Below are 62,604 nucleotides of genomic sequence, written 5' to 3' on the forward strand. Positions count from 1 at the left end.
ATTGGTAACAAAGAAAAACGTTCCTACCTGCTGAGGTTCGTCAGCCGGTCCTCAGGAGGAACGATGCTCTGTCGCTACATCTTATACCTGAAGTCCAAACGTCCCACGGGAGGACTGTCCCCAAATGCAGCAGCACTCTGATTGGCTGAAACCAGCTTGAAACACATTAAACGTCTCTGAGCCAATTAGAAGAGAAGCCGAGGACTAAAGATTCTCCAGAGTTTAATCAACCTGTTTGAATCTTCTCATTTCTTCTGTGGGACGTGTTGTTTTTCGCAGATGATACCGTGGTGTATTCAGCTGCCAGCTCTTTGATCCAAGCCTTCGGACAAGTCTCACCATGTGGGCTCCAGTTAGTTCTCAATAGTGAGAAAACCAAATGTATTACTTATTCTAGGTCTCCCTCCGGAGCCCAAGGTCACACAAACCTGTACAGTTAAAATGGAAACTCAGTGGAAGAAGCTAATAGTCAGGATAGGTTTTCTTTTTGGATTATGGTGGTGTTTACATGCATGCTGCCTCCGTCACACTCCACCTTTCAGATTCTGTGCACCACAGCGACTCATCCATCTCTGGGTGTCATCACTGTGCGCTCTACGATTTGGTCAACCAATCCTCGTATAGTCTTCTGTGCAAAGCTATGTGGGGGACACTCCTGACGCAGGCCTACCTACCACCACCAGGTGGAGTCCTTACCAGGTCCCTAAGACTAATAATAATCTGCAGAGAGTGCTGCATCTTGATAAAAAAGTCCTCCTGGACAAATGTAAAGCCATGCTCAGAGTCCTCATAACTGAGAAATACAGGCAGGACTTCAGGCTAATCAATACAGAAAATGGAATCCCCGTATCTTATAATGACATATTTTCCATGTTATGTTATGCTACACTGCAAATGATCTCCTCATGAGAGAACTCTGTGGTGACGTTCTGGTGTTTTCTTCTTCATCTTTATACTTTTCATCTTTTCATTTTAACCTGAAGTGAAAATGTGCTGCAGGAAAAGTGTTGAGTGTTTGTTCTCAGTCTGATTCTTCACCTCCTGCTACAAAAGAGGAAAGAAAATGTTTCCTCTGAGGTTTAAACTGTAAAATATCATTACTGTGCAGCTCATCCCTTCAGGAATCTCAGCCAGCAGTTTGTTGTCGTTGCTGCTCGAAGCTAATTGGCCCAGAGGTGAAAACAGCAGAGTTCAGTTTCCTCTGAGAAGGATGCTGGGATTAATTACCGGCTCTGCTTAATTAGTCTTTTCAGTCACTCTGCTGGGACTCCAGCTGTAACGACGCTTTTGTGACTCCAATTTCAATAAATCGAACACGTCGGCCCACCAGACAGCAGATCAGCTTCACTTTGTGCTCGACCTCAGTTCACCTGCTAGAAGCAAGATGCTCTGACATAGTTTACTGTGCCGCCATGGGGCCGATAGTTGCGGCCGTAGGCGTTGTTTTTGGGTTGTCTGTCCGTCCGTCTCTTGTGAATGTGAGATGAGGAAGTTTCTTTTAATGAGGCCCGACCGCCCACCATGACATGCTGCTGGTCAAAGGCCGCTGTGACCTCACACGAGTCATCATAACTCTAACATTACATTTCACACAGGTGTCTAACATGATAAAGTGGTGACATTCTAGAGCCAACCGGTCAAAGGTCAGCAACATAACTCATGAACCGGGGGGCACTGTGATAAAGGATCTCGTCATCATGTGTGTGTGTGTGCAGAAGCAGGTCGTTGTCCCATTCATGTGAAACCGCTTTGTCACATGTTTCCAGCTAACATTTCCCTGGGGGGTCACTAAGTTGTCATGTCGCCCCCCTCCCCCACCTGCCTTCCCCTTCTTTCGGTGCAGGTGGACTGTTAATGTCATGAACAGCTGACGTCGTACTAACTCACTCTGCTTGGTGACACTTATTTAGAATAAATGTATAAACTAAAGATCATGTCTTCATTTCTTCTCTCTCTTTGTCCGTTTCTTTTATTCTTTCAGTTTGATCTCTACTCCTCCACAACTCCGACCTCAGTGTCAGTCTTTGTTTTGCCTGTAAGCTGCAACACTGTTTGCAGCCACAAGATGGGAGCATCGTGTTTGTGCTTTAATTTGACCACATTCTGTATGAAGAAGCGTCCTCTGATTGGTCGGTATCAGTCTATAAAGAAGCGTCCTCTGATTGGTCGGTATCAGTCTGTGTAAAGAAGCGTCCTCTGATTGGTCGGTATCAGTCTATAAAGAAGCGTCCTCTGATTGGTCGGTATCAGTCTGTATAAAGAAGCGTCCTCTGATTGGTCGGTATCAGTCTGTATAAAGAAGCGTCCTCTGATTGGTCGGTATCAGTCCGTATAAAGAAGCGTCCTCTGATTGGTCGGTATCAGTCCGTATAAAGAAGCGTCCTCTGATTGGTCGGTATCAGTCTATAAAGAAGCGTCCTCTGATTGGTCGGTATCAGTCTGTATAAAGAAGCGTCCTCTGATTGGTGGGTATCAGTCTGTATAAAGAAGCGTCCTCTGATTGGTCGGTATCAGTCTATAAAGAAGCGTCCTCTGATTGGTCGGTATCAGTCTGTATAAAGAAGCGTCCTCTGATTGGTCGGTATCAGTCTGTATAAAGAAGCGTCCTCTGATTGGTCGGTATCAGTCTATAAAGAAGCGTCCTCTGATTGGTCGGTATCAGTCTGTATAAAGAAGCGTCCTCTGATTGGTCGGTATCAGTCTGTATAAAGAAGCGTCCTCTGATTGGTCGGTATCAGTCCGTATAAAGAAGCGTCCTCTGATTGGTCGGTATCAGTCTATAAAGAAGCGTCCTCTGATTGGTCGGTATCAGTCTGTATAAAGAAGCGTCCTCTGATTGGTCGGTATCAGTCTAAAAAGAAGCGTCCTCTGATTGGTTGGTATCAGTCTGTATAAAGAAGCGTCCTCTGATTGGTCGGTATCAGTCTGTAAAGAAGCGTCCTCTGATTGGTCGGTATCAGTCTATAAAGAAGCGTCCTCTGATTGGTCGGTATCAGTCTGTATAAAGAAGCGTCCTCTGATTGGTCGTTATCAGTCCGTATAAAGAAGCGTCCTCTGATTGGTCGTTATCAGTCCGTATAAAGAAGCGTCCTCTGATTGGTCGGTATCAGTCCGTATAAAGAAGCGTCCTCTGATTGGTCGGTATCAGTCCGTATAAAGAAGCGTCCTCTGATTGGTCGTTATCAGTCCGTATAAAGAAGCGTCCTCTGATTGGTCGTTATCAGTCTGTATAAAGAAGCGTCCTCTGATTGGTCGGTATCAGTCTGTATAAAGAAGCGTCCTCTGATTGGTCGGTATCAGTCTGTATAAAGAAGCGTCCTCTGATTGGTCGTTATCAGTCTGTATAAAGAAGCGTCCTCTGATTGGTCGGTATCAGTCTGTATAAAGAAGCGTCCTCTGATTGGTCGGTATCAGTCTATAAAGAAGCGTCCTCTGATTGGTCGGTATCAGTCTGTATAAAGAAGCGTCCTCTGATTGGTCGGTATCAGTCCGTGTAAAGAAGCGTCCTCTGATTGGTCGGTATCAGTCTATAAAGAAGCGTCCTCTGATTGGTCGGTATCAGTCCGTATAAAGAAGCGTCCTCTGATTGGTCGGTATCAGTCTAAAAAGAAGCGTCCTCTGATTGGTTGGTATCAGTCTGTATAAAGAAGCGTCCTCTGATTGGTCGGTATCAGTCTGTAAAGAAGCGTCCTCTGATTGGTCGGTATCAGTCCGTGTAAAGAAGCGTCCTCTGATTGGTCGGTATCAGTTCGTGTAAAGAAGCGTCCTCTGATTGGTCGGTATCAGTCTAAAAAGAAGCGTCCTCTGATTGGTTGGTATCAGTCTGTATAAAGAAGCGTCCTCTGATTGGTCGGTATCAGTCTGTAAAGAAGCGTCCTCTGATTGGTCGGTATCAGTCTGTATAAAGAAGCGTAATCTGATTGGTCGGTATCAGTCCGTGTAAAGAAGCGTCCTCTGATTGGTCGGTATCAGTCTATAAAGAAGTGTCCTCTGATTGGTCGGTATCAGTCTATAAAGAAGCGTCCTCTGATTGGTTGGTATCAGTCTGTATAAAGAAGCGTCCTCTGATTGGTCGGTATCAGTCTGTAAAGAAGCGTCCTCTGATTGGTCGGTATCAGTCTATAAAGAAGCGTCCTCTGATTGGTCGGTATCAGTCTGTATAAAGAAGCGTCCTCTGATTGGTCGGTATCAGTCCGTATAAAGAAGCGTCCTCTGATTGGTCGTTATCAGTCTATAAAGAAGCGTCCTCTGATTGGTCGGTATCAGTCTGTAAAGAAGCGTCCTCTGATTGGTCGGTATCAGTCTAAAAAGAAGCGTCCTCTGATTGGTTGGTATCAGTCTGTATAAAGAAGCGTCCTCTGATTGGTCGGTATCAGTCTGTAAAGAAGCGTCCTCTGATTGGTCGGTATCAGTCTATAAAGAAGCGTCCTCTGATTGGTCGGTATCAGTCTGTATAAAGAAGCGTCCTCTGATTGGTCGTTATCAGTCCGTATAAAGAAGCGTCCTCTGATTGGTCGTTATCAGTCTGTATAAAGAAGCGTCCTCTGATTGGTCGGTATCAGTCTGTATAAAGAAGCGTCCTCTGATTGGTCGGTATCAGTCCGTGTAAAGAAGCGTCCTCTGATTGGTCGGTATCAGTCTATAAAGAAGCGTCCTCTGATTGGTCGGTATCAGTCTAAAAAGAAGCGTCCTCTGATTGGTTGGTATCAGTCTATAAAGAAGCGTCCTCTGATTGGTCGGTATCAGTCCGTGTAAAGAAGCGTCCTCTGATTGGTCGGTATCAGTCTGTAAAGAAGCGTCCTCTGATTGGTCGGTATCAGTCTGTATAAAGAAGCGTCCTCTGATTGGTCGGTATCAGTCTGTAAAGAAGCGTCCTCTGATTGGTCGGTATCAGTCCGTGTAAAGAAGCGTCCTCTGATTGGTCGGTATCAGTCTATAAAGAAGCGTCCTCTGATTGGTCGGTATCAGTCTGTATAAAGAAGCGTAATCTGATTGGTCGGTATCAGTCTATAAAGAAGTGTCCTCTGATTGGTCGGTATCAGTCTATAAAGAAGTGTCCTCTGATTGGTCGGTATCAGTCTGTAAAGAAGTGTCCTCTGATTGGTCGGTATCAGTCTATAAAGAAGTGTCCTCTGATTGGTCGGTATCAGTCTATAAAGAAGTGTCCTCTGATTGGTCGGTATCAGTCTGTAAAGAAGCGTCCTCTGATTGGTCGGTATCAGTCCGTGTAAAGAAGCGTCCTCTGATTGGTCGGTATCAGTCCGTATAAAGAAGCGTCCTCTGATTGGTCGGTATCAGTCTATAAAGAAGCGTCCTCTGATTGGTCGGTATCAGTCTGTGTAAAGAAGCGTCCTCTGATTGGTCAGTATCAGTCTGCATAAAGAAGCGTCCTCTGATTGGTCGGTATCAGTCTGTATAAAGAAGCGTCCTCTGATTGGTCGGTATCAGTCTATAAAGAAGTGTCCTCTGATTGGTCGGTATCAGTCTGTAAAGAAGCGTCCTCTGATTGGTCGGTATCAGTCTGTAAAGAAGCGTCCTCTGATTGGTCGGTATCAGTCTGCATAAAGAAGCGTCCTCTGATTGGTCGGTATCAGTCCGTGTAAAGAAGCGTCCTCTGATTGGTCGGTATCAGTCTATAAAGAAGTGTCCTCTGATTGGTCGGTATCAGTCTGTAAAGAAGCGTCCTCTGATTGGTCGGTATCAGTCTGCATAAAGAAGCGTCCTCTGATTGGTCGGTATCAGTCCGTATAAAGAAGCGTCCTCTGATTGGTCGGTATCAGTCTGTATAAAGAAGCGTCCTCTGATTGGTCGGTATCAGTCTATAAAGAAGTGTCCTCTGATTGGTCGGTATAGGTCTGTATAAAGAAGCGTCCTCTGATTGGTCGGTATCAGTCTATAAAGAAGCGTCCTCTGATTGGTCGGTATCAGTCTATAAAGAAGCATCCTCTGATTGGTCGGTATCAGTCTATAAAGAAGCGTCCTCTGATTGGTCGGTATAGGTCTGTATAAAGAAGCGTCCTCTGATTGGTCGGTATCAGTCTGTAAAGAAGCGTCCTCTGATTGGTCGGTATCAGTCTATAAAGAAGCATCCTCTGATTGGTCGGTATAGGTCTGTATAAAGAAGCGTCCTCTGATTGGTCGGTATCAGTCTATAAAGAAGCGTCCTCTGATTGGTCGGTATCAGTCTATAAAGAAGCATCCTCTGATTGGTCGGTATCAGTCTATAAAGAAGCGTCCTCTGATTGGTCGGTATCAGTCTGTGTAAAGAAGCGTCCTCTGATTGGTCGGTATCAGTCTATAAAGAAGCGTCCTCTGATTGGTCGGTATCAGTCTGTGTAAAGAAGCGTCCTCTGATTGGTCGGTATCAGTCCGTATAAAGAAGCGTCCTCTGATTGGTCGGTATCAGTCTGTAAAGAAGCGTCCTCTGATTGGTCGGTATCAGTCCGTATAAAGAAGCGTCCTCTGATTGGTCGGTATCAGTCTGTAAAGAAGCGTCCTCTGATTGGTCGGTATCAGTCTGTAAAGAAGCGTCCTCTGATTGGTCGGTATCAGTCTGTATAAAGAAGCGTCCTCTGATTGGTCGGTATCAGTCTGTAAAGAAGCGTCCTCTGATTGGTCGGTATCAGTCCGTATAAAGAAGCGTCCTCTGATTGGTCGGTATCAGTCTGTAAAGAAGCGTCCTCTGATTGGTCGGTATCAGTCTGTAAAGAAGCGTCCTCTGATTGGTCGGTATCAGTCTGTATAAAGAAGCGTCCTCTGATTGGTCGGTATCAGTCTGTAAAGAAGTGTCCTCTGATTGGTCGGTATCAGTCCGTATAAAGAAGCGTCCTCTGATTGGTCGGTATCAGTCCGTATAAAGAAGCGTCCTCTGATTGGTCGGTATCAGTCTGTAAAGAAGCGTCCTCTGATTGGTCGGTATCAGTCTGTAAAGAAGCGTCCTCTGATTGGTCGGTATCAGTCCGTATAAAGAAGCGTCCTCTGATTGGTCGGTATCAGTCTGTAAAGAAGAGTCCTCTGATTGGTCGGTATCAGTCCGTATAAAGAAGCGTCCTCTGATTGGTCGGTATCAGTCTATAAAGAAGCGTCCTCTGATTGGTCGGTATCAGTCTTTGTAAAGAAGCGTCCTCTGATTGGTCGGTATCAGTCTGTAAAGAAGCGTCCTCTGATTGGTCGGTATCAGTCTATAAAGAAGCGTCCTCTGATTGGTCGGTATCAGTCTGTAAAGAAGCGTCCTCTGATTGGTCGGTATCAGTCTGTATAAAGAAGCGTCCTCTGATTGGTCGGTATCAGTCTTTGTAAAGAAGCGTCCTCTGATTGGTCGGTATCAGTCTATAAAGAAGCGTCCTCTGATTGGTCGGTATCAGTCCGTATAAAGAAGCATCCTCTGATTGGTCGGTATCAGTCTGTAAAGAAGCGTCCTCTGATTGGTCGGTATCAGTCTATAAAGAAGCGTCCTCTGATTGGTCGGTATCAGTCTGTATAAAGAAGCGTCCTCTGATTGGTCGGTATCAGTCTGTGTAAAGAAGCGTCCTCTGATTGGTCGGTATCAGTCTGTAAAGAAGCGTCCTCTGATTGGTCGGTATCAGTCTGTATAAAGAAGCGTCCTCTGATTGGTCGGTATCAGTCTGTGTAAAGAAGCGTCCTCTGATTGGTCGGTATCAGTCTATAAAGAAGCGTCCTCTGATTGGTCGGTATCAGTCTGTAAAGAAGCGTCCTCTGATTGGTCGGTATCAGTCTATAAAGAAGCGTCCTCTGATTGGTCGGTATCAGTCTGTATAAAGAAGCGTCCTCTGATTGGTCGGTATCAGTCTGTGTAAAGAAGCGTCCTCTGATTGGTCGGTATCAGTCTGTAAAGAAGCGTCCTCTGATTGGTCGGTATCAGTCTGTATAAAGAAGCGTCCTCTGATTGGTCGGTATCAGTCTGTGTAAAGAAGCGTCCTCTGATTGGTCGGTATCAGTCTATAAAGAAGCGTCCTCTGATTGGTCGGTATCAGTCTGTAAAGAAGCGTCCTCTGATTGGTCGGTATCAGTCTGTAAAGAAGCGTCCTCTGATTGGTCGGAAATGTGTTTACAGTCTTCTTCGGCACAGCAGGATTTTCATTTAGTACATTATGGTCCATTTAGACGAAGACAAAGGGGGGGCTTTAGGGCGGGGCTACCTGCTTCAAAACAGCAGCCCACAAACCAACAGGTGACATCACGGAGGCCACGCCCACTTCCTTTAAACAGTCTGTGACTGATCAGCTAAAATACGATAAATAAATATGAAATAAATTGCAGACACAGTGAAGCCCAGAGGGACACTATTTACAAGTTATTTCAAAATAAAGCAATTAAAGATCGTAACAATAAAAGGATAAGAAGTAAAGTGTGTTAAGGTGAAGCCAGTTTAAAGTTTTGATTTAATATATCAAATGTTTTTCATTATTTTGACTTTGAAGGCCAAAACTCGACTTATTTATTATCTCATAACTTTGATTCTCATCTTTTTGTCTGAAAGGATTAAAATGTTCACTGTGAGTGTTTTTTCTCATTTCTACCTTTTCATCATGTCACAAACTGGACAAAGTCAAACAGTGTGAAGAATAATTCATTAATTCACAGTCTGGACGAAGCGACAGCACGTCAGGGTCTTCAGGATGTGCTGTCGGATCTCCGTGGTTCTGATGCCGTAGATGATCGGGTTGAAGCAGCTCGGAAACAGCAGGTACATGGTGCTGAAGAAGACCCGCATGGCTGCAGGAAGACCGTTTCTGATCCGATACGACAGGAAAGCCGTGAGTATGATGGTCAAGCTGACGGCCATGACCACGATGTGGGTGATGCAGGTGTGAAGAGCTTTGACACCTGACTTTCCAGAACTCAGCACGGAGCTGAATATGATGATGTAGGAGGTGGTGATGGAGAAGAAGTCGACCACAGGGATGAGGAACACTGAGGTCAGCCCCACCAGGTTGTTGATGGTGGTGCTTCCACAGGCCAGCTCCACCAAGGCCATGTGCTCACAGAAACAGTGGTTCATCACGTTTTTGAAGCAGAACGGTAAACGTCCTGCCAGACTCACCACCACTGAGACCATGACCACATTTCTGACCACAAGTGGAATCACAAACTTGAGGAACCTCGGTAACGTCATGCGTTCATGGTAGGAAAGTGGCGTGCAGATGGCAAAGTAGCGGTCCAGAGCCATCCACAGCAGCAGAGTGGACTGAAAGGCTCCCAACAAGTGAACTAAATACATCTGAACCAGGCAGCCAATCAGAGAGATTCCCCTCCAGTCAAACAGGAAGCTCAGCAGCATGTTGGGGACGAAGAACAGCGGGAGGCTCAGGTCGACGACCGCCATGCCGGCGATGAGGATGCACATGGGTGAGTGGAGGCTTCTCTGTGAAATGATGACGTACAGCAGCAGGGAGTTGGCCAGCAGAGACACAGCCAACATGATGAAGAAAGGGAGGAAGAGGACGGGCCTCAGCGCTCCCAGCTCACTGAAGCCGTTCAGGATGAAGAGTTTGTGAGAGGAGACGTTCTCCATCCTTCCCTCCTCGTCCAGGGTTTCACTGCAATCAGCCTGAAAACAGACAGATTTGAGGAGTTCAGTCACTTTAGAAAATGATCACGCTGATCATCACTGTGATCATCACTTCCTGCAACATCTCGGGCTTCTGTGGCGCAGAGGTGCTGTCAAGGGGGGGCCAGGGGGGGCCACAGCCACCCCTGAAAAATGCTTGCCCCCCCCAGTTCTGATAGGTCAAGTTCACATTTGAAAATTTCGGAAATTGTAACTATGTTGTCCGAGTGCAAGTGAAGGCAGCACTGCAGCAGCTGCTGCCCAAACGGTCAGTGGAAGTCATTTTCAGCGGCAGCTGTTGAGACAACCAGACTACCAACAGGTAAGTCAGTCAAACTGTACTTACTTTTAGAACAAATAGTGTGTGTTTGGTAAACTGTGTCTGTGCTGAACCTCCTGCTGGCTGCTCTCCGTTACTGAGCATCTCATTAGCTCGTGTTAAGGATCACCAGCACCTGTGCCGTGATGCTACGGCACTTTTCAGACAATGAAGAGAAAGTCTACGGACATCTCTTCTATATGTGCGATGATGCAGGCCAAGATAAGACCGCCGAGCAAACCCATGACCAGACAGGGACAGAGACAGAGCAGGGCAGTGCAGAGGAGCAGGTGAAAGGTCCAGAGAACAGGGAAGAAGTAAGGCAGCAGGTCAGACAGGACACAGCTGGTCATCCTACTGCTGGACCAACAGGTGAGCTGAGAACAGGGTCCCTCATGAGGAAATGAATGGCAAGAGAGTAACTTCACCTGGATAAACGTGTGGTAACAAGGTGTCAACACTGAGTTATGAATCCTGGTGCAACAACAGAAAGCTTCTTGTTCATGTTTACTGGTAGAAGAGTTTGAACAGTCAGAACAGAACTGACTGTGGGTCCAGAATACAACTGTAATCTGGGATTACTATGGACAGCTACTCATGTTATTACTGTTGGTTTTGCTGCTGCTATTTTAAATTCAGAGTAACTTATTGTCCTCATGTTTCATCACAGATATTTCCCAGTCAACATCAGCAGCATCTCAAGTTTTTCCCTCGTACTCTTCAAGGGGGCAGAAGACGAGGCTTCAAGAAAGACTACAGTCTTACAGTGGTACAGTGCTCACATGGCTAGAATCCTCTCAGAGCTGTGGTCAAATGTCTGCTGTCAAAGACAATGCTTTGTTTACATGTTTACAGCAGAATAAAGCTGTACTGAAAACAATCAAAGGCCTCTGTGTGGTGCTTTTAAACTTGAGTAGACTTGGTCCCTGTAACTGTTTAGTTCATTACATGAATGTACTCCCTAATAGTAAAGCTGTATAATACAACTACCCTATTAGAACAATGAATTTCCTAACTCATAAATAAACCAACGCTTAATAAAACAGGCTTGTACTGTATTAGTCCATGTACATCTAAGTAACATTAACTGTAAAATTAGAAAGTATATGAGTACATGATTCCTTAACTCTCATACTGACATTGATCTTGACTAGCCTCAATACTTACAACAGCTTTTCTTCTTGAAATTCCACTATTGTTTTTGGTTTTGGTGTGCCACCCCAGGATTTTCACTGGCCCTATCTGCCCCCCCTGTGAAACATTTCTGGGGGCGCCCCTGCTGTGGCGTCACTCTAGATTATTGTTATAGAAAAGTGGACACACTGATGAAGCTTCAGTCATCATGTTTCATCTGTTTGTTGTCAGGCTAAATGTTGTATGTGTGTGACAGACTGTGGGAGAATGTCCTGATGGTAAAGTCACATCAGATCAAACATCTACGCTGATCTATGCTGCTGTTGAGCCTGAAGAGGCTCCACAAATAAAACAGACATGATAGAACCGATGAACCTCTGCACATGTTCTACTACGTTTCTTCAGAACAAACACACTGTAGCAGAGAAAGAAAAGGCTGCAGCCACTGTTCATGTCTCATTGTGGGAGCTCAGCTGCCTCTTTGGTTTGTCTCAGGTCACTTCTAGTCAAAGTAAGCAGTGATATATGAGCCATGTGACAGCAGACCTGCACAGAGACTCTGAAACAGGAAACCAGCAGAGCGCAACTGGAAACACAGTGAACAATCAGTCAGGTTGTTTTAGCACTTTTCCAGAGAACTAACCAGAAGAAAAGAGTACGACAGCAACATACAAAGATGTGAAGTCATTCTGGAAAACAGCTGCTGCCAGTTCAGCTCTGTAGAAAAGGACTCAGCAGGTTTTACTTGTTGGTTCGTCAGTAAAACATCTGCAGGTCGATGGTTTCAGCCGCGGACTCTCCTCCGTCCATCCACCCGTCCCTGAACGCTGACTCGGCTCTTTAATACCCTCCATCTGATGCTGGTGCAGCCCAACGTGCCGTCGCTGTGGCCGACTGGGAGCAGCAGCAGCATCACCCCGCCAAAGTCAGACTGTAGATATTGGAAAGTGTTCTAATCCACTTTGTAAAAGCAGGTGCATAAAGTTCCTCCTACAGTCTGGAGCCAGGCAGGTGTGAAGGGTCAAACTGCTGATGAACAGGTTTGTAATGTGTTCCCACACACACGCAATTAAAAAAAAAACTGAATGAATCCATCAAATTATGAAATGATTTCGCTGAATCAAACAGAGTTACACCCCACATCCTTCATCATCCTTTCAGCTGCTCTCCACTGACTACAGGCCCAGGGCATGATGGGAAACAGCCGTCGCCCGTCAACTACTCTGAGCTCTTAGTTATGACTACAAACACTACGATGGATAGAAAATACCAAAATATCTTAATTAATCAGAATATTTGATTGTGCTGGACTCATGTTGAGCAATGAAGAGTTCATCTGTTAACAGACAAAACTCATGTGGCTGATAATACTACTAATAATACTAATACTAATACTAATAATAATACTACTAATAATACTAATACTAATACTAGTAATAATACTACTAATACTAATACTACTAATAATAAAACAATAACAGGAAGGACACAGGTCTAACACACTCCCATATATGTTTGTTTCCCAGTAAAAGCACATTGAGACAAATATACCCACTAAGGCCCCCCAGGCCGGCTTCCCTCTCCCACAGAGTTAGTGTGTGTGTGTGTGTGTGTGTGTGTGTGTGTGTGTGTGTGTGTGCGCTTGTACAAAGGTGAGCACACCTTTTATCCAGTCAGTCCACAGTTGAAGAACTGACCTCTCACCAGAACCTGTGCTCGGACCAAAGTGGTGAAAACGGGAGCAGGTCAGAGACCTTAAACATGTTTAGTCGTCCCAGTGTGGGGGTGTGGTGTATGGTGGACGGGGGGGGGGGGGGACTGATGTGTGGTTTTGTCATGTTTCCAGTAATGAGCCCCAGCAGAGCTCCTCTTCATCAGTTTCCATCCTGGACACTCTGGAGGCTCCAGCCAGCGTCGCCAACAGCCATTAGCTTCAGTCTGTGTCGCCGGGAATCATGGGAGGACGACGCCATCGCCATGGTTACGGAGCAGCTTCACTGTGGGTGTAAGTGCTGCGGTGTAGTGACCACAGGAAATATGATGTTTTCTGCAGCACAGACACATTTATTATTTAGAGATGATGACGAATGAAGAGAGAGGAGACATATGATATACATACAGATATATGATATACATACAGATATATGATATACATACAGACATATGATATACATACAGACATATGATATACATACAGACATATGATATACATACAGACATATGATATACATACAGACATATGATATACAGACAGACATATGATATACATACAGATATATACATACAGATATATACATACAGATATATGATATACATACAGATATATGATATACATACAGACATATGAAATACAGACAGACATATGATATACAGACAGACATATGATATACATACAGATATATGATATACATACAGACAGATATATGATATACATACAGACATATGATATACAGACAGACATATGATATACAGACAGACATATGATATACATACAGATATATGATATACATACAGACATATGATATACAGACAGACATATGATATACATACAGATATATACATACAGATATATACATACAGATATATGATATACATACAGATATATACATACAGATATATGATATACATACAGATATATACATACAGATATATGATATACATACAGATATATACATACAGATATATGATATACATACAGACATATGATATACATACAGATATATGATATACATACATATGATATACATGAGATATCTATTGGCCACTACAGGGTTTATTTTTCTACTTTTTATCCAAATAATTCCAAATCGTCTTTACTACTTATTCCTGCTGGTCATTTTACAAATCATCATCAGTTTGTAGTTTGATTTACTTCTTTGTTTCAATGAACTTCTGCAAATGTGATGAAAAGATCTCCTTACCAGGAAATAATCCAACAGATTAAACATTCGCTGACCTTTATGTTTTTCCACAGTTCCTATTATATTATTATTATAAACATGTATACATGTCAGTGCATCAAACGATGTCTGGGGTCAGTAAGTGCACGTCTTTGAACTCAGCTGGAGGGATGAACACCATTCTTCTGAAAGATATTGACGATATTGAGAGCGCTGTCCAACACGTTGGTCCAAATTCTGCAATAGCTGCTCAATTGGGTTGAAATGTGGGGGCCAGAGTGTGATTGATCCGAACCAAACCTTTCAGCGACCTCCTGTGCCCCATGCATGGGGGTGTAGTCATCCTGGAGACCAGACACATCTGAATACAAACATTTTGTCATAGGAGAAAGGTCAGAACAACTTGATACTGAAAGAAAATTGTTTTGAAAATGAGAAATTTGGATGGACTACAGGTCCATCAATCCGGCTTAAACATCTCCCCACTCCTCCATATATGTATTTATACAGTCTGTCCTAAATGTTGATGCTCACTGGCCGACTGGGGGCCAGCGATCACTAGCAGTTTGTGAATAGTACAACAGTGCATATCGATACATTTAAGGATCACGTCTTTAAGGGGATCATATTGGTTCGCATATTGGCACAGTTCAAAAGGTCGTATCTATCTTAATAAATCACTGACTTAAGGCCCAGTGAGTTTTTGGTAGACGCTGGGTCTTCAGATGGGAATAGTTGATGTGATCATCCCAGCGGTCCCACTTTACAGAGGCGTGACGGTGGGTGTCCTCGCTCCTGAGCGCTATAAAAGCAGAGTGTGGGCTCAGTTCGGAGGGACTGATGGTAGGACAGCATGCTGTCACTTCTAACCTAATGCTGACTGTGAAAAGGAAATGGTATGTTTGTTGTTGTTTGTTAAAAATGTTCTCATGATAATCAAGTAGTATCATCATGCTGCTTGATGTTTCAGCTGCACGTTGGGCAAAACAAGCGGATGTTAAAATGTGTAAAATGATTGCATCATAATTATCCCATAAGCTGTTGTTGTGACTGAGGCTCATGAGAAACTCCACTCAGGTTTCACACTTCACACTCGCTGCCTACTCTGACACGGGGCTCTTTAAATACTTGCTGTTTCTCATGATCATGTTTTATTATCTTGTGATTGTTGGGGCCAACGTCCTGCTGGTTGTGGTGATCTGTGTGAACAGGAGCTTACATGAACCTATGTACCTTTTCCTGTGCAGCCTGTTTGTGAATGAGCTGTATGGTAGTACAGGACTGTTTCCTTTGCTGCTGCTTCAGATCCTCTCTGACACTCACACTGTTCCTGCTCCCTGCTGCTTCCTGCAGATCTTCTCTGTTTACTGTTATGGGAATGTTGAATTCCTAAACTTAGCCGTCATGTCCTATGACAGATATGTGGCCATCTGTTTTCCTCTGCAGTACAATGCACATATGACATTTAACAAAGTTGCCGTCCTTATTGCTGTAATATGGTTATCTTCAATTCTTGTAAATTTCTGCACACTGAGTTTGATCGTCCCGTTACAGCTCTGTGGGAACATCATCAACAAAGTGTACTGTGACAACCACTCCATCATTAAGCTGGCCTGCCACGACACCTCCGTCAACAACATCTATGGACTCGTTGTCAGTGCCTTTGTAGTCTTTGGTCCTCTAGTTTTAATTCTTTACACTTACATGAGGATCCTTAAAGTGTGTTTTTCTGGCTCCAAACAGACCAGACAGAAAGCCATCAGTACCTGCACTCCTCACCTGGCCTCCCTCCTCAACTTCTCCGTCGGGGCCAGCTTTGAGATATTACAGAGCAGGTTTGATATGAACAGTGCACCCAACATGCTGAGAATCTTTTTATCGTTATACTTCCTGTCGTGCCCTCCACTCTTCAACCCTGTAATGTACGGCCTGAAACTGTCTAAGATCCGTGTTATGTGTAAAAATCTGATGTCAAATGTAGGCTATTAGTATTGTAGTCAGATTTGCCTATTTTCTGTCATGTTACTGAACTGTTGTGTTATTCTGTATAACTGTACATTATTTCTAAATGCTAAACATTATTTACTCACATTTTTCAGAGACATGACGACCACAGTAGAAATTCTTTGAATGTACTCAGTAGCAGAAGGTGAACCAAAAGCACTCGGTAATCAGATGATGGGATGTTGAACATGTTTTACTAAGACAGTGTTTGATCGGCAGCCAAAGTAAATAAAGTGTAATTACAAACATTTGTCTCGACTTTAATTGCAGCTAAATTTCAAAACCTTTCGATGCAGCTGCAGGTCAGAGGTCAGATCTCTTTCCTCTTTCATGCATGTCAGGCACAGGTGGAGTCAGGTGCTCCTGAACACCTGCAGTATGTACCTGAGAATCTAAAAGTTCCTGACAGTGAGCTCCTCTACAGTTCTAGTCAGACCACACTATAAAAACATGAATGAATAATAAATGTAGATATGTGATATTATATATCAGGATGGAGAGGAGAGGAGACGAGGAGAGTTTTTAAACTGGTGGTGCCTTGATGTGGACTTCAAACTGAGTGCTATGAATTAGTTAATGTAGTTATTAGTTATCTCTGACAATTAACTATTTCTGATTTAACCAAAATGCCCCAGAAATAGTGCAACCCCAACACGTGTACGGTGCCTCATGTGAGGCAGCATGCTGTTGGCAATTAGTCATCATTGATGTTAAAGCTAATGTTAAAGCTAATGCTTATGTTTGTAGTGTTACCCTGCTAACCATCAAAGTTGAAGCTACTCTGTAGGAACTGTAGTTGAATATTGGTTCCGCATTTCAACATCACATATTGAATGTAATCTTTTCAGTATTGCCTGTTAACTCAAGCGCTCCCTGTTTAACTAAGACACAGCGTGCCACCGGCCCTGTGAACACTGAGCTTGTTCCTGGCTGTTACTGCCAAAGCCCTGTTAAAGGCCTGCATTTCAATCAGACCATATTAAAATGTTCATGAGCAAACTAATTTTGTATAAACTTTTGTTCACCTTCACCGGCCCCAGTTTGCTATTCCCACCAGATCTACCAGATAGTGCTGTAGCTACAACCGGTCTAGGCCGCCATGTTGCTTGGTTAGACTGAACCACACTGCCAACGCAACTCCACAGCCAACCGCGCTACATAGATGTTTTAGCTAACGTAACCTGGCCCCATTCTAGGGATAAGAATGGAGAGCCTAAAGCCTGGCTACCCTGAACTCATCAGCAGTGTGATAGATTGTCGACTAAATGACAAATCAAAAGGCCCGTGGTCAAGATGTTTGCTTGATGTTTTGCTTGATTTGCAAGATTTTACTGATCAGCTTTGAAGCACTTCATGGTTCAGCTGCCAGTTATAGTGTTGAATTTGATAATAATCATAATAATGATAATGATACATTTTATTCAGTACTTTTCTAGGAACTCAGACACTTTACAGAAGGTTAAAAATACCTGTTAAAAGTAACAACAATAATCACACATTAAATTGCACATTAAAAGCAATTCTGGGGAGGTGAGTTTTGATAAGTTAGAGTTCCAGAGGGTGGAGGCAGCAATGGAAAAGGCTTTGTGAACTGAGTGGTGGAGACGAGAGGTTGGCACCAGAGGAGTGGAGGCTGCGGAGGATGGATTTGGTGGAGATGTAGAGCTGGACGTCATCGGCGTACGATGTTACCAAGGGGGAGCATGTAGAGGATGAAGAGGAGAGGACCAAGCACTGAACCCTGGGGGACACCCTGGGACAGAGGAGTGGTGCAGGTATGACGATTTGAGAGGTTTGACTTTCACCAGGAGGGGGCACTGCTGGTGATGTTGAAGGAGAATTCAAACCGGGAGAGAAGCTGCTGTAAATGATGTGTATTTTATTTTGAAAAAACATAAGGAAAGAATTGCACTAGTTGTGGATGTGTTATCGCTGGGTTGTTGGAGGCTGAATGTCTGATATTGGGGTAGTGAGGGAGGTCCACGCCGTGTTGGGAGCATCTTTGTACTGTTGAAGGACGTCACTGTCAGCTTGTTAATCCAGTTTTCCTGTAGAGCCTTTTGAGCTGGTGACTTCATTTAGTGAAGTTCAGGACATTAAGGACACCTGGTGATTGCCAGGTGGTCAGAGATGTTTAGCTTGAGGCAGGAACAATGGAGCAGGCCAAGTCCAGGATGTGACCATGTGGGTGGAAAAGATGATACGCTGAGTGAAGTTGAAGCATTGTCAGGGGGTTTTACAGTCAGTGTCATTCCTGTGGATATTGAAATCACAGACGGTTCTCCTCCCTGTAACCCCCCCCCTCAGGACGAGGTTTGTCCATGTGTGTGACTCCAGAAGGGGAGGTCTGATTTAGTGAGAAGTAGTCCAGGGTCTTTTTCTAGGTTTGAGACACAGAGGAAATCGAGGTCACTGTCTGTAATAAATTAATTCAGAACGAGACTTTTGTTGTTAAGTGAGCAGGTGTTGAACAAAGCTGCTTGTGATTGGCTGTGAGGTCTGAGGAAGAGGATGGAGACCGGACAGATTGTAATGATGACAGTGAGGAAGGAGGACCAGGATGGAGTTTGGAGATGAGGAGTGATGTGCAAACATACGACCAGATCCTCTGTCTCACTTATCGCATTATTGGGAATAAATGCATCATAATTTAATGTAGCTTAGCTGTTTTCATTTATGTAATTAGTAATATAATATTTGATTTCCTCATTGAAGCGGGCTTCCATTAAATAGCAATGTTTTACATTATAGATTTTTAATAGTCTCTTTACAATAATTCACAGTCCGGATGAAGCGACAGCACGTCAGGGTCTTCAGGATGTGCTGTCGGATCTCCGTGGTTCTGATGCCGTAGATGATCGGATTGAAGCAGCACGGAATCAGCAGGTACATGGTGCTGAAGAAGACCCGCATGGCTGCAGGAAGACCGTTTCTGATCCGATACGACAAGAGAGCAATAAGTGCAACAGTCAGGCTGACGGTGATGACCACGATGTGGGTGATGCAGGTGTGAAGAGCTTTGACCCCTACCCTGCCGGACCTGAGCACAGAGCTGAAAATGACCACGTAAGAGGCAGTGATGAAGATGAAGTCGGCCACAGGCATGAGGAACACAGTCAGTAACCCAACCAGGTTGTTGATGGTGGTGCTTCCACAGGCCAGCTCCACCAAAGCCATGTGCTCACAGAAACAGTGGTTCATCACGTTTGAGGCACAGAACGTCAACTTTCCTGCCAGACTCACAAACAGTGTGACCGTTAGGACATTTCTGACCACAAGTGGGATTATAAACTTGAAAAACTTAGATAAAGTCATGCGTTCATGGTAGGAAAGTGGTGTGCAAATGGCAAAGTAGCGGTCCAGAGCCATCCATACCAGCAACGTGGACTGAAAGGATGCAACAAAGTGAATGAAGTGCATCTGAACCAGGCAGCCAATCAGAGAGATTCCCCTCCAGTCAAACAGGAAGCTCAGCAGCATGTTGGGGACGAAGAACACCGGGACAGTCAAGTCTACTCCGGCCATGCCGGCGATGAGGATGCACATGGGTGAGTGGAGGCTTCTCTGTGAAATGATGACGTACAGCAGCAGGGAGTTGGCCAGCAGAGACACAGCCAACATGATGAAGAAAGGGAGGAAGAGGACGGGCCTCAGCGCTCCCAGCTCACTGAAGCCGTTCAGGATGAAGAGTTTGTGAGAGGAGATGTTCTCCATCCTTCCCTCTTCTCAGAACCTCCTCGTCCAGGGTTTCACTGCGATCAGCCTGAAAACAGAGGGACAAAATGATACTTCCACACAGCTGCAGCCTGTTTCCGTGAGATGCCTTCTGGTTGTGCAAAATAAGTTCAGAGGCAATAATGGAAGTGATTGTCTGATAAAGAAAACAGTCCAACAACACGTCACACCAGGGGACTGGAGCCTGCTGTCGATCTCTGATCAGCATCTGTCAATAATACCAGCCAACAGCTGAATCTACATCACTAAGTCAGTTAATTTCATGTCTCAAATGACGTATTTATATAAAGTTACCTTAGAGGACATTAAACCTCTTTATTCTTCGACCTCATAGAATTACAACATGGATAAAAGTAAACATTTACACCTGTTTATGTGTTTGTTGTCATCATAATCCGTCCTGAAGTACAAGCTGCAGTTCAGTTCATTCATTTTATTATAGCTGTACTCCTAATATGTATGTATATATATATAGTATTAGTAGTGTTTAATCACAATACTAACTAGTACTAACACAATGCTAATATTAAAGTACAAGCAGTATAACATGAGATATAGAACTGTAACGAGCTCACCTGTTCTTGTCAGGACATCTTATCTAATAAAAGGTAAAAACTATGATATCAATGGGTAGAAATACGTTTCATTTCTGAAAACACTGACTATATTTAAGGACCTCCCAGTGTTTCATGTTTCCACAGCTTTTCTTTTTCTTTCTCATTTTTGTTTCCAGCCTTTATTTGGCCCAAACGTCTTCATGGTGGTTTAGCAGAGTAGTTCCAATTACTCAGGATTAGTTTTGGCTCCGAAGTCTCAGTAACAAAAGTGGGGGTCAAAAAGTGAAGTAACACTTGCCAAGAACCATGTCTGCCAGAAACACAGCAGCATTCACCGTGACATTGAACAATTACTGGGAACTCTGAACAGAAAATACATGCCATTATTTAAACCACTGGAACACATCATCAACACCATGAAACCTTTTCGGCAAACAAACCTTAACAAAAAGGTGGATGTGGCTCATCTCTCCTCACGTTGTTGAGGCTGACACTGCAGAGAGAGCTGAAAACACACTGAAGACATAATGAAATGAATCTAAACGTTCAGCCAGCGGAGTTAGGTGAGCTTCAGAGGTGTTTTATAGAAATGTCACGATTCTCTGTGGAGCAGATCAGCTCACTAGAACCAAAAGATGTGATAATATAGAAAATGTTACATTAAATACTCTCCTTCCTCTGAAGTGAAGAGCTGCTGACTCCTCCGTCCATCCCTCCATCCACCTGTCTCTGCTGAACGTTGACTCAGCACTTTAATACCCTCCGTCTGACGCTGCCATTGGCTCTCAGGTTATTTCATAATGAATTTTGAACCAATGGCATTAAGTTATTGTGGCTTTAGGTTCTAAATCTACAGTTTGTTGTTGCTGCTGCTGCACCCATGGTGTTATTACCAGATCAGCTGCTCCGCTTCAGTGACGTCACCTCAAATGTCTGAAATCATTCCCTCAAAGTTTTGGAAGTATTTTAATTCATTTGTTCTCAGACAACATTCACACACACTGTCGGAGTGTCTGGTGATGGCAGGATGGACTGCAGGGCTACAGAGAGGCCCGTGACTTCTCAAAGAGGAGAACACTTAGAACTACACCGTGTTCATATTAAGTCTTTTGCACTCAAATGGTCGTCACAGCAGGTTTAAGGGGCAGCATGTTCAGGGCCAGTGGAGCAGAGGTGGGATCACTGCACTGTCCCCATCAAGCACGCTCTATCTACAGTCTGACTATCAGCCTCAGGCTTACATCTACATAATTAATACAAAGCAAATATGAATACATGTAAATACAGACCAGGGGCTAGACTCAAAGAATGCCGGGGGTGTAAGGGTGCTCGTTCAGGTAGGGAGAGCCAGTTGTTGACCTTGACCTTAGCCAGGTAGTTCAATGGAAGGGAACTCCTATTTCCCCCCAGGTGTTGTTTACCTGGTCTCCAAAGGTGTGGGCGGAGCTGCTGGAGTCGGACTGGCTCGAGCAGGAAGGCCACACAAGGAGAAGGACACTTGTTTGTACCTGCTGCTCAGAGACGCCACCTTTGGGAGGATTGGACACACCAGCAGAGTGACGGTGCTGGTTGCGTTGTAGTGGCTCTTTTAACGGTCAGGACTTGATCAACCAATAGTCAAAGGGGAACCATGGTGGCCCAGTCATCAGACCAGGTTCAGAGGCCATGTACATCTGGGCTCCAGCTGAGGTTGTTTCCCTTGACTACCTCTAGACTGGACACCATGTGAGAGACCCTGCATCCCATCCTGCTGCTGTCCAGAAGGATTTTTAAAGGACGTGTAGTGTCTGATATGTGCCTTTAGTGAGTATAAATATGAATGTGGTGTTTGGTATGTGCCTGTAGGGCATATGATGTTGGTAGTGGTCAGTGTTTCTCTGTTTTGGATCTGTGTCTGTTTATCTAAAGGAATCAGACCTGGGAAAGCATGACCTAGGCAGGAGTGACCTGACCTTTGCCTCCTTATCTGGACACAGAGAAAAGCAGATGTTTATGTTACATTCCTTTGCATTTTAACAAAGACACCAGATGCTGAGCTGGGTGGTTAAAGAGGATATATAAGGTGACTAGAGAATGAGCTCAGGAGGAGACGAGGACAAAGGCAGTAGATTTGGCTAGGGGTTATGCTGTCTGTTCCTACAATTGGCTGAACGTCTTCTCAGGCCTCCATGGTGCCTGTTAGACAACTGACCTTTTTGCAATAAACCTATTTTTATTCATTAAGTCGTTGTCAGCGGAAGTTTCCTTTCATCAGCTGCACAATATCATCATCAGAGAAGATACGACAGACGTTCAGACATAAAGTGAAGCAAACTTTGTCCTTGTGGGAAAAGCCACTCCAATTTCACTGCGAGAGAGTTAGTAAGAGTCTGTCCTTTACGGTGGAGGGATCCCACCTCTGCTGCTCTTCCTGAGGAAAATAGGAACACAGGAGGGCTGTTCTTAATGTTAATCACTGGTCAAAGTATAAAGGATGTTGATTGTTCTACAGTTTGTACGGACCTCTGAGGATTTCATCATTTTACTTCTTAGATCATCATATTGTCTGATTTTATTTGCCTCGCTGCAGTCCTGGCATGTTTTAATCCTCATTCAACTGTGTAAAGTACATTTCTTTTGAAAAGTGTGGTAAAAATGTACAATGATTTATTACAAAGTACTGACCTGCTGAATGCAACGAGACGATCCAGCTCACACTGGTGTTTGACTAAAACTTAAGAGAAGTTTCTCAAACACACAGGCCTCCAAATAATGACACGGATTTTCATTACATATCACGTGTCACGTTAGTTGAATTTACAGAGTAAAAATTCATGAGCTGGGCCTGCCCAGGTGCTTCTTATAGTGGGACAACCCCCAAAAATCCTTCACAGGGACACATCCTGGAGGCCTCAAATGTTCTTCAGATGTCTGAGCTTCTCACCTCATTGTTTTATCTGGGTACCATAAGCTATGCCCTCAGGCTGTAGATTACCTCTCTTCCAAATCGTCCTTTAAGCCACTTCTATCCCTAATCAGGTATCAGGTATCAGTTAAGACCCAACGCTTATGGACCATCGGTGAGGATTGACATTGTTTAACCAGTAAATCAAGAGCGCCATCCTCAGACTCAGCTGCTTCTTTACCAGTCTGGTGCAACACTTACATTACAGCAGATCTGTGTGTCCATCAAACCCTCCATCTTACCTGCACTCAGGTGGGGCAGCAACTCACCTGTTTTCAAGCAGGGCCCAGAAACTGTTATTACCCCTCAGAACTGAGGGTTTTAAGGAGAGGGGATGCTGTAAGCTGGACAGTTTGTTAAGCCCTTCTAGACAAATATGTGATTTGAGCCGTTGTAGCCTCTCTTCCCAATGGAAACATGTCTGTATGTCTACTGGAAGTCACAGGTTAATGACGCCAGAAGAACCATATCATCTGCAAAAAAGTAGAGCCTGGTGCCTCTCAGCTCTGGGTAACTCCTGAAAAGGAGAGAATGAACCAACTTCTGATAGATTTTTTATTTTCATCATGGTAAAGGCTTTCCAGACAATGGAGACATTTCACATCACAGATTTTTCTTGAGAACAGGACACAGTCTGGACGAAGCGCCCACACGTCAGGGTCTTCAGGATGTGCTGTCGGATCTCCGTGGTTCTGATGCCGTAGATGATCGGGTTGAAGCAGCTCGGAAACAGCAGGTACATGGTGCTGGTGAAAACCCGCATGGCTGCAGGAAGACCGTTTCTGATCCGATACGACAGGAAAGCAACTAGTGCGATGGTCAGGCTGACGGTGATGACCACGATGTGGGTGATGCAGGTGTGAAGAGCTTTGACCCCTACCCTGCCGGACCTGAGCACAGAGCTGAAAATGACCACGTAAGAGGCAGTGATGAAGATGAAGTCGGCCACAGGGTTAAGGAACACAGTCAGTAACCCAACCAGGTTGTTGATGGTGGTGCTTCCACAGGCCAGCTCCACCAAGGCCATGTGCTCACAGAAACAGTGGTTCATCACATTTGCAGCACAGAACGTCAACTTTCCTGCCAGACTCACAAACAGTGTGACCATGATGACATTTCTGACCACAAGTGGGATTATAAACTTGAGGAATTTGGGTAAAGCCATGCGGTCGTGGTAGTAAAGTGGTGTGCAGATGGCAAAGTAGCGGTCCAGAGCCATCCACACCAGTAATGTGGACTGAAAGGATGCAACAAAGTGAATGAAGTGCATCTGAACCAGGCAGCCAATCAGAGAGATTCCCCTCCAGTCAAACAGGAAGCTCAGCAGCATGTTGGGGACCACAAACAGCGGGAGGCTCAGGTCGACGACCGCCATGCCGGCGATGAGGATGCACATGGGTGAGTGGAGGCTTCTCTGTGAAATGATGACGTACAGCAGCAGGGAGTTGGCCAGCAGAGACACAGCCAACATGATGAAGAAAGGGAGGAAGAGGACGGGCCTCAGCGCTCCCAGCTCACTGAAGCCGTTCAGGATGAAGAGTTTGTGAGAGGAGACGTTCTCCATCCTTCCCTCTTCTCAGAACCTCCTCGTCCAGGGTTTCACTGCGATCAGCCTGAAAACAGAGGAATGAATAACTATAATTACAGTGGGGCAAAAAAGTATTTAGTCAGCCAACAATTGTGCAAGTTCTCCCACTTAAAAAGATGAGAGAGGCCTGTAATTTTCATCATAGGTACACTTCAACTATGAGAGACAGAATGGGGGGAAAGAATCCAGGAAATCACATTGTAGGATTTTTAATGAATTAATTGGTAAATTCCTCTGTAAAATAAGTATTTGGTCACCTACAAACAAGCAAGATTTCTGGTTCTCACAGACCTGTAACTTCTTCTTTAAGAGGCTCCTCTGTCCTCCACTCGTTACCTGTATTAATGGCACCTGTTTGAACTGGTTATCAGTATAAAAGACACCTGTCCACAGCCTCAAACAGTCACACTCCAAACTCCACTATGGCCAAGACCAAAGAGCTGTCAAAGGACACCAGAAACAAAATTGTAGACCTGCACCAGGCTGGGAAGACTGAATCTGCAATAGGTAAGCAGCTTGGTGTGAAGAAATCAACTGTGGGAGCAATTATTAGAAAATGGAAGACATACAAGACCACTGATAATCTCCCTCGATCTGGGGCTCCACGCAAGATCTCACCCCGTGGGGTCAAAATAATCACAAGAACGGTGAGCAAAAATCCCAGAACCACACGGGGGGACCTAGTGAATGACCTGCAGAGAGCTGGGACCAAAGTAACAAAGGCTACCATCAGTAACACACTACGCCGCCAGGGACTCAAATCCTGCAGTGCCAGACGTGTCCCCCTGCTTAAGCCAGTACATGTCCAGGCCCATCTGAAGTTTGCTAGAGAGCATTTGGATGATCCAGAAGAGGATTGGGAGAATGTCATATGGTCAGATGAAACCAAAATAGAACTTTTTGGTAAAAACTCAACTTGTCGTGTTTGGAGGAGAAAGAATGCTGAGTTGCATCCAAAGAACACCATACCTACTGTGAAGCATGGGGGTGGAAACATCATGCTTTGGGGCTGTTTTTCTGCAAAGGGACCAGGACGACTGCTCCGTGTAAAAGAAAGAATGAATGGGGCCATGTATCGTGAGATTTTGAGTGAAAACCTCCTTCCATCAGGAAGGGCATTGAAGATGAAACGTGGCTGGGTCTTTCAGCATGACAATGATCCCAAACACACCGGCCGGGCAACGAAGGAGTGGCTTCGTAAGAAGTATTTCAAGGTCCTGGAGTGGCCTAGCCAGTCTCCAGATCTCAACCCCATAAAAAATCTTTGGAGGGAATTGAAAGTCCGTGTTGCCCAGCGACAGCCCCAAAACATCACTGCTCTAGAGATCTGCATGGAGGAATGGGCCAAAATACCAGCAACAGTGTGTAAAAACCTTGTGAAGACTTACAGAAAACATTTGACCTCTGTCATTGCCAACAAAGGGCATATAACAAAGTATTGAGATGAACTTTTGTTATTGACCAAATACTTATTTTCCACCATAATTTGCAAATAAATTCTTTAAAAATCAGACAATGTGATTTTCTGGATTTTTTTTTCTCATTTTGTCTCTCATAGTTGAAGTGTACCTATGATGAAAATTACAGGCCTCTCTCATCTTTTTAAGTGGGAGAACTTGCACAATTGGTGGCTGACTAAATACTTTTTTGCCCCACTGTATGTTATGGAATATTTTCGGTTTTGGTACAAAATAACTTCAGAAATTATTGTCTTGTAGAGAAAAGTGTTCATTAAATTTCAGTTGCTCAAAATAACTTTTGTAAATCTGCCATGAATTACTTTAACATTTGTGCAGCATTCAACACTCTGTTATTCAGATGATGGAAACCGGCCACTGATGTTGACAGGTGAACCCGACAGAGTCACAATGAGGAGAAACAGTCAGAAAATAACAAATGACGTACCCTTAAATATAGAATGACTGTAATGAATTAAACAGTTTGTAAGTGGCAGTTTGACAGCTCAGTGTGAGAAAAGAACATGATGCTGAACATCACATGTATAATTCAATGTTTTTGATGTGAAATGAAAACTATTCCAATGTAATGACAGTGTCCCATTTTAACACAGACTGACTCACCTTTTTTTCTTGGTAAATAAATGAATGGATTCACCTGATTTTGTTTTAACATCAGAACATGACAAGATTTCTTTCATGTGAAAGAAGATTTTTAGGATTGTAGAGTTTCTGTAGGACTGACGTTATACTTTGCAACCCTTTGGCCCAAAGTTCAGCCGAAACAATCAGATTACTGCTTTTCAAACTAGTGTTGAACTTTCTGTTGATTGACTAACAAAAAGGAGGAAGACACTATGGTGACACCTGCCAAGACTATGGACATATTCTAGATATATACTATTACATATATATATAAACTATTATAACAGTGAGTATCTTTTGGTTGACCCCGTGTGTTCAAGACACATTCTCTTTTCTCTGATCCACATTATTTTGTTAGTTTGGAAGGAAATCTGAGGAAAATCCACTTATGTGATTTTCAGCAAAACTTGTATTTTATTCTATTTTACTTTTGTATTATTTTAATTTTATTTGCCTCATTGCATTCCTGAAATGTTTTAACTCTCATTCAACTAAAGCACCTTGAAACTTTGTTTTGAAAATGTGCTGATAAATGATGACACCACAAACACAGTAATATTTACCACATTTCTCTACATGTAACAATTAATATGTCCTCTTGATGCATGGGACCTCTGAACAGCAAATACATGCCTACATAGAAAAACAAACCTTAAAAAACGTGGAGCAGGCTCATCTGTCCTCAGGGTGTTTGGGTTGGCGTTGAAGAGAGAGCTGAAAACACACTGGAGACATGATTAATCAAAAGTGGAGTGAGATCGTTAGACTTGTGTAGAATCACTAACTAAGGAAGATCACATGACTGAAATCAAAACATGACAATAAAGAAAATGCGGTAAAATGATCTCCTTTCACTTTCAGATGTCAGAATTAAAACTTGAAGAGTGAACAGAAGAGCAGTTGACACTTGCAGAAAAGAAATCAGCAGGCTTCGCTGGTTGTTGGTGTTGCTGGTGTTGATCCGTCTGCTCTCCTCCATCCATCTGTCCCTGCTGAACGCTGACTCAGCGCTTAAATAGTCTCCATCTAACGCTGCCATTGGCCGCAGAGGAGAAGTCGAACACCTCATCATGTTGATGGTGCGAAAATCCCAGGGAGCAGCAGCATCACTGCCAAAATTATACAGAAAAATGTCTAAAATGTGTAAAACTTATGAGTTACGTCAGACTTTTGACACTGACTCTGTAAACCAGCTGCCAGTGGACCTGACAGTGCAATCTAAGACCACCACAAGCAAAAACTCCAGATTTTCACAACTGGATATTTAAGTCTTAGAAACTAAACTTTTAGGAGGTGGTCAGTGTTGACATGCTGACATGTGGTGTTCCCCAAGGCTCCATCCATGGCCTTCTGTTGTTTTGTGTGTACATGCTGCCACTGGTACATATACCTTAACACAATTATGGAAGTGATATGCAAATTTATTCCCAATAAAAAGGCAACTTTTATCAGTTATCATCTTGTCTTTCAGAAATAAAGGGCTGGACTTTGTAAAACTTTCTCTTGCTTTTGTTTTCTTCATGGAAATGGGTTTCCGTACAATGGAGACATTTTAAATGATCAGGTTGAAACAGCAGGTACATAGTGCTGAATGCCTGAAGGAAGACCATTTGCTGATACGGGTCAGTGTGGGGCAACACACAAATGCAGATGAAAAAGCAATAATGAAATGAAATGATTTACTGAAGTAAGGATATTTGCAGATTTACAAAGAGGCACGAGACAAGAAACTAAAATACCAACCTTGAAAATCTGACTCAGTAATGATGGAAGTGGACGGGTATTTGTAGTCAGTGACTAATCAGACAGTGAGATGCAGATGAGGACGTTAGCGGGGAAGGACCAGGCAGCAGAAGAAAGAAGTGGGAACAGTTGCAACGATAAGTGATGCAGTCAGGTGATGAGGAAAGGAGAGACAGTACATGGCCCTGAAGAAGTGAGCTGAGGCTGAAGACAGACAGGCCTGGCTGGGTTGGACAACTGATGATCTGGGAGGTCTGGCTGGATGTTGGCAAAGACAGCCAACTACAGTTCTCTGGCAGCTGAGAGAACTGCAGCATTAGGAGCCCTAGGGACCTCGCCATCTTTTGGGGAGTCCACCGCCATCCTCAAAAGAGCCTTCAAAAGGTGAGTTCAGGACGTCAAGGTAGCTCCTCAACATGTCTAAACCAAGGCTTTGAAGACACTTTGAACACTTGAAGTATTGGCTGCCTCCCTGTGCTGTAATGGAAGCATTACAGTCATTTCATGAAGAAGCTTTAGCTCCTTTGAAAATGATGAATACTGCCACAGTTGGTGAGTGTGGGGCAACAGGACACAGACCCAAATGCAGATAAATAATGCTGATGCAGTTCAATGATTTCCTGAAGCAAGAAGAAGCAGATACAGGTAGGCAGGAGTCTTTCTGATGTATTTAAATAATGTCCTCCAATATTACTATTTCCCCCAGGTGCAGTATACCTTGTCTCCAAAGGTGTGGGGGTAGCTGTTGGAGTGGGACTGGCTAGAACTGGAGGGCCTGATGAGGCCACACAAGAAGAAGCACACTTCAAATGTTGGAGCAGCTGGATACACCAGTAGAGTGACGGTGCTGATCAACAAATAGACAAAGGGGAACAATGGCTGCCTCCATTTCCGGCCTCCATTTGTAATTGTTGTCCTGGAGTACCTCTAGATTGGGTGAAATTAAACCCAAATGGAACCCTTATAAACAGAATCAGGTTTATTGCCAAGTAGGTTTGCATGCGCAAGGAATTTATCTTGGTGTTTTGGTTCAGAACAATCAACAATCTCAAAGTCTTAAACAGAACAAGATAACAAGTCAAAAAGAATAAAATATAGAAAACAACCTGCTGGAGTTGCTGATGAGGCTGGCAGCAGAGAGGAAGAAGCTGTTCCTAGGTGGGAAGTTTTGATCTTGATGGACTGCAGCCTCTTGCCGGAGGGAAGGCTCTCAAAGAGACTGTGTCCTGAGTAGGAGGTGTCAGCCACAATCTCACCTGCACGCCTAAGGGTCCTGGAGGTGTACAGGTCCTCAAGATCCAGAACCTGATGAAGACCATGGAGAGGATCATCCTCAAAAACCTCCGCCCCCTGGTGAGCCCACATCTGGATCCACTGCAGTTTGCTTACCAACCAAGCACTGGAGTGGATGATGCAGTCATCTACCTTCTTCACAGATCCCTGACTCACCTGGAGAACACCGGCAGCACTGTGAGGGTCATGTTCTTTGACTTCTCCAGTGCCTTCAACACCATCCAGCCGTCACTGCTCAGAGTGAAGCTGGAAAGAGCGAGAGTGGACTGTAACCTGGCTGCATGGACAACGGACTACCTCACCAACAGACCGCAGTACGTGAGGCTCCAGGACTGTGTGTCTGACATGGTGGTCTGCAGCACAGGGACCCCACAGGGGACAGTACTCTCCCCCTTCCTCTTCACCCTGTACACCTCGGACTTCAGTTACAACTCTGGGAGCTGTCACCTCCAGAAGTTCTCCGACGACACAGCCATCGTAGGGTGTGTGTCAGAGGGGGACGAACAGGAGTACCGGGAGGTCGTCTCCAGCTTTGTTGACTGGTGTGAGCTAAACCATCTTCAGCTCAACACCAGCAAGACAAAGGAGATGGTGATTGACTTCCGCAGGAAGACATCCCAGACTGCACCGGTGAACATCCAGGGACTGGACACTGAGAGGGTGGAGACCCTCAGATACCTGGTGTTCACCTAAACAACAAACTGGACTGGTCTCACAACACAGACGTCCTGTACAAGAAGGACCAAAGTCGTCTTCATCTGCTGAGGAGACTGAGGTCCTTTGGAGTGTGCAGGACTCTGCTCAGGACTTTTTATGACTCTGTGGTGGCGTCTGCAGTCCTCTATGCAGTGGTCTGCTGAACAGGCTGGTCAGGAGGGCCGCTTCTGTCCTGGACTGCTCCCTGGACTCCATAGAGGAGGTGTGTGAGAGGAGGACATTAACAAAACTCAAGTCCATCATGGACAACCCCTCTCACCCTCTGCATGAGACTGTGGGGGCCCTCAGCAGCTCCTTCAGCAGCAGGCTGAGGCCCCCACCCTGCAAGAAGGAACGCTACCGCAGGTCATTTCTCCATCAGCCATCAGACTCTATAACAGCAGCATCACTGGCTGATGTTAACACACTGTTTTTCATTCACATCATTCCATTCATTTCATATTCCTGTCCATACTTGTACATTGTATGTCCATAGTGTAAATATTTATTTATCATCACAACATATATTTATTTGCTATTGCTTATTTTCTACTGTTGTTTTCTTTACTCTTTTTTTTGTATTGTCGCTGCTGTAACGTGAATTTCCCCCTATGAGGGATTAATAAAGAAAGTCTAAGTCTAAGAGATGGCAGATTGCAGACTCATCCCCACCAGAGAGGAGTCCAGTGCGGGTGGTGTCGTTCGCAAACTTCAGGAGCTGGATGGACTGATGACTAGAGGTGCAGCTGTTAGGGAGGTTATGCTGATGGTCCTGGACTCAGAGAGGTGTTTCCCAGCTTCACGTGCTACCTTCTGTCAGACAGGAAGTCAGTGATCCACCTGCAGGTGGAGTCGGGCACGTTCAGTCGGCAGAGCTTATCCTGAAGCGTGTTGAAAGCAGGGCTGTAAACCACAAACAGGATCCTGGAGATCTTCAGGGGGTCCAGGAGGGGGTGTGATGTCCTTAAGATGTGAAAGCAGGTCAGGATGATGGGTCTGTAGTCACCGAGTCCTGTGGTCCTCGGCTTTTGGGGAACAGGAATGATGGTGCAGGTCTCCAGTGAGGTGTTGAAGATGTCTGTGAACATCCGAGACAACTGATCAGCACTGGGTGGAGGGGTGGAGGGGGGGCAGAGTCCAGTCCAGCTGCTTTTCAGGCGTTCCAGGATAAGCTCAGACAGAAAGAGAGGCAATTCTTTGTTTTGCTTTGCTCACTGGAGAGCAGTAAAATTAGAGTATTGTTTTATCGTTGTATATAACAGATGAATAAGAGACATAATCCAGAAATTCATATTATCAGTATTTAGAATGCTAATTTTATGTGTTTGTAGGTTTGAGGTCCACCTGGATGGCATTAAGGCCTTCCTCCCAAATGGGCTTTTAATGGTCAAACTATCTTGACTTAACCATTACTTAACCTCAACCAGGCCGTCTTCATTATCTTCATACTTAAACTATATATCTATGACACACATGCATGTGTTCTATTGCAATAAACCACATAGTTTCTGTCTGAGCCTTTTGTGAAGCCTTTTTGGCATTGACTGCAGTAGACTTCAGTACATTGTCAAGAACTGAACTTTATTCTTTATTGAGATATCTGAACTCCCATCAGCTCTCAGGAGGCTCAGAAATCACCTGTTCACAGGTAAAAACTTTGATCACACTGGCAACATATTACGTCAACCTTGAAAGGTCATTGATAACTATTTCCTCTGCATTTTATGGATGTTACACATTAAAACCTGTTTAATTGTCCTTGTTTGCGCCACAGTGTGATCTGAGGTGGACAGAGAGGGGGCAGTGGGGGCTCTCGTGTGATTTCGTCATGTTTACTGTTTTGTTTCACAGTAATGAGCCCCGAAGGAGCTCCTGTCCTCATCATCTTTACCAGCGGTAGCTATTTCCACCTGTAACAGAAGCCAAGGCCAGACCCCAGAGGCCTCTGTGTGGACACTTGGACACGACGGAGGCTCTAACCAGCTTCGCTAACAGGCCAATTAACACACTGTATCACAGGGAATCATGGGAGCACACAGCTGTCGCCACGGTTACTGCTGACAACAGAGCAGGCCTTTGCTTGGTTGTTATCATTTGTGTGTGGTGACGCAAGGAAGAAAATATTTTGTTTTTGCATTTCTCCAGCAGGGATTTGGCAGCAGCCATCTCTCAAAAGTATTACTGCAAGACTGGGACGATTAGAAAGTGAAGGACCGTTAAAGTTTATATTTTATCCAAATAAATACGAATCATATTTACAACGTGTCCCGATTGATCAGTTCCCAAATCATCATCTTCTTTCACTTCAGTTCCCTTCCTTGAAAAGAGCTGCTGGTTTCATTTCATTATAAAAAGATCATCTTGCCAATAAATGGCCCAACACAATAGACTGGGGCATTCGGTTTTTTGGGATCTTGACTTTGCTGGCTTGAAACTCATCCTGGCCCAAATGCCTCTCAGGTGAATCCTGTCATAGTATTCAAGGATGAGACCTCTTATTCCACTCGGGATGCAGTGATGGAGAACAGAACTGTGGTGCTAAGTTGAGCCAAAGCTTCATCAGATTGCATTTGCTATCATGGACCTTCTTGATGCCATGAACGACAAGTTACCCCGAGAATCCGACACCTGTATCTAAAGGCATTTATGTGGCCATTCCTCAATAGAAACAACTCTGTCTGCCTTTGGGACAGGATGCTGAGGAATATGTTGCTCTACAAACTGAACATGTTTCTCACTGTTAAGGAGTTTTCCTTCTTTGGTATCTCCTCTCCGTCTGCACATTTTCTCCCTCACGATCTTCCAGAGTAGCAGCAAAGCCTTGGACACTTGTCACTGAACTGATTGGATGCAAAGTCTATCAGGTCCTAATCTGTTATTGCTGTAGATTACTGGAGGTGACCTGGAGTTTGATCAATGTGAAAGTGAAAACAGCAGCTTGCTTTTCAACACAGTCACAAGCTTCTTACTTCGATCAGCAAGTGAACTCTCTTCTTTCTCCTGCCCTCCTGAACGTCATTTCAGACACCTCAGTTCTTGCCTCATTTGCTGAATTTTCAGAGTTCTCCTTCTCTTATTATACGATCTTGGATGGCTTCCTCTCCCTGACTTGTGAGCCAGGTGTGAATGGGGTAGAGGTGCACCACCAGGTCAAGGTGGATGTGCGCAAATCTATAGGTGTATCATGTCATCAATGCAGCGGAAGATTCATGTAGTCCAGCTATGAAATGGTGAGGGTAGACATGTTTGGACAGTCTGCAACAGGGCAAGGAGGGCAAATGATATAAAGAGGTGCATCAAAATAAGTTTCAGCTGCTTTGTCTATGATATCCCAGCTACACCAATAAATCTTCACAGATGGAGAAAAATAATCTCTGCTACCCAATCAAGTCAAAAAGTAACTGTTCCTACAGAAACACTGCTTCATGATCTCTAATCTCTAAATGCTAAATGGTCTGTATTTGTATCTCCTTTCTAGTCATGTCGACTACTGACAGCACTTTTCGGCTGAAGGAACGACTAAAGGAACGTCTAAAGGAAGGGTGTACCAGTGTTGGAGCCACTTCTTCAAAGGCTCAATCACCTTTCATTATCAGTAAGGGGCCACTAGCAGCTGGTCAGAGGACCTGAGTGACCTGCTGCTGTTAACAGGATGACTCAGGTCACAGGTGTACAAAGGTGCCTCCCCTTCACCTCGATATGGAGACTTTTAGTCCTGTTTTACACTAAATTTCCCTTTAGTGTCTCATAAAGACACCTTGTGTGTCGTTATCGGATGCCAAAGGGGGGGACAAACCGAACAAAGACCAGCCCCATCACCAAAATTCAAACTGCAACATTACCTGCCGTAACTTTTTAATAGTTCATTACTTAACTTTCTAAAAAAAGGGACAAAAACCCCTGCAGAGTCTAAACATGGACTGAGTGACCTACTCCAGCACAATAAACTTGCTTTTTAAAATCTTGATATGAAATCCTGATGTGAGTCAGATCGAGGCCTCTGATGACTGTCGTGACATCTCCAGCCTCAGTTTTTGTGTCACATGACATCAATCTAAACATAAAGCTGTGTGAGGACACATTGATCCAGTGTAAATGATTCGTTGTCACTCACACAGCAACGTGTGTTGGGTTACAAATAAGAAAAGACGGTCTTTATTGACTCCTGAAGGCAACTTCAGTGATTACACAGGAAACAGACCAAGAAATGTTTGAACTAAAAATACATGAACAAAGAAATACACCTATTATGTAACACTGCACAAAATATATATTCCTCTCTGCCAAATACATGATTTGAACAAATTGAAAGAGTCTGTATAGAATTAATCAGCTTCTTTATGAGGGTCACAGAAGCATCTCATTAAGAGTGTAGAGATAAATAAATACCAATCAGTGACATAATGTGTCAAACACATAATGCAAACACAGAGTTATGGTGGTAAATTTGATTTGTCAATCTTTTTATTTAATATATTCACCCCATATGGTGCAGACAACCATTTCTGCCATGTTGTACACTTTTACTAAAAAAGGCAAAACAGGTGGAAAAGTTTATGAAATCATTTTACAGTCCAATACTTGAAGTTAGTAGGTCAGTTAACTTTTGACATCAGACTCTTACCCATGGTGCGGATTTTGGACATTTTCATGCCATACATGACAGGATTGAAGAGTGGTGGACACGTGAAGTATAAAGATAAAAAGATTCGTATCGTGTTGGGTACAGCGCTCATGTTCACCTGCTCTGTATTAATTCAGAGGGAAGCCAGGTGAGGAGTGCAGGTGCTGGCGGCTTTTTGTCTCGTCTGTTTGGAGCCAGAAAAACACACCACAAGGATCTTCATGTAGCTGTAAAGGGTAAAAATTAAAGCACCAAATATTGTGCCAAATGATAAAATGAGCCCATAAGTATTACTTACGTGGGTGTCAGAGCTTCACAACAGAGGGGCTATCACAGTAAACTTTGTGAATGATGTTCCCACACAGCTGTGAGTAGGACTTCAAATATAAGCTGGATATAAAACATGCAAGCAAAGGGTATGACCATGTCAAAGAAACAAGCACGGCGGGGCATGGGGTCACCCTGGACTGGTCATGGCACACACACACATTCACACCTACAGACCTATATTTAATATTCTCAGCAGGGTTTTTGACTTCAGTATATACTCAAACTTTCAGACAGGTTCCTATCTGACAACAGACAGTCAGCGACTGTCCGGACATACAGATGTTTCACAGCTGGTCAAATGAGCCACATGTGAAACTCTCAGACTGTTCAGCTGTTGCTTTGACCAGACTGGACAGTTCAGACTAAATATTTTCAGTGCTTGTAGTTCCCTGCTGCCTGGAAGCTGTTTAATGAGTCCCTCAGGAATCAGGGAAGGAAGCAGCAACCTGTTACAGAACCATGTGGTTTATGTGATCCGTCACGGCTGCAGACCTTCTTTAGGACTTAGGACTAACTTGAAACCATCACCTCCAGTTCACCTGGATGTGTGAGAGCTGTAAAACATCTGTGATGTCGCTCATCAGCTGGTTTTAAACAGCTGGAGCTCCTAGAAACACACGACCTCATAGAGCTTCATGTGTTCGGTTCTTTATTCGTCCAGGCTGATGTAGTTACACCCAAAAGAAAGAGAGAAAGCAAGGAGACCTTCAGGCATCACTGAGCTGTTTATTAGGTAGAAGTTTCCAAGCAAGTGAAGAATCGTGATAACAGCTGCTGATTAACAACAGCTTTTGTTTTAACCACTTCTACACAATCTACACGTTATTTCTCAGCCTGCATTCATAAACTGAATCAGCTGATGTTCTGTCCGTCCTAAATGTTTCCTGCATCAGCAAAAAAAGTTTATAAAGCACAACACTTTAAAACCATCAGTGTTCTACATTTAGGAATAAATCAGGTTTCTACATATGACACGGATATTGGACATATTCAGGCCGTACATTAAGGGGTTGAACAGAGGCTGACATGTGAGCCAGTAAAGAGATAAAAAGATTCTCAGCATGTTGGGTGCACTGGTCATGTTAAACCTGCTCTGTATTATTTCAAAGAAAGCTCCAAAGGAGAAGTTGAGGAGGGAAGCCAGGTGAGGAGTGCAGGTACTGACGGCTTTCTGTCTGGTCTGTTTGGAGCCAGAAAAACACACTGTGAGGATCCTCATGTAAGTGTAGAAGATTAAAGAAACAGGACATGAGACGATGAAAAAAGTGGCAATAAGTCCATAGATGTTGTTGGCTGTGGTGTCGGAGCAGGACAGTTTGACGATGGAGTAGTTATCACAGTAGACTTTGTTGATGATGTTCCCACAGAGCTGTAACGGAGCGCTCAGTGATAATGGAACAAAAGATAAAACAGAGGAACAAAACCATGTCAGAGCAATAAGTAACGTTATCTTGTTGTATGTCATCTGTGTGTGATACTGCAGAGGATAACAGATGGCCACATATCTGTCATAAGATATGATGGCCAAGTTGTTAAATTGCACACAAGCATAACTGTATAAGCAGAAGATCTGCAGGAAACAAAGTGGAGCAGGAACAGTGTGAGTGTCAGAGAGGATCTGAAGCAGCAGGAAAGGAAACAGTCCTGTACTACCATACAGCTCATTCACAAACAGGCTGCACAGGAAAAGGTACATAGGTTCATGTAAGCTCCTGTTCACACAGATCACCACAACCAGCAGGACGTTGGCCCCAACAATCACAAGATATAATGACAGAAAAATGATGAAAAACAAGTACTTGAAAACTCCAGCATCAAAGTAGGCGCCAAGTGTGAAATATGAAACCTGTGTGTGATTTCTCATGGCTCTTCTCATGTAAACAGAAGTCGGAGTCATGACACGAAACAGATTATCACGACTGTGAAGGACGGCCCAGACTCACCTTTCCCTTCATTAAAGTCAGTACAAAGTCTACACTAGATGTAAATGTGAGTTCATGACGCTCCACTCTGAGCTGAAACTCTGCTCCAGCTTCTTTTACCTCCTGAAGTGAGGAGACGCCCACAGACCTCAGGGAGCCACCAGCTGACTGAGGCCATCAACAGAAACCAGCCTGGTGCCTCTCAACCGTTAATCCTGAATTGGTGCTCATATTGAGTCCAGACAGAAATGTACCACTGAACACCTAAACTATGTGCATATGAGGTTGTATAACATATATAACAGTTACCAACAAAATGAAATGGGATTAAAATATATTCACATGGTGATGGGCTCCCCAACAGAGGACACAAGAAGACGACCTGAGAATCCTACATCTAGGACGAACACCTCATCACCTCAGTGCACCTGAACGTGTGAGAGCTGTAAAACACCTGTGACGTCACTCATTCAGTGAAAACAGCCGTCGGGTTTCAGACCAAAACGATGTTGATGTGCAAATGATGTATGAGAAAATGTGCAATGTGCAGAGGAGATGATCCGAACACTGTTACTATCACAGCATGAATGTGACGGATGAAGGTCGATGTGGAAGCTTTGAGTTAATATAATGTGGAGCATCCATCAGGTAGGACAAGAGTCTGTGTCAGCGGGGGGGGGGGGTAAGACAATACTGGCTCAATATCAGCTAAGTGATTTGGTCGACCTCTGGACCTTGCCTGACACCACTTGCCAGTAGAAGTCTCCTCCTATAAACACTGAAGGTCCTGGATCATTAGTGCCCTCTAGTGAGAAATCTGAGAGTTGCAGACCCCTTCTCTTTAACTCCTCTTGTAAGGGTTTGCCAGGGACACAATACAGAACAGAACACTCCTTGACAACATCTCAGACTATATATGACATATAAAACCCTTTTGGGGCCCAGAAAACTTAATATCAATAAGTGAAAAATAAATTAATGGACAGTTAAGACATTACAGCATAGTGTGGGGTTCCCCTCAGTCATAGAGGGATCCTGCTATAGGTAGCCACCTCCTCACAAACACATCAGCCTTCAATTGTAATTGAGCGGTTAAGGCCTCCATTTCATACACCTCCCTCAGCTTCTGTTTCCACTGAGCCACTGCAGGTGGCTGTGGATTCATCCAATTTATTGTCACCATTTTCCTGGCAGTCATCAAGAGTATATGTAATAGGTACTTTTGTTCTCTGGTGTTCATGTCTTCAGGAGTTAGATCTAAAAGAAACTGACTTGGGGTGAATAGTAAATCAGTTTTGCCAGGGACCTTTATCACAGCACTGCACACTTGAGCGGTTTCCATCTCGATTCTCTGCTGTGGATTCCACACATTTTCCATTCACACCTTCACAATGTGGCGCTGTACTGTCGCAGGTGGATCCAAAGGTATGTGGGTTCAGTGTCTCTCGTCTTACCGCTGGTGATCTTAGTGCTTTCACTACATCCTCATGGACGAAGCTTCTCTGGCTCCATCCGTCTAACAGGCAGTGCACCACCTTTTCTCCCTGCTGGACCGCCTGCCTGTGCTTTCACTGTCTGGAGCAATACTGTGTTCTGCATGTCAGCTTTCAGTTTTACTGTCCTGACACAGATAAACACAACAGCCTCTGTATTGCTACCGTTAGCATCTGTTTTAGCTTCTGTCTTATGGCGCGTTTCCACTAGTACCTACTCAGTTCGACTCGACTTGACTCGGTTTGGTTGCGTTTCCACCAGCGCTAGTTTCTGGTACCAGGTACTATTTTAGTACCTCCTCTGTCGGGGTTCCCAGCGAGCTGAGTCGAGCTGAAAATGTGACGTCACCAGACTGCAGGCCACTGATTGGCCAGGGAGCGGCGTCACTTGATGAGTCACGAGAGCGACTCGTTCACAAGAATCAAACCTGTCATTTTTATTATTCCTGTGAACGAGGTAAACGGATCCACACAAACCAAACGCTCCACGTCCTCAGTTGTGTTTGTTTGTGCCGTATACAAATTACACCACCGGAGTTTCTGGACGCCTTGCTATGACGACCCCCCCACTTTGAGGTGGTACGAAGCTGTAATGGAAACACAACCAAACCGAGTCGAGTTGAGTAGGTACTAGTGGAAACGCGCCATTAGCTTCATTTAGCTCACAAACTGACTCATGATGTCTGCGACCACACGGGGCACATGAATTTGTTTTGGGCCTTGGCAAACATAACATCTTCCCATCTTCCTCAGTTTCTCCTTGCGAGCAGACACAGACTTCTCTGGACAATGTTCTGGTTTGTGGTTCTCACCGTCATAACTCACACAGGTCTGACAGCCACTACTTGCTGTGAGTACACTCCACTTCTGTGGTTTGTTCTCACGGAAAGGGGTCATTTTACCAAGTGATCTGTTGTTGGTCTGAGTGTCCCTTTGTGTGATACCTGGTCTGGTAAGCTGCAGCGCTCTCTCTCTGCTTTGGACCTCCTTTCCAGGAACTGGATGAGCTCAAGCACTCTCCATTCACCACTGGAGTCTGACTGGCGGGTGTAAGCCAATGCTTCATCTTCTGGTATGAGCTGTAACAGCACTGGGCACAACAGACAGCCATGTGTCACTGTGAACTCCTAATGATTCCACACTGCGAATTTGTATTTCACATTCACCATAGAGGTGCCTGAGAGCTGCTACAGCTGATGATTTCTTCACTGGAGCCAGGCCGAGCACTTTGGACATGTGTGCACTGAGTACAATGTCCTTTCTTCCAACACGGTTCTCCAGTAGTTCTTCTGCCGCATCATCATTTCCATCAGTCACAGTAAGTCCTGCTGCAGCTCTTACTGCTGCTCCAGTCAAATAGGACTTCAAGTGGGTGAACCTTTCTCTCTTAGACAGGGAATCGTTGTCATGAATTGATTTCTCTCTGACTAGCTTGGGCAGTTTAACAGTCTGTGTATACGGTGATTTGGCTGAACTGTTGCTTGCACCGCTCACTAGGTCATGTGCCTTCTGAATCAGTCCGGTGGCGTCCTGGTAGTCCTGAGCCTTTTCAACCCGTCTCCAGTTCATCAGTAGCCGTTTCGTCCTCAGTGCCTTTGTCCAAGTCTGTTAAACTTTCCTCCTTGATCGACAGTACTGCCAGCTTTTCACGAAGTCTATCACAGTCAGGTTCCACCTCTTCAATGTGAGTCAACAGCTTTGTTGTCGAGGCACTTCTTCTTCATCTGTTCCATGTGCTCAGTCATTTCTGCATCAAGGTACGGTTAGCTAGCGGTAACTTCCCACTTCAATAAAGTTCAGTCTGAAAACTTGACTTCCCTCCAGGGTTTCAGCACCAAAGTGTTGTGTCACAGAAGCTTCTTCTAATGACCAAGAACCACATCGGTATCTTTCTTTCTGAACATTTTACTGAACATATGCAGCAGCATTACAAAGAGTAAAAGAAGGTGTCAAACAAAACGAGCGTCTGCCTCTCACCAGGGTTCAATTTGTGATCAACTAACCTAGTGTCAACATAAATAGGTCATGTGAGGTCATGTGAGGTGTGTGAGTGTGTGTGAGTGTGTGTGTGTGTGTGAATGTGTGAGTGTGTGTGTGTGTGTGTGTGTGTGAGTGTGTGAGTGTGTGTGTGTGTGTGAGTGTGTGTGAGTGTGTGTGTGTGTGTGTGAGTGTGTGAGTGTGTGTGTGTGTGTGTGAGTGTGTGTGAGTGTGTGTGTGTGTGTGTGAGTGTGTGAGTGTGAGTGTGTGTGTGTGTGTGTGTGTGTGTGTGTGAGTGAATGTGTGAGTGTGAGTGTGTGTGTGTATGTGTGAGTGTGAGTGTGAGTGTGTGTGTGTGTGTGTGTGTGTGTGTGTGTGTGTGTGTGTGTGTGAGTGTGTGTGTGTGTGTGTGAGTGTGTGTGAGTGTGAGTGTGTGTGAGTGTGTGTGTGTGTGAATGTGTGAGTGTGAGTGTGTGTGTGTGTGTGTGTGTGTGTGTGAATGTGTGAGTGTGAGAGTGTGTGTGTGTGTGTGTGTGTGTGAGTGTGTGTGTGTGTGTGATTGTTAATACTCTTCGTCCAACAGAGACACTGAGGATCCTTCAGACCAGATCCTGAACCCAGCATACAGAGGCTCAGTGAAGGTGGTCCTGAAGGTGTGGAGGTGGATCAGTGAGTCAGAGGAGACTCTGTAGAAGGACAGAGAGCCGACAGGACAGTCCAGGTACACTGCTACTGTACCAGAGGAGGAGGAGGAGGAGGAGGAGGAGGAGGAGGAGGAGATGGTTGTTGCTTTGTCATTGTGCCTGACATAGTAACCACGACCTGAACAGATCAGACTCCAGGACTGATCATTATATCCAAACACACAGTCCTTAATGTTTCCACTCCTCTTGATTCCTCTGTAACTCACAGCTACATCCACCCCTCCTCTCCACTCCACCTCCCAGTAGCAGCGACCAGTCAGACCTTCTCTGCACAGCAGCTGTTCCCAGTTCTTAAATCTCTCTGGATGATCAGGATATGGCTGCTCCTTCACCTCCACTGTCACCTTCCTGTTGTTGTCAGACAGTTTGATCCTTCTGTCCACTGTGTTTGTGTCCACTGAGAGTTCACAGGAATCTGATGGAGAGAAGAAGACACCAAACAGCAGCAGGTTATCAGTTAGTCACAGTCACTTAGTGAGACTGATTGATTGATTGATTGATTGATTGATTGACCTGCTGTCGTCTTTAATGCAGCACCAGAGTGAATTCTGCCTTCAGCTAACTATCAATGTGGTACTTTTGGTTTTAGTTATTAAGTTAATTATTGATCACAATTCCAAATTGATACTTTAGTATTTTATGAGACTGAATCAATTAAAACTTTTTCCTCGTTTATCGAGGTGGACTTTATACAAAGTTCCATTGATTTAAATAATTATTGATTATCTTTGATAGTTATTAATTATTTCTGAGCCAAATTGACCCATTTGTTAATCCCCAACACAGTCATATTGATCAGTGTCAGTCACATTGATCAGTGTCAGTCACATTGATCAGGATCAGTCATATTGATCAGTATCAGTCACATTGATCAGTCATATTGATCAGGATCAGTCATATTGAACAGTCAGTCATATTGATCAGGATCAGCCACATTGATCAGTATCAGTCGTATTGATCAGTCATATTGATCAGTGTCAGTCAAATTGATCAGTATCAGTCATATTGATCAGGATCAGTCACATTGATCAGTGTCAGTCACATTGATCATGATCAGTCACATTGATCAGTATCAGTCATATTGATCAGTATCAGTCATATTGATCAGTATCAGTCACAACATTGGTTATGAATTAGCTCTATATAAAGAAAGGTTGATTGATAAAGACGATTAATTGCGTCTATATTTATTAAATGTTCATCAGTCAAAGAAACAAAGTGACAGGTTGTCATCTGTAGCTGACTAGAAGGCTGCAGTGTGGAGTCTGTAAATATCTTTAAACATCAGATTGTGAGCTGCTCTGTTCTCATGAATGAGTCTGAATCCACACTCACACTTCCTCAGACCAGGTTTCAGCCTGTGTTCTCCACCATGGTCCATCCTGCAGGAAGAAACAGTCAGAGGATGAAAACAGGAACATTTCATATAGAGATGGTTTGTCTCAGTATTATTACTGAACATGTTCTGCAAATAAAACACAACTTCCACAATAAAACCTGTGAATATATCAAATGAATCTACAGAGAAATGAAAAGTGTTTCTGAACTTCTTCCCAACATTAAAACTTTCAAACTGATATTTGTGAATCCTTGAATTTCAGACAAACGTCCCACCAAAGTAAGAGCACGCCGTCTCTACGAGCTGTTGAGAAAACAACCAGCGATAAATGATGCGTTCAGTGTTTCATCACGTTAATGTGACGCTGATTATTAGTGTGTGTTCATTTGTTCTGGAGACGTTCTAGCACACGCACTTCTGTCTGAGGATGCTCGTGGGCTTGTGCTGCTTCTTCAGAAATACTTCTGCTTCTGACGCAGCAGCACAAGAAAGCTGGACGTCTTTCCCTCCCTTATCTTCATGTTTAACCTTCAGTATCTAGTGAGGACTGGAAGCTGCAGCAGCGACAGCAGGCGAGCAAACAGCTGCTGTGCTGTTAGTCAGACACAACAATCCCAGCATGCAACGTCTGCCGAGTAAAAATAAACGTCAAACTTAAGTCAGTCACTTGAACACTATTGTTAGTGCGTGTGGTCTGTTAGCAAAGACGTTTAGCTCAGCATTAGCTGTCTAATGCTAGCTTGGCGCTAGCATGGTAGCTAAGGGAGGTTAACTAGACTAGACTGGAGTTCTATGAATATTTTGAAAAGTGTTTATTTTCTATGCCACGTGTTTATATTGCTTTGCCATAATATCTAAAAACTGTTGGTTAACTTCCTCATCCACATTCCACCGCCACCATCTGCCGGCTAACGGTGCAGGCAGGCTACAGGTTGTTGTACTTGTACTACTTGTTACACTACTTTTGAATTATATTGTTTTTATTTCTGAAATCTGTGTTTTCTGATCCTTGTTATATTTGCAAAATATTTGAGTTTACAAATCTTTTTTGTTTTTGTGGAAGGTGTTTTATATTTATAGATTACACATTCACACACAGATTGTTGAGCTTTTCACACAAATAACATTGGGACACATTTTTCTCTATAATTAGTAACGAGAAAGCACCAACACCATGTTTTGGCTCTTTTCATACCTGAGAGTGTCCAGTCTCCACTGTGGATCCTCCAGTCCAGCAGACAGCAGCTCCACTGAGTCTCCTGGATGGTTGTAGCTCAGGTCCAGCTCTCTCAGATGGGAGGGGTTGGAGCTCAGAGCTGAGGCCAGAGCAGCACAGCCTTCCTCAGTGACCAGACAGCCTGACAGCCTGGAATCAGGAAAGAGTTGGTACAATTTCTCAATGAAAAAAAGAACTGCAGGAAAATCCACACCTATTCTCAGACTGTTCTCATCACCAGATCATCAAATATTGTAGCATAGATAGTGAGAAAGTCTTCATAGGAAGGGGGTCAGATTGGAGGGATGGATGGATGAATCGGTCAGACACCAAACTTTCAGCCAGGAGACAGTTTCACCCAAACCATCTTTTAACCAGGTGTTCATCATTCTTGCCTCATGATGAAGGTCCAGTAGACCTGTGGCGAGGTCAGAGTCCTGTGAATCTCATACAGATGCTAAACAGAGGTCAGCATTTGATGACATGGGAGTGAGAAATGTTTGGAGTGAAGGGCCAGATCAGTGTTTCTGAACATCTAATGCTGCAGCTGAAGGGTGCCTTGTGCGTCAGTACCAGACGCTGAGGGACGTGTCTTTGACGACCTGCTAATGAGAACAAGTTGGTATCTACTGAGTCGCTGGCTCATAGACATACATCAAAAACAGAAAGCCACACAAACACTGATGCTGTTATACAAACCAATAGAAACTATTCAGAGTTACAGTTACAACTCCTTTCCTGTTCTGTTTGTTTGGAACCATTTTTCACAGAGTTATAAGAGAAGAATGATCCCTCAGATGTGGAATCTTCTCATCAACATTAACCTGAGTGTAAACCAACGTTTTAATCAACTGATAAACAGCTGATCTCTGACCTGAGAGTCTCCAGTGTACAGTGTGGACTCCCCAGTCCAGAAGACAGGAGCTTCACTCCTGAATCCTTCAGGTTGTTATCACTCAGGTCCAGCTCTGTCAGACTGGAGGACTGGGAGCTGAGAACTGAGGACAGAGCTGCACAGCTTCTCTCAGAGAGGTTACAGCCACTCAGCCTGAGGAAGAATCAGAAATACCACAAGCAAAATGTTTCACTTCACATCTTTAAACTTATTGGATAACATTGATTCTTGCGGTGATCCATCCACCTACAGAGCTTTGCTGGAGGCTCTGACCACTGGCAGCAGCCTCAGAAGAGCCTCCTCTGAAGCAGAGTATTTCTTCAGGTCAAACACGTCCAGATCTTCTCCTGATGACAGTAAGATGAAGGCCAGAGCTGACCACTGAGCAGGAGACAGTTTATCTGTGGAGAGACTTCCTGATCTCAGGGACTGTTGGACCTCCTCCACTAGAGAACGATCATTCAGTTCATTCAGACAGTGGAACAGGTTGATGCTTCTCTCTGGAGACAGATCCTCACTGATCTTCTTCTTGATGTATCTGACTGTTTCAGGATTGGTGTCTGAGCTACTTCCTGTCTGAGTCAGCAGACCTCGTAGGAGATTCTGATTGGTCTGCAGTGAAAGACCCAACAGGAAGCGGAGGAACAAATCCAGGTGTCCATTTGGACTCTGTAAGGCCTTTTTTACTGCAGTCTGGTAGAAATGTGTTCGTTTAGTTTTGGCTCGATGGACAATAGACCACCTGGATGCTGACTGTTCTTCTGACAGCAGATTGACTCCAGACTTGATGAAGGTCAGATGGACATGAAGAGCAGCCAGAAACTCCTGAACGCTCAGGTGGACGAAGCAGAACACCTTGTCCTGGTACAGTCCGCTCTCCTCTCTGAAGATCTGTGTGAACACTCCTGAGTACACTGAGGCTGCTCTGATATCGATGCCACACTCTGTCAGGTCTGATTCATAGAAGATCAGGTTCCCTTTCTGCAGCTGCTCAAACGCCAGTTTTCCCAGAGACTTGATCATCTTCCTGCTCTCTGGACTCCAGTGTGAATCTGTCTCAGAACTTCCATCATACTTGATGTTCTTCAGTTTGGTCTGAACCACCAGGAAGTGGATGTACATCTCAGTCAGGGTCTTGGGCAGCTCTCCTCTCCTTCTCTTCTTCAGCAGAACCTCCAGAACTGTAGCAGTGATCCAGCAGAAGACCGGGATGTGGCACATGATGTGGAGGCTTCGGGATGTCTTGATGTGGGAGATGATTCTGTCGGCCTGCTCCTCATCTCTGAACCTCTTCCTGAAGTACTCCTCCTTCTGAGGGTCAGTGAACCCTCTGACCTCTGTCACCATGCCAACACACTCAGCAGGGATCTGATTGGCTGCTGCAGGTCGTGTGGTTATCCAGAGGCGAGCAGAGGGAAGCAGATTCCCCCTGATGAGGTTTGTCAGCAGCACATCCACTGAGGTGGACTCTGTCACATCAGTCAGGGTCTCATTGTTGAGGAAGTCCAGAGGAAGTCGACACTCGTCCAGACCGTCGAAGATGAAGACGACCTGGAACTCTTCAAACCTGCAGATTCCTGCATCTTTGGTTTCACTAAAGAATCGATGAACAAGTTCCACCAAGCTGCACTTTTCCTCTTTCAGCACATTCAGCTGTCTGAAGGTGAAAGGAAACATGAACTGTATGTCCTGGTTGGCTTTGTCTTCAGCCCAGTCCAGAGTGAACTTCTGCGTTAAGACTGTTTTCCCGATGCCGGCCACTCCCTTTGTCATCACTGTTCTGATTGGTTCCTCTCTTCCAGGTGGGGCTTTGAACACGTCCTCACACCTGATGGTTGTTTCTGGTCTGTCTGGTTTCCTGGAAGCTGTTTCAATCTGTCTGACCTCATGTTCATCATTGACCTCTGCAGCCCCCCCCTCTGTGATGTGGAGCTCTGTGTAGATCTGGTTCAGCAGCGTTGGGTTTCCTGCTGTAGCGACGCCCTCAAACACACTCTGGAACCTCTTCTTCAGGGTAGACTTGAGTTTACTTTGGCATGCACGAGCAGGAGTCTCTGAAAAAACACCAGGTTGAATCAGTAAGTTGATGCACATCTGATGGAAACATTTCAGCATTGATGCAGAGAGACGTCATTGATGTGATACAAATATTTCAATCAATCAATCATCTCAAGCTCTTAAAATCCTCTTACTGCTCTGCAGACGCTCAGCCAGCTCCTCCTGCTTCATTCCCCTCAGGAAGTCCACAGTGATCCTCAGAAATGCCTCTCTGCTGCTCCTCCTCTGCTCTTCATCTTCACTCTGACTGTCGAGGTTTTCTGAATAATCTGGACTTAAAACCTTCTGGAACCTTTTCAGCTCGTTTGTCACGAAACTGAAAATGTTCTTTTCAAGCAGCTGGAAAAAAGGAAAAATAACAATTACAATTTAATCCCAACTTGTTGACCACACCACTCTGTGCCTTTCTCATCCCTCTGGTTCCTATGGATCCTGGTCCTGGTTCTCCTGCTGTGGTTCTCTGGCTTCATGAATCAGTGATGTGGATCGTCGGCCACTCGTCATGTGTTTCTCCCCGTTAAAGGGGAGTTCTTCCTCCACTGTGTCCTAATCTAATCTCTGAGCTGCTCTGTGGGGATTCTTGAATCCTTCCTGTTGAATTCCTGAATCTTTGGTCTCTGAATGAAAGAGTTTGTTCTGAGCTGCTCTTTATGGAAACAGTCTGAGAGAACGCTGCTATGAACTGGAGCTGCAGAGATAAAGATTGATTGATTGGTTGACTTTGAGGTTCACCACTTTTTATAAACCCACGCCTGTCAGTCTGTTTCCACCCAGACGACCCTCAGGTTTGCTCAGTACAACACATCACATTCAGACTCCTAAAACTGGTCAGAGATTCTCTAAGAATCTCTTTGTAATTCAAGAAATGTCTTTGTCACAGCTGTGCAGGTAGCCGCTTATCCTTTGTTACCAAACACCTTTCCCACCATCCTGAATTCATGCAGCATTTCTACGGCCGCCCTGAGGCCGACCAGGGCAAGTTACGACCCACGGGTAAAATGTGACCCACTGAAAGGTTCCATGTGGCCAGCAAGGCCATCATGAGCACTTATATTATAAAATATTGGAATTAATATCCAACAGTTATCACTACTTTTAGATTCATTTGATGAAGTTCATTCATGCACTGAAAAAAGCTCATTTTTCCTTGGGAAGATTTAAAACTGATTAAAACTGTTCAAACTGATGGGTTCCCTGTGGAATGGTTTAAGGCTTTCAAGGACAGGCTTACTCCCCACCTGGGCAGGACCTACAACTATAGTTTTAACATTGCTCACCATTTACCAGAATCATTGTCATTGGCCAACATTTGTCTGATTCTGAAGAAGAATAAAGACCCTGAAGACCCTGCGTCTTGTAATGGTTTTGGTGGTGTAGCTCGGTTGAGGCCGTGGAGAGTGGAGGAAAACAGCAGATAGAAACTCACGTCCACACAAATGCTGGGATTTCAAAGGCTTGTAGTCTTTAATAAACACTCCAACCTTACCAAGCCCGATTGTACGGCTACTATCGACTCACACATGAACAAAATAGTTGCCACCACTTAACCATCACTTGTTGTTCTGAGAAACAAAGAAAATAGGAGCGAAGTAATCATGTCCGACCAGCGCGGGGGTGCATATCGTCACACCGAAGCAAAAGCACATACAGGCGCTGCTCGATGACGTCATTACTAGGCGACCCAGTATACACCTTGTTAAAGGTACATTTCATAAATTCGACTGTTATAGTCTTATAGGCCTGTATCGCTCATTAATGTTGATGCAAAAGTCCTGGCCAAGGTATTGACCTTGAGGCTTGAACCATTGATTTCACTATTAGTAAAGCCTGATCAAACAGGATTTATTAAAGAAAGGAATTCTTTTAATAATATCAGGAGACTTCTGAATGTAATACAGCTAGCCCATGAAAAAAAAATGAAGGGTTTGGTGGTGTCTCTCGATTCATTAAAAGCATTCGACAGAGTAGAATGGTCATTCCTCTTCTATGCTATGGAAAAATTCAAAATTGGTACGGGATTCATTGATTGGGTGAAATTGTTATATTCGTCCCCTAAAGCAGCTGTTATCACTAACCTCTACTGTTCAGATTCTTTCCCACTGGAGCGTGGAACCCGCCAAGGATGCCCTTTGAGCCCCCTCTTGTTTGCACTGGCTATTGAGCCGTTGGCAGAGCTTATTAGAACTTCCTCAGAGATTAGGGGCTTTAATATTGAAGGCACAGAACACAAAATATCGCTTTATGCAGATGACGTACTTCTGTATCTAGTTGAGGTTGATACCACCATCCCACATCTGCTTGAATGTCTACAACAATTTGGATACGTATCAGGTTTTAAAGTGGGATCTGCTCCACCTAGTGGCTTCCCTTTCTATTGGTCACCCAAAAAGATTACCTATCTAGGAATAAAAGTTGGTCCCTCTCTCGAAAAACTGATTAAATTAAACCTACGACCAATTGTAACGCGCATCAAGGAGGACTTGGATAGATGAAGTTTACCTGCTTCTTGGTTGGGCAGGATCAGTGTGTTGAAAATGAATATATTACCTAGGTTGATGTATCCACTGCAGATGTTGCCAAATTCCATTCCTAACAGCTGGTTTGCAAATTTGGATAAAATGTTTACGTAATTCATTTGGCGGGGAAAAAAGGCAAGAATGAAAATTAATAAACTTCAGAGAGATAAGAATCAAGGGGGATTGGGAGTCCCTAATGTGCGGCTTTATTACTGGGCTGCACAAATGCGCTATATACAGTTAGGCCCAGAAATATTTGGACAGTGACACAATCTTCATGATTTGGGCTCTGCATGCCACCACATTGGATTTGAAATGAAACAACTACAATGGAATTGAAGTGCAGACTTTAAGGTTTAATTCAAGGGGTTGAACAAAAGTATATGATTAAACATGTAGGAATTGTAGCTATTTTTATACAAACGCTCCTCATTCCAGGGGCTCAAAAGTAATTGGACAAATAAACATAACTCTAAGTAAAATGTTACTTTTCAATATTTTGTTGAGAATCCTTTGCAGGCAATGACTGCCTGAAGTCTGGAACCCATGGACATCACCAAACGCTGGGTTTCCTCCTTTGTGATGCTTTGCCAGGCCTTTACTGCAGCTGTCTTCAGTTGTTGCTTGTTTGTGGGTCTTTCTGCCTTAAGTTTTGTCTTGAGCAAGTGAAATGCATGCTCGATTGGGTTGAGATCTGGTGATTGACTTGGCCATTGCAGAATATTCCACTTCTTTGCTTTAAAAAACTCCTGGGTTGCTTTTGCAGTATGTTTTGGATCATTGTCCATCTGTACTGTGAAGCGCCGTCTAACCAACTTTGCTGCATTTGACTGAATCTGAGCAGAAAGTATATCCCTATACACTTCAGAATTGTGGTGAATCCTTTGTATTTACTCTCATGAAGTCTTCTCTTTATGGTAGACTTAGATACTGATGCACCTACTTCCTGGAGAGTGTTCTTCACTTGAGTGGATGTTGTGAAGGGGTTTTTCTTCACCATGGAAAGGATTCTGCGATCATCCACCACTGTTGTCTTCCGTGGACGTCCAGGCCTTTTTGAGTTCCCAAGCTCACCAGTGCACTCTTTTTTTCTCAGAATGTACCAAACTGTCGATTTGGCCACTCCTAACATTTCTGCTATCTCTCTGATGGATTTCTTCTTTTTTTTCAGCCTCAGGATAGTCTGTTTCACCTCCATTGAGAGCTCCTTTGACCGCACATTGTGTGTTCACAGCAACAGCTTCCAAATGCAAACGCCACACCTGGAATCAACTCCAGACCTTTAAACTGCTTAATTGATGACAGGTTAACGAGGGAAGAGCCCATGCAGCCTTCTGAGTCAATTGTCCAATTACTTTTGGTCCCTTGAAAAAGAGGCAGCTATGTATTAAAGAGCTGTAATTCCTAAACCCTTGCTCCAATTTGGATGTGAATACTCTCAAATTACAGCTGAGAGTCTGCACTTTAAGCCCATATTGATTATATAATTGTATCCTGAATATGTTTTCGTAAACAGCGAAAATAACAAAACTTGTGTCACTGTCCAAATATTTCTGGGCCTAACTGTATATGAATGGGTGAATCCGGACGCTACAAATACATGGATTGACATGGAGTCTTGGAACTGTGGCCTCCTAACACTAAAAGACTGCCCTTTTATAACCTATAAGAAGGTAAAATTGGAGGTTCAAAATAATTTTATTGTCAGGAATACGTTGAATACATGGAATAAAATTATGGTCTGTTTCAAACTTAAAAATCATTTTTCTCTTCGGGCCCCAATATGGAAGAACCCAGATTTTATTCCGTCATGTCATGATTCTGTGTACAAATTTTGGCAGGAAAGGGGCTTGGACCGGCTTGTCAAACTCTATGAGGGAGGTACAATGGAGTCATTTGAAGCCCTGAAAAGTAAATATTCTTTACCACAGTGTCACTTTTTCCTCTATCTACAAATAAGACATTATATACCTAAAAATGTACATGCTCCCAATACGACATTTTTGGAAGACCTTCTAACCCAACCGATACCAAAAAGATTTATTTCTCATGTTTACAAAACCTTTGGCTTAAATTTTAACTACTCTACTGATCATCAGAAGCATCAGAAAGCAATGGCAGATTAATATAGGGGAGAATGTGTGGACTTCAATTATAAAAGACAGAATCCTGAGCTGTAATACAGACAGAGACACACAATTCAAAATATTACACAGACTCCATTGTACACCACTGCTGAGGAGCAGGCTTGGCCTAGGCTCTCCTAATTGTATTAAATGTAATTCAGAAATTGGTACATACACACACATGGTTTGGAAATGCTGTAAAATACAAAATTTCTGGTCTGAAGTGAAGGACGAAGTTACTACTTTACTGGGATATGACTTGGAGCTCTCCCCCCTTCGGTGTATTTTGGCAGCGAAAGTGGACAATGCTAGGGACAAATATAACGCTAAACTGACTGAAATCCTTTTATATATAGCAAGAAAGAAACTCTGGATATCAAAGGACAGCCCTACAGTGGAGGATTGGTACAAGGAGGTTCTGAGAATACTCCCTCTGGAAAGCTGACCTACACTCTTCATGGCAATACTGAAGGATTTATTAAGATATGGCGACCTATTTTGGACAATGTGGACATTATGGACACGTTTTAGTCTGGACCCTGTTCTAATAAGTCAATAGTATTCCAGTCAATTTAAGAAACATTGTTCCTCTGGTGGTGTAGAGGGGTGAATTTCTCATGTGTTTGTTTGTGCTCTTATTTATTTAAATTTTTTTTCTTTTTTTTGTCCTGATACCTGCTGCTGTTCAGTTGTTAGAAGAAAAAAAAAAGGTTCTACTCTGTATTGTGTTGGTTCAATATATATATAATATGAACCTCAATAAAGAGAATAAAAAAAAAAAAAAGCTGGACTTCTAAAGAGGATTCAGGATGAGAAAGTCAACACAGATGAAAACCACAAACATGAAAACAAAACATCTTACTGGCACAATGATCCTGATGACAGTTGTCAGAAGCTGGAAGGTCGCTGACAGGCGATCAGCTTCACTTACAACGTGTTGAAGTCCGTCAGTGAGCAGATCAGTGACCCAGTTTATATGATAGGAATCGTGTTCCTGCACGTTCCTGTCTGTTTATTCGCTTCACTGTCTTCCAAATAAAGAACCGTTTAACTCGGTATCGTACCGAAGCAGGTCAAGCTCGGTCATGTGACTTTCTACATGATGAAGTCAGCACCAAGTTAGTGTTTCACTAATATTCATGGCCTGAGCCTTTGTGCTTATTCAGTGGTACCATGTTTTCATTCATCACTAATAATATATCAGATAAGATAAGATAAGATATTCCTTTATTTATCCCACAATGGGGAAATTTCAAGTCAGCAGCAGTTCACACATACAAAGAAAGGGAATATAAAATATATATATGTTTACATGTACAGTATATACAAAAAATAATGTATGGTGAAAGAATGAAAGAATGAGGTGATAGAAAGGCTATTGCACATGGGGGAAAATATAAATATATATGAAATATTGCACTTGTTCCTTTTTCTTGGTCTTTGGTCTACTGGGAGCAGATTTGGTTGTAAAGTCTGACGGCAGCAGGGAGGAAGGACCTGCGATGCCTTTCTTTGGAGCATCGTGGGTGACGAAGCCTGTCACTGATGGAGCTTTCCAGGGCTCTTACAGTCTCATGTAGGGGGTGGGAGACATTGTCCATGATTGATGACAGCTTCGCTACCATCCTCCCGTCACCCACCACCTCCACAGGATCGAGGCTGCAGCCCAGGACAGAGCTGGCTTTGTCCACCAGTTTGTTCAGTCTCTTCCTCTCTGCTGCCGTGATGCTGCTGCTCCAGCAGACCACACCGTAGAAGATGGCTGATGCCACCACAGAGTCATAGAAAGTCCTCAGGAGGCCCTCCGCCACTCCGAAAGACCTCAGTCTACGCAGCAGGTGGAGTCTGCTTTGGCCTTTCTTGAAGAGTGCCTGAGTATTTGTCACATCCCAGCCAGGGATGTGTGTTTTTGTCGTGTTTTGGTTGTGTCCACAGAGGGTGATGAGGGGGAAGGGTGTGTGCTTGCCTGCAGCCCTACCCATTAATTGGCAATCAGTAGCCAGCTGCGGAGGATTTTGGCTGGCTGCTGAGTAGGACAAAGGGAGGAGACACTCTGGCACTCGAGGAGAGCAGAGCAGAACAGAGGAGAGCAGAGCACAGGTGGAGTGACCAGAACCAGGACGGCAGCAGAGAGGGACTGGTGCCTCTGGGCCGTGTGTGTTCGTTTGGCTGCCTACATACTGCTTTTCCTTCTTGGTCTCTCCCCCGTTCCCTCTCCACCTTTCTCCCCCTGTCGGTGTTGTGTGTGTCTGTGTGTCACTGTCTAGAACCGGTTCTGACCCAGGAAGACTGGGGGATGCAGGAGAGTGGGAGTTCTGGGCCACGCACTGAGGGTCCGGCTGCCCCTTTCACCGCCCCTGGGCGAGAGGAGCAATTGGCTGAGTGAGGGGAACAGCCTGAGGGCCCACACTGCTGATACAGGAACCGCTTGCTGTGAGCCAAGGACGTCTGCTGGAATGACGCACATGCAGGGAGAACATTAGGCCTCACCAGGAGCAGCCGAGTAGGGGAAACTGGACTGGTCAGGGTTTGTGTTCTTGTTGTTTGCTCCGCTGGGGGAGTGGGCCTCGTGGGCGGCCAGGGGCGAGCCGCCAGTCCCCCCAGACGGAGCTAGTTATTTAATTTGTTTGTCTGTCTGTCCGTCTGTCCATCTGTGTGTGGGTTCCCCCCCCCCCCTTCTGGTTACGGGTGTACAGGTGGTTACAGCACACTGCTAGCAGCATAGTGTGGGTTGCGGTGACTTAACTGTGTGGTTATGAATTGTGTGTGCGGTGCCACTGTAATGCAAATGCTCTGAAACCTTTTTACTCACGTGTGTTTTCTATAGACTGTTAGAACTGCCTGGCTAGTGTGTCTGCTGATTGTGATGGTCTGACGAGTGTACCAAAAGGGGGGGGCCAAATAAACTGTTAAACTGCATCCTGTTTGATTCATGTTGCTGGTGGCCGGGGATCCAATAAGGACCTAATAAGGGAGTGGGCCCGGGTCACGACATATTAACAGTCCAGTCCAGCTTCTTGTTGAGGTGAACACCCAGGTACTTGTAAGAGTCCACAATCTCTATGTCTGTTCCCTGGATGTTCACCAGAGAGGGAGGGTCTTTGTGCCGACGAAAGTCCACTACCAGCTCTTTGGTTTTTCCGGCATTAATCCAGAGGCAGTTCTGCTGGCACCAGTCCACAAAGTTTTTGTTCAGCTCTCTGTACTCCCCCTCGTCTCTGTTGTTGATGAGACCGACGATGGCTGAGGTGGCAGTTTGTTGTATGGTGTGTGAAGTCTGCTGTGTATAGGGTGAAGAGGAGAGGAGCCAAGACGGTCCCCTGTGGTGCCCCCGTACTGCAGACCACCGTATCAGACACACAGCCTTTTGTCCTCACAAACTGTGGCCTGCTGGTCAGGAAGTCCACTAGCCATGCTGTAAGTTGGTGGCCCACTCCTGCACGGTCCAGTTTGCCCCTCAGGAGTTCTGGCTGAATGGTGTTGAAGGCACTGGAGAAATCATAAAACATGATCCTCACAGTGCTTCCGGACCCCTCCAGGTGATGAATTTCCACTTTAATGCCACAGTGAAGTATTTTAATCCTGTTCAGCTGTTTTATCACAAACTTCACATCCAGTACACCTGCACTCACAGTGTATTTGTAGCCCCCTCATGTTCGGACATGAATGGCTGATCTGAACTCCATGTTTCATGTGAAGGAGGGAGGTTTCTGTGTCCGTGAATATTGGGAGAGTTGTTCACAGCCAGACTAGTCAGTCATGCTGTTCTTTACAGTTGTGTTTGTTTCCTTCGCACCAAACCGACCCGATCGTACGCTGACCGTAAGGGAAATGTTTGCAAAAAGTCTCTTGGGAGAACCTCCTCCTTGTCTTGTGAGGGGCTCCAAACATTTCAGATATTAATCAATAGTGACATGATATTTTTCAAGAGTTTCTTAATCAGTGGAGATGAACCTCATCCTAAATAGAACAATGTTCAATAACATCCTAAAAACTCACTTATGTAGGAACCTTCAGACCCGTTGTTTGGCTAAACACTGCTCCTCATCACCTTTCCCTCCAGTCGAGATCATTGAGGACGATCTCGACTTCAACCACCTTTTATGTCACATCATTGAACTGTTATCATTTCATCTGTTGCAGTCATCAGTAGAGGCTGTGCTTGTTTCTCCACTCACCATAAATATGGAGTCCAGGTCTGTGTGATGCTGCAGCACAGATTCACCACTGGGAACATCTAAGTTATCCTGATGAACTCTGTGGAGGAAACACAAAAACATACCTGAACAGAAGCCACCTTTAAAAACAGAGTTTACTAAGTGCTTTGACAGACGAAGCAAAACAGGATAGAAGAACATGAGAGAGGCCGAACAAACAAAAGTGACTTAAGATTAAAATCAGTCCTCATTGACACACAGCTGGAAACAGGAACATCTGGTCTCTGCTGTTCTTCTTAACTATAATTTGTAAATGCATCTTCTCTGAAGCTTGAACTGTTTTTCTTCTGCTTCTATTATCTTCTACATGTTATTCTAATGTTTCTGTCACAGTTTTATTGTGTTTTATTCCCTGTGAAGCACTTTGAACTGTCTGAAAGGTCCAGTTGTTCTTTAGTGACACGATGACTCACTGTGTTTCAGAGGAAAGTCGTCCTTTGAAATCAAGAGGAAGCTTCATAGAACGGTCACTCCTGAGGGACAAACAGCTGGGTCCAGGTCCAGGTCCAGGTCCAGGTCCTGGTTCTGGTCCAGGTCCAGGTCCAGGTCCTGGTCTGTGCTGCTTCTGTGGACTTCAGCACACACAGAGCTCTGAGTGAGAACAATGATGGTGTGCTGAGCTCTGACATGGAGAAGATGGTGGACGGTTACAGATCCTCATCTCACCTCTGAGCTTCGGTCCGGCCGTCATGGTCCCCCCACAGGGTGGTTTTAGAGGGGGGGCCTCCCTCCTCACACCGATCCATAGCAGAGCCCCCACCTTCACACTGAGAGCTGCTCTCCTTCACTGTCCAACCAGGTCTGACAGTATTTTCTGGCTCTTACTGCTGTTGGTTCCACCTGAAGACGTCACAGTGAGAATAATAACATGCACATCGTTGTTCTTCAGCTCAGATAGAAATTATTGACAATATTTGCTCCTGAAAGCAGAAACACAAATGAAGCAGCCAGTGAAGAAACATTTCTCCAGTGGAGTCAAACAGTGACCACAGTGATCCTGATGATCAAACATTCACACATCCCTCTGGTCGGATTCTCACCTGCTGAAGTGACTTCAGGTGGACTGACAGACGCTTTCCACCTTCATGAGGAAACACTGGGAGAGAAGAAGCTGCTCATTCCTTCCTCGTCAGTCCTGGTGTCTGTGTGCATCTGATCTGAGGACGCCGTCACACCCTCATACCTTCAGAGTCCAAGTCTGACAAACACCAGTGACGTCAAAACTGGTCCAACCTGTGGCAGAAACCCAGTGAGAGTCAGAGGAGCCACTGATCAGATGGTGTAGTTCTCCTACCTGTCCACCAGGTGGAGCTAACTGACCGTCTGATGGACTACAGATCAGCAGCAACATGGATCCTAGAGCCCTGAAGACAGCAGTTATTAAAGCTCTCTAGAAAAAGCCTGATCTAGATGCCTCAGTGATAAATGACTACAGACAAACATCAGACTGGTCTTTTGTGGGAAAGGTCATTGAAAGGGTTGTTTTCCTGCAGCTTAACACTTTCTTGGTGCAAAATAATCCCCTCAGTCTGGTTTTAGACCACAGCACTGAGGCTGTACTAGTTTTAAATGACATCACCTGAGTAGCCACACATGGAACATTTCATTTACAATTTTAATCTTAAATCTTTGTATTTGATGCCGTTGACCATGAGATGCTGTTGGACAGGTTAGAAAAGTGGGACTACTTTGTGCCGACTGGTCATTTTAAATCTGAGCAAACAAAAATAACGTGTGGGGTTCCTCAAGGGTCCATTCTCGGACCTCCTCTTTTTATCGTTTATATGCTTCCCCTTGAAATTAAAGTCCACTAATCAAGCCACAAATCTGTTAAAATGGAGTCAGGTGTAACTTTCAGTTCCCACATAAAATCATCAACTCATTAAATCAGCCTCCTCCCACCTTTAAAAAAACAGCCAGAATTAAAAGATGTTTGTCCAAACGAGAGACAGAAACTTTTATCATCACTTTTATCATCATCACATCGCTGAAGATGCTGAAATGTCGAATTCAGATATGTGGCCATCTGCTGTCCTCTGCAGTATAACACTGGTATGACAGCTCATAAGGTCACTGTGCTGATTGTCCTGTCGTGGTTATTCCCTCTTCTTGTAATTGTCGTCATGATCTCACTGAACGCCTCTTTACAGCTGTGTGGGAAAATCATTGACAGATTGTACTTTGACATCTACTCTACACTACAGTTAATAATGTGTATGGAAACATTTACACTTTCACTGTGTCGTCACATTGTTGTTCTTCAGCTCAGATAGAAATTATTGACAATATTTGCTCCTGAAAGCAGAAACACAAATGAAGCAGCCAGTGAAGAAACATTTCTCCAGTGGAGTCAAACAGTGACCACAGTGATCCTGATGATCAAACATTCACACATCCCTCTGGTCGGATTCTCACCTGCTGAACTGACTTCAGGTGGACTGACGGACGCTTTCCACCTTCATGAGGAAACACTGGGAGAGAAGAAGCTGCTCATTCCTTCCTCGTCAGTCCTGGTGTCTGTGTGCACCTGATCTGAGGACGCCGTCACACCCTCATACCTTCAGAGTCCAAGTCTGACAAACACCAGTGACGTCAAAACTGGTCCAACCTGTGGCAGAAACCCAGTGAGAGTCAGAGGGAGGAGCCACTGATCAGATGGTGGAGTTCTCCTACCTGTCCACCAGGTGGTAGCAGTAGTACTAGTACAGGTAACAGTAGTACTAGCTGTAGTACTATGAGTGGTAGTACTACTAGTATCAGTTGTATCAGGCACACAGTGATGCTCTGGGGGTCAAAGGGCACCAGGACCAAAGCACTGATTTGACATCAGCTTCAGGCTGTAGGTCCCAAATGAATATCAAATCATAGTGAGCTGGAAAGATTCAGTGATCACCTGCTTTACCAAATCCTTTTACCTGTTCAGTAACATGCTGAGGATTTCCAATTGACTGCAGCACCTTTATATTTAACGCTAAACTACCCTTTTAACTGCAGAAACCCAGTGGTAGAAACTATTTTAGGAAAAACAGTACGATTAATTAAAAATAACGTATTTGCAACTGTCATTTGCTGTTGTGATTTCTTTGTTTCCTAATATATTACACAACATGTTATTAAAGATGTTTAAGATGATGACCATTACCATGAATCTACGCCTACATATCATCTGATAACAAGAACCTCCATCAGTGAGTGAATATTAAAAACATGGTCTCTGACATATTTAACACACAAGACTTTATACAGAGCTTCATTTGTTCAGGTCTTTATTGAAAAATGATGAAACCTGAAGTTATTATTGAACTTTTTACTGAGTACAAGTTGTTTTTGTAAAAGCAGATGAAGAATCATGCAAACAACTGTGATCAACAAATCATGATCATTTTTACTGCAGATGATCCATCAATCTTAAGTGTTTCCTGTATCAACAGAAGCTAAACTGTTGGACAGGTAGACAAAAGGTCATGTTAAATTATTATATATTATATATAAAACCATAGAGAGTTTATAAAGCACAACATTTTAAAACCTAAACCATCAGTGTTCTACATTTAGGAATAAATCAGGTTTCTACATATGACACGGATATTGGACATATTCAGGCCGTACATTAAGGGGTTGAAGAGAGGCTGACATGTGAGCCAGTAAAGAGATAAAAAGATTCTCAGCATGTTGGGTGCACTGGTCATGTTAAACCTGCTCTGTGTTATTTCAAAGAAAGCTCCAAAGGAGAAGTTGAGGAGGGAGGCCAGGTGAGGAGTGCAGGTACTGACGGCTTTCTGTCTGGTCTGTTTGGAGCCAGAAAAACACACTGTGAGGATCCTCATGTAAGTGTAGAAGATTAAAGAAACAGGACATGAGACAGTGAAAAAAGTGGCAATAAGTCCATAGATGTTGTTGGCTGTGGTGTCGGAGCAGGACAGTTTGACGATGGAGTAGTTATCACAGTAGACTTTGTTGATGATGTTCCCACAGAGCTGTAACGGAGCGCTCAGTGATAATGGAACAAAAGATAAAACAGAGGAACAAAACCATGTCAGAGCAATAAGTAACGTTATCTTGTTGCATGTCATCCGTGTGTGATACTGCAGAGGATAACAGATGGCCACATATCTGTCATAAGATATGATGGCCAAGTTGTTAAATTGCACACAAGCATAACTGTATAAGCAGAAGATCTGCAGGAAACAAAGTGGAGCAGGAACAGTGTGAGTGTCAGAGAGGATCTGAAGCAGCAGGAAAGGAAACAGTCCTGTACTACCATACAGCTCATTCACAAACAGGCTGCACAGGAAAAGGTACATAGGTTCATGTAAGCTCCTGTTCACACAGATCACCACAACCAGCAGGACGTTGGCCCCAACAATCACAAGATATAATGACAGAAAAATGATGAAAAACAAGTACTTGAAAACTCCAGCATCAAAGTAGGCGCCAAGTGTGAAATATGAAACCTGTGTGTGATTTCTCATGGCTCTTCTCATGTAAACAGAAGTCGGAGTCATGACACGAAACAGATTATCACGACTGTGAAGGACGGCCCAGACTCACCTTTCCCTTCATTAAAGTCAGTACAAAGTCTACACTAGATGTAAATGTGAGTTCATGACGCTCCACTCTGAGCTGAAACTCTGCTCCAGCTTCTTTTACCTCCTGAAGTGAGGAGACGCCCACAGACCTCAGGGAGCCACCAGCTGACTGAGGCCATCAACAGAAACCAGCCTGGTGCCTCTCAACCGTTAATCCTGAATTGGTGCTCATATTGAGTCCAGACAGAAATGTCCCACTGAACACCTAAACTATGTGCATATGAGGTTGTATAACATATATAACAGTTACCAACAAAATGAAATGGGATTAAAATATATTCACATGGTGATGGGCTCCCCAACAGAGAACACAAGAAGACGACCTGAGAATCCTACATCTAGGACGAACACCTCATCACCTCAGTGCACCTGAACGTGTGAGAGCTGTAAAACACCTGTGACGTCACTCATTCAGTGAAAACAGCCGTCGGGTTTCAGACCAAAACGATGTTGATGTGCAAATGATGTATGAGAAAATGTGCAATGTGCAGAGGAGATGATCCGAACACTGTTACTATCACAGCATGAATGTGACGGATGAAGGTCGATGTGGAAGCTTTGAGTTAATATAATGTGGAGCATCCATCAGGTAGGACAAGAGTCTGTGTCAGCGGGGGGGGGTAAGACAATACTGGCTCAATATCAGCTAAGTGATTTGGTCGACCTCTGGACCTTGCCTGACACCACTTGCCAGTAGAAGTCTCCTCCTATTAACACTGAAGGTCCTGGATCATTAGTGCCCTCTAGTGAGAAATCTGAGAGTTGCAGACCCCTTCTCTTTAACTCCTCTTGTAAGGGTTTGCCAGGGACACAATACAGAACAGAACACTCCTTGACAACATCTCAGACTATATATGACATATAACACCCTTTTGGGGCCCAGAAAACTTAATATCAATAAGTGAAAAATAAATTAATGGACAGTTAAGACATTACAGCATAGTGTGGGGTTCCCCTCAGTCATAGAGGGATCCTGCTATAGGTAGCCACCTCCTCACAAACACATCAGCCTTCAATTGTAATTGAGCGGTTAAGGCCTCCATTTCATACACCTCCCTCAGCTTCTGTTTCCACTGAGCCACTGTAGGTGGCTGTGGATTCATCCAATTTATTGTCACCATTTTCCTGGCAGTCATCAAGAGTATATGTAATAGGTACTTTTGTTCTCTGGTGTTCATGTCTTCAGGAGTTAGATCTAAAAGAAACTGACTTGGGGTGAATAGTAAACCAGTTTTGCCAGGGACCTTTATCACAGCACTGCACACTTGAGCGGTTTCCATCTCGATTCTCTGCTGTGGATTCCACACATTTTCCATTCACACCTTCACAATGTGGCGCTGTACTGTCGCAGGTGGATCCAAAGGTATGTGGGTTCAGTGTCTCTCGTCTTACCGCTGGTGATCTTAGTGCTTTCACTACATCCTCATGGACGAAGCTTCTCTGGCTCCATCCGTCTAACAGGCAGTGCACCACCTTTTCTCCCTGCTGGACCGCCTGCCTGTGCTTTCACTGTCTGAAGCAATACTGTGTTCTGCATGTCAGCTTTCAGTTTTACTGTCCTGACACAGATAAACACAACAGCCTCTGTATTGCTACCGTTAGCATCTGTTTTAGCTTCTGTCTTATGGCGCGTTTCCACTAGTACCTACTCAGTTCGACTCGACTTGACTCGGTTTGGTTGCGTTTCCACCAGCGCTAGTCTCTGGTACCAGGTACTATTTTAGTACCTCCTCTGTCGGGGTTCCCAGCGAGCTGAGTCGAGCTGAAAATGTGACGTCACCAGACTGCAGGCCACTGATTGGCCAGGGAGCGGCGTCACTTGATGAGTCACGAGAGCGACTCGTTCACAAGAATCAAACCTGTCATTTTTATTATTCCTGTGAACGAGGTAAACGGATCCACACAAACCAAACGCTCCACGTCCTCAGTTGTGTTTGTTTGTGCCGTATACAAATTACACCACCGGAGTTTCTGGACGCCTTGCTATGACGACCCCCCCACTTTGAGGTGGT

General features: G+C 44.3%; 7 protein-coding genes across 7 annotated transcripts; 1 reads left to right on the forward strand and 6 right to left on the reverse strand.

Annotated features, from left to right (window-relative positions):
• Positions 1–8,593: 8,593 nt before the first annotated feature.
• LOC139200058 (olfactory receptor 52K1-like) lies at positions 8,594–9,535 on the reverse strand. The gene has a single exon (XM_070829288.1). The coding sequence runs from the start codon at positions 9,533–9,535 to the stop codon at positions 8,594–8,596; it is 942 nt and encodes a 313-aa protein (XP_070685389.1).
• Positions 9,536–14,983: 5,448 nt separating this feature from the next.
• On the forward strand, positions 14,984–15,913 carry LOC139200262 (olfactory receptor 10R2-like). The gene has a single exon (XM_070829519.1). The coding sequence runs from the start codon at positions 14,984–14,986 to the stop codon at positions 15,911–15,913; it is 930 nt and encodes a 309-aa protein (XP_070685620.1).
• Positions 15,914–18,673: 2,760 nt separating this feature from the next.
• Positions 18,674–19,642, reverse strand: LOC139200059 (olfactory receptor 52K1-like). Its single transcript, XM_070829289.1, has one exon. It carries the CDS (start codon positions 19,640–19,642, stop codon positions 18,674–18,676), a length of 969 nt encoding a protein of 322 aa, XP_070685390.1.
• Positions 19,643–23,762: 4,120 nt separating this feature from the next.
• On the reverse strand, positions 23,763–24,728 carry LOC139200060 (olfactory receptor 52K1-like). Its single transcript, XM_070829290.1, has one exon. The coding sequence runs from the start codon at positions 24,726–24,728 to the stop codon at positions 23,763–23,765; it is 966 nt and encodes a 321-aa protein (XP_070685391.1).
• Positions 24,729–36,476: 11,748 nt separating this feature from the next.
• Positions 36,477–37,453, reverse strand: LOC139200371 (olfactory receptor 11A1-like). Its single transcript, XM_070829651.1, has one exon. It carries the CDS (start codon positions 37,435–37,437, stop codon positions 36,484–36,486), a length of 954 nt encoding a protein of 317 aa, XP_070685752.1. The 5' UTR covers positions 37,438–37,453; the 3' UTR covers positions 36,477–36,483.
• Positions 37,454–41,186: 3,733 nt separating this feature from the next.
• On the reverse strand, positions 41,187–56,960 carry LOC139200266 (protein NLRC3-like). The gene is made up of 9 exons (XM_070829523.1): positions 56,670–56,960; positions 56,417–56,575; positions 55,965–56,043; positions 47,279–47,483; positions 45,337–47,140; positions 45,066–45,239; positions 44,171–44,341; positions 42,972–43,018; positions 41,187–42,051 (listed from the first exon to the last, which is right to left on the reverse strand). The coding sequence occupies exons 1-9, from the start codon at positions 56,747–56,749 to the stop codon at positions 41,495–41,497; spliced, it is 3,276 nt and encodes a 1,091-aa protein (XP_070685624.1). The 5' UTR covers positions 56,750–56,960; the 3' UTR covers positions 41,187–41,494.
• A 2,594-nt stretch (positions 56,961–59,554) lies between these two features.
• On the reverse strand, positions 59,555–60,524 carry LOC139200061 (olfactory receptor 11A1-like). The gene has a single exon (XM_070829291.1). It carries the CDS (start codon positions 60,506–60,508, stop codon positions 59,555–59,557), a length of 954 nt encoding a protein of 317 aa, XP_070685392.1. The 5' UTR covers positions 60,509–60,524.
• Between the last annotated feature and the right edge of the window lie 2,080 nt (positions 60,525–62,604).

The sequence above is a fragment of the Pempheris klunzingeri genome, chromosome 4 (assembly GCF_042242105.1).
Source record: "Pempheris klunzingeri isolate RE-2024b chromosome 4, fPemKlu1.hap1, whole genome shotgun sequence".
In the NCBI taxonomy this organism is placed as follows: domain Eukaryota; kingdom Metazoa; phylum Chordata; class Actinopteri; order Acropomatiformes; family Pempheridae; genus Pempheris; species Pempheris klunzingeri.

What these genes read in the sequence shown, in the direction of transcription:
- LOC139200058 (XM_070829288.1), bottom strand. Translation starts at nt 9,535, where the DNA reads ATGGAGAACGTCTCCTCTCACAAACTCTTCATCCTGAACGGCTTCAGT.
- LOC139200266 (XM_070829523.1), bottom strand. Translation starts at nt 56,749, where the DNA reads ATGGATCGGTGTGAGGAGGGAGGCCCCCCCTCTAAAACCACCCTGTGG. An exon ending in CGACTTTCCTCTGAAACACA is followed by an intron (nt 56,044 to 56,416) that starts GTGAGTCATCGT and finishes TTTCCTCCACAG; the next exon opens with AGTTCATCAGGATAACTTAG. An exon ending in AGAGCCTCCAGCAAAGCTCT is followed by an intron (nt 45,240 to 45,336) that starts GTAGGTGGATGG and finishes ATTCTTCCTCAG; the next exon opens with GCTGAGTGGCTGTAACCTCT.
- LOC139200371 (XM_070829651.1), bottom strand. Translation starts at nt 37,437, where the DNA reads ATGACTCCGACTTCTGTTTACATGAGAAGAGCCATGAGAAATCACACA.
- LOC139200059 (XM_070829289.1), bottom strand. Translation starts at nt 19,642, where the DNA reads ATGGAGAACATCTCCTCTCACAAACTCTTCATCCTGAACGGCTTCAGT.
- LOC139200060 (XM_070829290.1), bottom strand. Translation starts at nt 24,728, where the DNA reads ATGGAGAACGTCTCCTCTCACAAACTCTTCATCCTGAACGGCTTCAGT.
- LOC139200262 (XM_070829519.1), top strand. Translation starts at nt 14,984, where the DNA reads ATGAGAAACTCCACTCAGGTTTCACACTTCACACTCGCTGCCTACTCT.
- LOC139200061 (XM_070829291.1), bottom strand. Translation starts at nt 60,508, where the DNA reads ATGACTCCGACTTCTGTTTACATGAGAAGAGCCATGAGAAATCACACA.